Genomic DNA, 72089 nt, shown 5'->3' on the forward strand with positions numbered 1-72089 from the left:
TCTTATATACAATTACATTTTTTATTATTTTTTCAGTCATGGCGACGCTCCGAGTAACCTTTCTTTTTCAAGACAGAAACAAGCCTTATTAGTTAACGAGAAACTCATAAGGAACATTTTGAAACGAAACAATAATATATATAAACATAATGTAACGCAGACAGAGCAACAAGAATTGATGATAATGTTTTTATTAACAGTCAGGTTTGAGAAGTACTTGTGGCGCTAACAAAGTTGTAACTGTTTCATTCTTTCAAGTACAAGAATACATAACGGACAATCATATTAAGGACAAATTAATCGAACAAGGTTGCACTCTAAAAGGCCCGATTGTGTGGAAATGTATTAATGGTATCTATACAGGTATGTACGCGTTCAGTTACCAACAGGTGTATCATCTCTATCGTAGGTTATCAAAGAAGGCTTATAGATCCAGTTAAAAAAGGCTGCATTCTATCAGATAAAACACATTGATCAGGTAAAAGTGTCTAATAGATGTATGGCCGATGATCATTTGTACAGCAGGTGTCCTAAACGTAAATATCAGAAATGTGGAGAGATCAGACATTTTTCGCGAGATTGCACTAACAATAAAATCAACTTACTAATATCGAAAAAGAAAAGCTTCGTGAATTCACCGACACCCCCATCGCGTCCAGAGTAGAAGTGGACTCGCCTGTTTTAATCACTCAAGTTACTAACGTACAATCGTATGTTGAGAACACGAGACAAGAAAAAACCGTTGGAGAGTGTTCCCGCCACTGTTACAGAATCAGAAGATAATATTATGAACTACGCGAATGCAACAAGAAAAAGGCTATCGACTGAAGAAAATGCCCACAAGAAAATATAAAATAAAACAGGTTCGTCTCAAGAATAGCTGGAAACATAATCAGAAAGATATTACTAACACAATGTAATTTTCCAGTTAAAATTATGCACTGTTAATGTTAACGGGTTATCTGATATGTTTAAGCTAGAAAACGTTTCAACCTTCCTTTCTGGATCGGCATGGCCAAGTGTGTTAAGGCGTGCGACTCGTAATCTGAGAGTCGCGGGTTCGCATCCCGATCGCGCCAAACATGCTCGCCCTTTCAACCGTTGGGGCGTTATAAGTGACTATCAATCTCACTATTCGTTGGTAAAAGAGTAGCCCAAGAGTTGGCGGTGGGTGGTGATGACTAGCTACCTTCCCTCTAGTCTTACACTGCTAAATTAGGGACGGCTGGCACAGATAGCCCTCGAGTAGCCTTGTGCGAAATTCAAAAACAAAAAGCAAACTAAAGTCAAAGTTACGTAGGGAGAACAATTACTTGGCGAGAGATGCTCAGCGTGATCCTAAGTAGGCCTATTACTTGGAACAGGGTCTCCAAACTTTTTTCACAGGGGCCAGATTACTTGGGGAATGAGAAGCGCGGGCCGCATGATCATTATGTTCAATACTCACAAGCCAGAACGAAAGTTCTCTGTAAAAGACTTAACACTAAGTTTAGGATGCCACATTAACCACGTGGGAGTAGCATGCAATACACACATATAATAAAAAAACAAACAGAAATACAACCAACATTTTTATTTACCGAAAGGTTATCAAAGAAGGTGACATAGCAAAAACAATTGTCACATTGCACATAGTGAGTACATATCTGAATTTTACTTAGCTGCAAAAATGTTAGTGAGATTTATGAAATTGGCGTTCAGTTTTCGAAATAACTTCAATATTCGGTTTTTAATTGCTGCATCCAATCATTAGAATTGCTTTCAAATGTTCATCAATCAACCTTGATCGATGTACCGACTTCACATGCTTCATTTTTTGAAAATGCTTGTTCGCAGACATAAGTTGTTTCGAACATTGATGCCATACCAGATGCGAACTGCTTCAGCTTTGGAAAATCATCTTCAGGTATGCAGCTGTAAAATTCAATAAGTTGCCCCTCTCTGTGTTTTGTTTTCAACATGTCATTTCCTTACAAATCGATGACCTCCAGCTGAAGTTTCACTGGTACGTCATCAAAGACACAATCAAAACGATTTTGAAAAAAGAGAATGTCACTTTCGATTCTGACGATATTCGAAAATCTCTCTAAAATCACTTAAATGCATTTAAATGCTTATTTAAATAATCAATAATCTTTTTTCTGAAACTTCAGGTTGACATCTTCTGTGATTCCAGCATGAAACTCATTGAAACCCTGAAAATGAGAGAGGTTTTCTCCTTCCAAATGTCCTTCAAACAATGACAGCTTTCTCCAACATCATTTAATGATTCTTTAGAGATCACAGACAAGATTATTCTTCCCCTTTAGTTTCAAGTTCAATTCATTCATGTGATGTCAACCAAAAATGACAAATTTGACAACCAGGTTGGATTCGACAGAAGTGGATTGGCTGTGTATTTCTCTATAATAAATATATATATTTCTCTTCTCAGCTTATAAAAACGAGGCAAGACTTTACCGCAACTGAGCTACCTCACTGCCGTGTAATAAGGCAAGTCACAGAAATCCGAATCAATTTCTTCAAGAAACGCCTTGAATTGGTGACGATTAAGTGCATGACTTCGAATGCAGTTCACTGCAGAAATGACTGGTTTCAGTACGCAAGGAATATTTTAGTCTTTTCCATAGAGTGCTTGCTGATGTATGATGCAGTGTATGAACAGAGCGCTTGGGAGTTGAAGATCTTCCAAGTGTTTCCTGATCAGTCCCACCAGACCCTTCTTTACTCCAGCCATGTTTTTCCTTCATCAACTGTTGCACCTCTAAGCTGATTTCACTAAAGGTTATAGTCTTACAAAGTTTTATGCTTCCATGAAAATGTCTTCTCTACTTGTTCTTCCGTGCATGCTGCAAACTGATGCCAACTCTTCCGTGATCTGAAAGTCCAAATTAACTCCACGAATGAAGTTGTGACATACTCGAGAGATCAGCAGACTCATCCAGTGCCAAATAATACCATAGGAAGTTTCTAGCTTTTTTGGCGTATCTGTAATGCGATGTTTTCTCCAAGTTCTTCTGCTCTCCGTACAACTGAAGTTGCTGAATGGCTGATACTTTCAAAGAAATTGTTTTTTTCAGGACACAGCTCATTTGCTGCTTCCATCATACACTTTTTGATGAAGTTGCCGTCAGTGAAAGGTTATCCTCGCTCTGCCATCCTATGCACTATTTTGTAACTTGTACGAGTGACAGATTCATTTTCAGCAAACTTTCTCGTGAGGAGAGTCTTTCGAGATTCAAAAACACGTTCCATGGATTCAGATGTCTCAGAAAGGAAATTTACTGTACTTTTCAACTATGTTGATAAATGTTTTGTTTCATAGTGACGCCGAAGATTGTACTCTCTCAAAACCGCAACACTTTCGGTGCATATCACACAAGTAGCTTTCTGGCTTTTTGTTTCCACAAAGTACTTTCCTCCCCATTCTTCATTGAAAGCACGACACTCAGAGTCCACTTTTCTTATTTTAAAAAGAAGCCATAACGATGGGTGAAAAAAAAAAAAAACAGGATATGAAGATGAAAAACACAGAGCGCTGTGAGAAAAGTATTGTACTGGTCCCAGAACGCACAAACAAAATATATTGAAACGTACGTTTGCCACGAAACTTACCTAAGAACGAGTTTCGAAAAGCGCATAACCCAACTACTAAGAGATATGAGCTTACTGAAGCGGTAACCCCTAGGCCGCCGAATTTACAAGACAAGTCGATAGGACGAGGGTTAAGTCTGTTCTTGTTTTCGAAATCCTAATGCTTTTAAAGATACGTGCCTCGATATGAATAAACGGGCAGCAAGGACGAAAGAAGAATTTTCCTATTGGTTAAAAATGCGCGTGACAGCCTTGTTTCTTTTTATCATAACGTCTTGTATTTGTCAGCTTGAAGCGACCATCGGTGTGATTTATTTTGTTATGACAGTCGGACATTTGATGAAATGTCGCTTTTTATTTCCAAGCGGCTAGTTGCTGGCGGGCCGGACAAAATGACGTCGAGGGCTGTAGTTTAGTGACCCCTGGTCTTGCCGATGGAAAACAGGATTTATCTGACAATTATACATGATATTTTACGGTTCATATGGGATGGTAGAGTACATAAAGTGCGTTATGATATTTTGGTATCTTCGAAAGACAAAGGTGATCTCAATTTAACAGACGTCAAGATGAAAAAGGCGGCGTTTAGGTTTAAATGGTTCTTCAGATCAACAGATTATAACACATTTCCATCTCTGTTTATCCTCTTTGCCCATCTTTTAAGCAAATATGGTGATTTAAATCTTGGGCACGATGTGTGGTATTGTGACATTCTCCCACAACACAAGATGAATGTTCCTACATTTTATTGAGAAGTATTAGAGTCATGTAAAACGCTCGTTAGGTGTCGTCGAATCTTCCCAAATAACACATAAATTGTTTTCCGGCAACCACTGTTTCTCAATGTTTTTGTTCCCACTATGAGATTAAGCACATTCTATAATAAAAAATTTATTAGCGCGGGACTAATTCGCTTAAGGGACTTCATTTACGAATTTGTCCCTCGTTGGTTTCCCTTAAAAACTATTGTCAGGATGTATCTGAAAGTGTGATACCTGTTCACGTTAGACCGTATTACAAAAAGTTATATGATGCTATTCCAGAAGAATGGGAAGACTTGGTTGAAAGAGAGATTCACACAATTACAGGTACAACAAAATTTATTTTTGAGATGTGTGATTCATATGGTGAAAATGTTATCCACTTAAATGATCTTCCTGTTAAAAAACTGATTAAGTTAATGTACCGGAACTCCATCCCCGCTACTGAAGAAATTACTGTATGGAAAGATATTTTAAGAGATACCAACTGGAAAAAAAATACATAAACATACTTATCACCTATTCAAAGGCTTGTTTTGTTGATGTAGATTATTTATTTTATCACAATGCTTTAACAACGAACAATAAACTTGTTCATATGAAAAACATGATACTGGCTTATGTATACTTTGTGGAAAAGAAACTGAAACAGTGAGACATTTATATTACCTGTGTCCAATTGTTCAACCCTTTTGGACGTTAGTATTCGACATTATTTCCTTTATCATACAAAAATTAGTACCAATGAATCAGAAACGACGAATTCTTGTACAAGGCTTCCTAGAAGGATTAAGAAAAGATGACAGCCTATAGTGTAAGTTTTTGATTACATTAGCTAAATATTGCATTGTGACTGTTAGGAAAATTTGTTTAGCCAAAAATATCCATTTAAATCTGTTGCCATTTTATAAGGGTGAGTTGAGAAAAAAAATAAGTTTTGATTATTCCAGGTATGTTATTCATAATGATGTCAATTCTTTCTTTTAATTTTATTCTAAACTTGTTCGTCCTTGTTCATAACGTTACATTATTGTGTGTCTTTTAATATGAGCAATTACAGATAGTATCAGGTGCATTCAATTGTATGTAACTGTGTATTTGATTTTTGTATTTGTTTTGTATGTAATATATGTGATTATGAGGCCTCTTCAAGAGGTTTGTAAATTGAAAACAAAAGTTTGTACTGTTACGTACTACAATTTTATTTCGGACAACTCTCCGATTTGTCAACGACGGCACCATTTTAAGACATATTTTGTCCCAAGGTTTATTCCTGATACTGAAAAGTGTCATTGGCAATGATGACAATGTCCATCTTACAAATGTTTTTAGTGTTTTTCAGGTCATTGGCCTTTTTAACGTGATTTAAGTATTCACAAATTAGACTGTTTTTTTTTAACATGATGTCTTTTTACGATTTAAAGTAAAACTAGTTCGATACAAAATTAGAAAATGGCCGTAACGCCAAGTAACTCGAAACCAGGACTGGAAAAGCCAACTTCAGATGACATGAACCAGACATGAACAGATACTTTTATAATACAGTTACCAACTTTATTGATCAAAACAGAAGCATTTTTACACCTAAATTTCCAGTCAACACTATTACACACCAAAAAAAAACCAAAAGACTGGAGCACTCATCAACTGATAAAACATATCACTGCAACAGAAGTCGTAACTGCTATTAACAACACAAAAAACAAAGCCCCTGGAGAAGATGGTATTCAAGCTATCTTCCTAAAACAAGGCACTCAGAGATTATATGAACACCTAACAGCGTTATTTAATCTATCACTATCAGCAGGATATATCCCCGTTTCTTGGAAGGAAGCAATAATATTTATGTTCCAGAAAGAAAGAAAGCCAGCGAATAAACCAAACAACTACCGCCCGATTAGCTTAACAAGTTGTATTGGCAAAGTATTAGAGAGGATAATTAGTAATCGTCTGTCAGTTTACTTAGAAGAAAATTCAAAATTACCAGAAATTCAAAACGGATTTCGAAAAAACCGCCAAACTACAGACCACCTGATTCGACTTACAGAATTAATTACCGACAGTTTAAACAAAAACAAATGCACTGTAGCTTGCTTTCTCGACATTGAGAAAGCTTTTGACACAGTGTGGCATAATGGTTTACGTCATAGATTACTTGAAATGGCATTACCCCAGGAAACTATTCGCTGGCTGTCCAACTTCCTGGAAAACAAAATGTGTAAAGTAAATGTAAATGGGGCCCACTCAGGGTCCTTTTCACCCGAAGCAGGAGTCCCGCAGGGAGGGGTTGTTAGCCCTATATTTTTTTATCATGTACGTGAGTAATATGCCTCTGTCAGACCTAAATTTAGGTTATGCATCACAGTTCGCTGACGATGTAGCAGTCTGGAAAAGTGCCCCCACTCCGTCAATAGCAGCAACGAACCTACAACCAGTCCTAAATAACATCGAAAAATACTGCCAGAAATACAGAATCAAACTCAATATTCCAAAAACCCAAGTCATATTATTCAGCAGACTGAATAAGCTGAAAAAAGATCCACCAAAACTCTATATGAATGGATCACTTTTACTGACTGCTACTTCTGCTAAATTTCTAGGTCTAACCTATGATTCAAAATTAACGTGGTTACCACATATTAAAAATATACTGATACGAATCTGGAAAAGAGCAAACTATGCAAGAAGTCTTTCAGGTAAAATCCAAGGAACAATACCAGACAACATACTTAAAATCTACAAAACGTACATTATACCAACAATAGAATATGCATCACCTGCCTGGATTAACATAGCACCCACACATGTACAGAAACTTCAACGTATACAAAATTCAGTACTAACTTCAGCATATAAAGTACCACGTAGCACCTCAACCACATTCATGCACAAGTATGCAAACATAGACACAATATCTGAAAGACTCTTGCATAATTCTCAAAAATATTTCAATAAGAATTGGCATAAAAATGACTTAATGTGTGATCTCGACAGATATCACGTACATGATGTAAATGGTCCTAAATACCTCTCCCCTTTTAACATATATTTAAGAAATGTAACACAAGCTGGCCACTATGCACTAGACGCTTAGTCCTTGTTCCTTTTTATTATTATAATTATTATTTTTCTTTTTTTTTAATCATTATTATTTTTTCCTCTCTTATTGAATTATTATTCAAGTATTAAATAATAATTATTATTATTACTTTCTTTTTTTTCTTTTTTTTTGTGTGTGTTACTACAAGTAGTAGTAGCATTCTCTCTATGAAGAAAAAGGAGAAAAATACAATATATATATATATATATATGAAAATACAAAAAAAAAAAAAAAACGAGAAAAACACAAGAGAAATAATAAAAGGAAAAAAAAAAAAAAAACTTCTTGGACTCAGCCCTGAAATGGGCCTGAGTATGATGTTATACTTTTACTCTGGCCCAAAGCTATATTAAAAAAAAAACAACCTAAAAACAGACGCTATAATCGTTCGGGAGGGAGGAAAAGGTCAAATGTACCTCACCCTCCTGGGTATTTAACATCAATACCCAAATACCGACACAGTGAAACAGCTCTCGTATGATGTTGTGTCTATTCACGCAGCTGAACCATTATCCTTACATTCTACTGTGTCTGGTCAATACGCTGTACAGTTAAACTATAACATCCTTACCTACTTATGTGTTTGGCCAATAAACTATACCAGGTGTCACCAAACAACGGCTCTCAAGGTCATTTTGTCCGGCCCGCTAGCAGCTTGGAAATAAAATGTTTGTTTGTTTTGGAATTTTGCACAAAGCTACTCGAGGGCTATCTGTGCTAGCCGTCCCTAATTTAGCAGTGTAAGACTAGAGGGAAGGCAGCTAGTCATCACCACCCACCGCCAACTCTTGGGATACTCTTTAATTGACGAATAGTGGGATTAACCGTGACATTATAACGCCCCCACGGCTGGGAGGGCGAGCATGTTTAGCGCGACGCTGGCGCGAACCCGCGACCCTCGGATTACGAGTCGCACGCCTTACGCGCTTGGCCATGCCAGGCCGAAAATAAATAGGGGGCATTTCATCAAATGTTCTACTGTCATAACAAAATAAATCACACCGATGGTCGCTTTAAGCTAGCAAACACAAGACGTTATGATAAAAAAGAAACAAGGCTGTCACGCGCATTTTATTAACTAATAGGAAAATTCTTTTTTCGTCCTTGCTTCCAGTTTATTCATATCGAGGCACGTATCTATAAAAGCATTAGGATTTCGAAAACAAGTACAGACTTAAACCTCGTCCTATCGACTCGTCTTGTAAATTCAGCGGGCTTGAGTTACCGCTTCAGCAAGCTCATTTCTCTCAGTATTCGTATTATGCGCTTTTCGTAACTCGTTCTTAGGTAAGTCTCGCTGAGCAGGTATTTGGGTATTGATGTTAAATACCCAGGAGGGTCAGGTACATCAGACCTCTTCCTCCCTTCCGAACGTTGATGGCGTCTGTCTTTCAGGGATTAGTTTTATAATAGCTTTGGGCCAAAGTAAAGTATAACTCCATACTCAGGTCCATTTCAGGGCACAGTTTATGCAAGAAAAAAAGTTTTTTTTTTCCTTTAGTTACTTCTTCCTTTTTTTTATACATTTTCTGTACTTCTTTTGATTTACATTTTGATTTTTTTGTATTTTTCATATATATATATTTTTTTTGCCATTAATATACATATTTTTTGTATTTTTCTCCTTTTTGCTTTTCTCCATGGAGAAAATGCAACTACTACTAGTAATAACCATTTAAAAAATAAATAAAATAAAATGAAAATTAAAAATAAAATAAAAATAAAAAAATAAAAATTCTTAGGTAAGTTTCGTGGCAAACGTACGTTTCAATATATTTTGTTTGTGCGTTCTTGGACCAGTACAATACTTTTCTCACAGCGCTCTGTGTTTTTCATTTTCAGACCCTGTTTTTTTTTTCATGACTGCTTTTAAAAGAAGAAAAGTGGACTTTGAGTGTCATGCTTTCAATGAAGAATGGGGAGAAAAGGACTTCTTTGTGGAAACAAGAAAACAGAAAGCTACTTGTGTGATATGCACAGAAAGTGTTGCCATTTTAAAAGAGTATAGTCTTCGGCGTCACTATGAAACAAAACAATTGCTTTTGCTAATGTGACCTTCTTTGATAACGTTTTGGTAAATAAAAATGTTGGTTGTATTTCTGTTTGTTTTTTATTATATGTGTGTATTGCATGCTACTCCCACGTGGCTAATGTGGCATCCTAAACTTAGTGTTAAGTCTTTTACAGAGAGCTTTCGTTCTGGCTTATGAGTATTGAATATAATTATCATGTGGCCAACGCTTCTCATTCCCCAAGTAATCTGGCCCCCTGTGAAAAAAGTTTGGTGATCCCTGAGCTATACAGTTAAATAAACTTATTCTTACTGTACGACATCCTTACATGTTGTTGTGTCTAGTCACAGAGATCTACAAAAATCTAAATGTGTCCTTACTCTACAACATCCTTGCATGTTATTATGTCAAGTAACTCAGGCCTATAGTTGTACAAATTTGTTCTTACTCTACAATATTATTAAATGTTGTTGTATTTAGTCATTCAGTAGTACAGTTAAACAAACTTATAGTTACAATATATCCTTCATAAAACTGTTGTATCTAGTCACTCAGTAGTACAGTTAAACAAACTTGTAATTACAATATAACTTCATTACAAACTGTTGTATCTAGTCAGTCAGGTGTACATTTATAATAATTTGGTCTTACAAGACAAGATCATTACATTTTATTGTGTCTGGTCACTTCACTCTACAGTATCCTTTCGTGTTTTGTGTCTATTCACTTAGAAATACAACGAACCTAACTTGTTCTTACACTACAACAGCGTTACATACTGTTGTATCGAGTCACTCAACTGTACAAGCATCCACATTTCTTGTTGTTTTTTTACAAATTGTAAGATACCACTTGGCCTAATCATTCTGCTGTAAAGGTATCCAAACTTGTTCTTATTCTACAACATCCTTACGTGTTGTTGTTTCTAATTACTCGGACGTACAGCTATACAAACTTGTTCCTACTTTACAATATCCTAATATATTACTATTTTTAGTCAAGGAGCAGTCGTTACACTTTTTTCAAACTTATTGTTACTGTACAATAAACTTACATATTATTGTGTCTAGTAAGTCAGATCTGCAGTTATAGAAACTTGTTCTTACTCTACAACATCCTTACATGTTGTGTCTATTCAATCAGCTGTAGAATGAACCAATCTTGTTCTTACACTACAACATCCGTACATGTTGTTGTGTCTAGTTACTTAGATCTCCAATTATCCAAACTTCCTGGTTCTCTAAAAAATCTTTTCGTACTGCTTTGTCTCGTAATTCAGGTCTACAGTTATCCAAACTTATCCTTACTCTACAACATCCTGACATGTTGTTGTGTCTAGTAATTCAGGTCTGTTGTTATACAAACTTGTTCTTACTCTACAACATCCTGACATGTTGTTGTGTCTAGTAATCCAGGTCTGTTGTTATACAAACTTGTTCCTACTCAACATCCTGACATGTTGTTGTGTCTAGTAATCCAGGTCTGTTGTTATACAAACTTGTTCTTACTCTACAACATCCTGACATGTTGTTGTGTCTAGTAATCCAGGTCTGTTGTTATACAAACTTATCTAGTTACTCTCTGTTGTTACAAACTTATCCTGACATGTTGTTGTGTCTAGTAATTCAGGTCTGTTGTTATACAAACTTGTTCTTACTCTACAACATCCTGACATGTTGTTGTGTCTAGTAATCCAGGTCTGTTGTTATACAAACTTGTTCTTACTCTACAACATCCTGACATGTTGTTGTGTCTAGTAATCCAGGTCTGTTGTTATCCAAACTTATGCTTACTTTACAACATCCTGACATGTTGTTGTGTCTAGTAATCCAGGTCTGTTGTTAAACAAACTTGTTCTTACTCTACAACATTCTTAAATGTTGTAGTATAGTTAAACAAACCTGTAGTTACAATATAACTTCCTAGAAACTGTTGTATCATGTCAGTCAGCTGTACATTTATCACAATTTGTTCTTACAAGACATTATTAGATTGTATTGGGTCACTCTGCTCCATTATTACAGAAACTTCTTCTTACTCAACAACAACTTTACATGCTGTTGTGTCTAGTCAGTCAGTTGAGCAGTTATCCAAACTTGTTCTTACAAAACTACATACTCATATTTTATTATGTCTAGCACTCTGCTCTTGAGTTATACAAACTTCTTATTACTCTACAACATCTTTACATGTTTTTGTGTCTAGTCATTCAGATTTAAATTTATACAATCTTGTTCTTACTCTACAACATCCCTACATGTTATTGTGTCTAGTTTCTCAGTTCTACAGTTATCCAAACTTCCTGGTACTTACTCTTACATATTGTTATATCATATAACTCAGCTTAACAATTATCCAAAGGTGTCCTTACAAAACTACTTCCTCACATTCTATTCTGTCTGGTCACTCAGCTCTACAGTTTTTCAAACGTGTTCTTACTCATGTTGTGTCTAGTAACTCAGGTTTACAGTTATACAAACTTGTTTATACTCTAAAACATCCTTATATGTTGTTGTGTTTACTCACTGAGTAGTAGAGTCATACAATCTTGTTGTTACACTACAACATCCTTATATACAATTGTATCTAGTCAGTCACTATATATTTATCTCCATTTTTTCTTACAAAACAACATCATTACATTCTATTGTGTCTCATCACTCCTCTCCTCAGTTATCCAAACTTGTTCATACTCTACAACATACTTACATCTTTTTGTGTCTATCTATTCATTCAGTTGTACAGTTATCCAAATGTTTTAGTTTTTGTACAAATAATCAAATACTACTGTGTCTAGTCACTCTGCTGTAAAGGTATCAAAATTTGTTCTTACTCTACAACATTTATATGTTGTGTCTATTTGCTCAGCTGTACAGTTCACCAAGCATGTTCATACACTACAACAATATTACATGTTATGTCTAGTCTCTGAGATCCAGAGTTATCCAAACTTGTTGTTACTCTTCAAAATCCTTAGATAATGTTGTGTCTAGCCATTCGACCCTACAGTTATTCAAATTTGTTGTAGCTTTACAACATCCTAACATATTGTTGTGTGTAGTTACTCATCTCTATTGTTATTCAAACTTGTTCTTATACAACAATATTCTTACTTGCTGTTGTATGTATTCACTAAGCTCTACATTTACCCAAAGATATTGTTACTCTGCAACTTCCTTACATGCTATTGTATCAAGTAACTCAGGTCTACAGTTATACAAAGTTGTTATTACTCTACAATATCATTACATATTGTTCTTTCTACTCACTCAGAACTACAGTTATCCAACCTTGTAGGTACACTTCAAAACACCAACATTATGTTGAGTCTGGTCACTCAGATGTGCAGTTATCCAAATTTCTTACACTACAACATACTTACATACTGTTGTGACTAGTCAATCACCTGTACAATAGCTGTACACCTATCGAAACCTGTTCTTCCACTATAACATTATTACATTCTGTTGTTTCTGATCAATAAGCTGTACAGTTATCCAAACTTGTTGTTACTCTATAACATTGTATCTTACTGTTGTGTCTAATTCTACAATTATAAAAAGTTGCTCTTATTCAAATCCACACATATTGTGTTTAATCACTCAGCTTTACAGTTATCCAAACTTGTTCTTACTGAACAACATCCTTACATGTTGTTGTGTCTAGTCACTCAACTCTAAAGTTATCAGTACTTGTTCTTATAATACAACATCCTTGCTTCCCATTTTGTCAACACACTAAGCTGTACAGTTATCCAAACTAGTTGTTAAACTAAAACTTCCTTCCATACTGTTGTATCTAGTCAGTCAGTTGCACAGTTATCCAAACTTTTTCTAATAAATCTACATCCTTACATTCTATTATGTCTGGTCACTCTGCTCTTTAGTTATACAAATGTGTTATCTCTCTACATCTTTACATGTTGTTATGTCTAGTAACTCAGGTTTACAGTTATACAAACTTGTTCTTACTCTACAACATCCCTACATTATGATGTGTCTAGTTACTCAGATCTACAGATATTCAAACTTTCTGGTACTCTTAAAAATCCTTACATATTGTTATGTCTAGTAACTCAGGTTTACAGTTATACAAACTTGTTCTTACTCTACAACATACCTACATTATGACGTGTCTAGTTACTCAGATCTACAGATATTCAAACTTTCTGGTACTCTTAAAATCCTTACATATTGTTATGTCTAGTAGCAGTTATACAAACTTGTTCTTACTCTACAACATCCCTACATTATGGTGTACAGTTGTTGTGTCTCTTATTTACATATTGTTATGTCTCAGGGGTACAGTTGTTGTGTCTATTCATAGATATATAGTTATACAAACTTGTAATTACTCTACAACATCCTTACATGTTCTTGTGTCTAGTCACTCAGCTGTACAGCTATCCAAACTTGTTGTTACTCTACAACATCCTTACATGTTTTTGTGTCTAGTCACTCAGCTGTACAACTATCCAAACTTGTTGTTACTCTACAACATCCTTACATGTTGTTGTGTCTAGTCACTCAGCTGTACAGCTATCCAAACTTGTTGTTACTCTACAACTTCCTTACATGTTGTTGTGTCTAGTCACTCAGCTGTACAACTATCCAAACTTGTTGTTACACTACATCTTTCTTATATACTGTTGTATCTTGTTAGACAGCTGAACAGTTATCAAAAAGTGTCCTTACAAAACTACATCCTTACATTCTATGGTGTCTGGCTACTCAGCTCTACAGTTATACAAACTTGTTCGTACTCTAAAACATCCTTACATGTTGTTGTGTCTCCTATCTGAGAATAGGCACACACATAGACCAAGAACAAACAAACAATAAATCCTAAGATACAATAAACTACAAAATCATATACTGCTGCATACCATATGTTCCCGACATCAGCGAAAAAATAACCAACATTTGGAAAAAGACATAACAAAACACAACATTCCAGGAAACACCAAATCTATTCAATAACCATGTACAAAACTGAAGTCCATACTATGTAAAAACACAACACCAACATAATTTATAAAATACAATGCAATAACTGCCACGACTTCAAAACTACAGAAACAAGAAGAAAAATGGAAACTAGATTCAATGAACCTACAAAAAAACAAAACAGAAAACATCTTCACACGTTTTTGAACACTGCAAATCAAATTAAAACAACATAACCACAGAAAACAACCAGATATTAAGAAGGGAACCAAATACAAAAACGCAAAATCAAAGAAGCTTTACTTATACAGCAACTAAAACCAAAATTAAATCATTATAAATTGTTTTGAATTTCGAGAAAACTACTCGAGGCCTATCTTCGCTAGCCGTTCCTAATTTAGCAGTGTTAGACGAGAGGGAAGGCAGCTAGTCATCACCACCCACTGCCATCTCTTGGGCAACTCTTTTACCAATGGATAGTGGGATTGACCATCACATTATAATTTCCCCATGGCTGAAAGGGCGAGCATGTATGGTGTGACGGGAATTCGAATACGCGAACCTCAGATTACACATTAATTTTGGCTAACAACTCTGAACGACACGAGTATATTCATTATTCAGATTTGGCAAACTTGATTCTTCATTTTCAGTCGATCCATGGCGTCGTTTTACATGAACATTTTGATTTAATGAGTATAATTTAGTCATTATTAATTACTGTTGTGTAGTGTTATGTCTAATTATTGATTAATATTAAGTGTTTCTGGTGTTAATTATTAGTATTAAGTGTCATTGATATTACCGTTGAGTTTCGCAACAGGTAATAATTGAGGTTGTTTGTAATAAAATAAAATAGTGGTACCTTTTCAAATGTGACTTCTGGCATTTTGAGATGTGCATACTCTTTATTATGTTACATGCTGATGAAGATGCATTTTGTTACTGACTGACATCCATGTTGATGTTTTCTCATCTGTTGCAAGATACTGCACGTTCTGTACCATGGCTGAGGGGTATGACTTCTTTCAGGTCTCTTTTGGATGGTTTTGACGTTCCAAGTTGATCTGTACATGTATTCCTTTGTTTTCCAATGTCAAAATTTTGTGTAGAAAAGGGTGTTAAATAACCTTTCTAAATGTGACCATTTTTTGGTAGCATTATTGTTCCTATGACGCCAAACAAGTTATAAATGTCCTTCACTTACATGCCTTTCAACTGCTATTTATATCTGCTATGGTTATTGCAACATTTCTTGAAGTAATTATTCAGAATTATCTCAGTAAAGTGTACTCAACCCTCTTTATACTCTAAATTTTTGTTTATAATGTACTGAACCCTCAGTTTACTCAGATGTTTGGTTTATAGTGTACCCAACTTTTTGCAACTAATGGATTTGATGACCCCCATTGGTAACTCTCAGATTAATTGTATAATCTCTGCATTTTAGTTTTATGGAAACAACTTTTTTTCTGGTTATGTGTAGAAATGACCATGCTCTTAATTTCACCTGAAAAGATGATCAGAGAAATGTTAAAACAAAATTATTACTTGTCTTAATTCGAGGCTTTTTCTTATGTGGATGAGTTTGTGTTCCCAAATGTATTTGAAAACGTTACAAGAAAAGTAAATGTCATGAATAAAAACAAATGTACTTTCTTCTATAAGATTACACACACAGGTGCTGACTTTCACACACATGCAGTTATATCTAATATTTCATTGTTCACCAACAAAATTAGGTTTATGATAAAGTTTATTTGGAATTTGTGGAAGCAATTGGTGTATCAAAATAGTTTAAAAAAAACATCACTATACTTTGCAAACCGTTTTCCAATTTAAATCTTATAAATTGGATAGACTTTGCGTGTTAATTCACTGGGATCATATAAATTATTTTTATAAATGTGACTCGACTACTAAATTTCATATAAACATATCTGAATAATTAAGTTGCAAAGTGCATTATTTTCAGTTGCATTATTTTAAATTACTCTACATATTTTCCTTGTTGCAACAGTGCACATGTTACTAAAAGTTGAATTTCTTAATAAACCACATACATACACAAACAGAAGTTATATAAAAAGAAACAAATCTAATATGTAAGTGGTGCATATATATTGTACTATGATTAGCATTATATGAATAAGGGGACTTTTCAATTTCATATTATTTATTAATGGAGACATTATTTCATCCAGGGTAACTCTACTGTAAGAAGTAAAATCTAACACTGATAATTGTTCATTCAGTTTAACTACACTGGATACACTAATTCCAGAGTCATCATAACCTGTCACTAATTTATATAAGTTTGTTCATAAATTATTTGAAAAAAAATCTCAGAACAAACATCTTTTGTGCTTTTAATTGATGTGCAACAGCTGTTATCTTTCTTTGTCTGTTTGTATAAAGTAAATAAGAACTATTATATATGTCATTGACAGTTTATTACTAGTTTCATTTATAGCATACACAAACGAAAAAAATATAAAAAAAAACTGTATGATGCTCTCACAACTCTGTAAATAACATTTTTCCATAAGTAAAAAACGAATTTTATAGTGAAAAGAATATTGATCAGGGAATATATGTATATGATGTCATGGTAACAGGAGTGGAAAAGTGAAATACAAGGAAGATAATAATCACTTTAAAAAACATTTATTACTTCCATGTGGTGCAAAAATTTAGTTAAATATAAGTTTATGTTCTTGGATTTTGCAATGATACTTTTTTTGTGGGGATCATGTCATAATACCAGTACACTCATGTCACCAATGCCATTGTGATTTGGAAAGTTGAGGTGTTTGGGATCTGAGGGTTTCAGAGTGTCATTGCGTACAAGTCAGAGATGTTTACGTCCAGTAAAGCAAATAAATAAGTAATGCACTCTGATTTAAATTGGCCTTTACATGAAAGGTAGAACTGGAGAGATTTGATAAGTTAGTGATATAATCACATGCAAGACAAATAGCTCGCCAACACAGACCAGTTCTGTCAGTTTGTACAAGTGAAGGTGATTGATTCTGTCCGTAATTTGGAATTTACTGGACAGTCTTTGAAATTCCTTTACATTTGAAAGAAACTGAAAGTGGAGTGATAAAATGTCGAGAGATGTGTTTTCTCTTGTCAGTAAGGTAATGTTGCATTGGATAGTTCTACCACTCTGTCTAGTTGAAGGAAGGTATGTAAAGACTAAAGGATCTCTGTCACTATGTGGTTTGTCTTTAGACCAGAGACAGCTTGCAATAAAGAATGTGGCAAGTTTAGCCTTTTTATTGGTGTTGTTGGGATAATTCTGATGTGTAGAAATAACGAGTAATGTCGTTTGTAATGTCAGAGTATAGACATCTCAAACGTAGGAATTGACCCTGAAAGGTAGTGTTTGTACCAAGAAGGATAGAAATAATTAAAATGTAAATAGAAAGAGCTCTCAGTGCATTTGTAATGTACGTTAGCAGCAAATGTAGATCTGGAAATGCCAGTAATGATGTCTAAAAAAGATCTGTATATTTAAGAGAAAAAACAAAATGAGATCATCTTTTACAAACCATTCAATGACAATCTCACTCTCTGTTTAAAGAAATTCAACACAGAGAGTATAGAAGAAATTAACAAATCTTGGTAACAGCTTTTAATATGTGTTACTTGTGTTCAACAGGAAGCAATGCTTAGAAGTGGTGGCAACTGTGTGTCTCATGTTTGTTTAGGTTTTGAACCAGCTGTTTACTATGTATGAATTTTGTTGAAAATAACTAACGTTTAGTTTTGGTATCAGCTGTTTAACTCCAAGATTGTATAACATGAACCAATGTTTAACCTTGAAAGAAACTGTTTAACATATTCCTAGACTTTTCAACAGGCAACTGTTAATGTTACATCACTTTTAATCTTGATGATAACACAATTTCTGACTTGTTCAACAGGAACTGATATAGAAATATATAATTTTTAATCCTGTTAACAGATGGATAGGGTTATTTAGTATGCTTCAACATAGTTTAACAGGAACTAACATAAGAATGCTAAGCTGTTGTTAACAAATAGTTACAGACACTATTATTTCTTTCGATATGACATACATACAGATTTCTTTTGATCTCTCCTTTCATTAAACAACAATGATGTCAGTACTATTACAAAACCATTCTTAGATACATTGTAATGTTTTTACAATTACTGATGTTGTGAAAATTGGATGATATCTCTTCTTACTAAAGAATGAGAAAATAACTTTTTTGAAATGTTATACAGTTGGCATACTGGCAGCTGCTTGAATTATGCAATTACTTACTGCCTCCATGCAGTTGTTAACAGATGGAAGACTGAGGACTGCAGGACCAAGTTCCAAAAGAGTGGTAAAAAAAGTCAGTCAATCTGGTCCAACTTCCACCATGGCACTTAAGTAAGAGGGCACTGACCACAGCCATTCTCTCTTAAAACAATGGGTAGTTTCACTGTACCACTTACCATTGTCATCTCTCCAAGAAAAGTGAAGGGGAACAGATAGATACGTAGATCCACAGCAGTAAAAAACTGACTAGGTGCATGGAAATAGGGAAAAGAACCACTACTGAAGAGAGATAGGTTGTGATCTGAGAACATATTTTCAATGGAACAATCCCTCATGTATATATTAGTACTACTCCACAGGGGAGTGTCTGTTAAAATCCCCAAAATGAAAAAATAGAGATGGCAACTGTTCTGTAACACCATCATAGTGTGACTGATTGTCTCTCAGGAAGACAAGAGAACAAACAATGATGGTATTCTACTTACAGTTGATTGTTGGTGTGTGTGTGTGTGTGTATATTGGTCTACATGCCTTATCCACAATCTTGTGGTTACAAATGAGTTATAGAATCTGTACTGTTGAGGGTGAGAAAGTATATAGTTCATTGCACTTACATTTATTTATACATGACTAATGCTTGAACCTGTTGTTCCATTTTTCACACATTCTACTTTCATTCCCACCTTCCTGTGTAAAGAACATACCTGTTCCAGAAGTACCCCATTTATGGGCTTTATTCATCTCAGAGTACATCTGTTCATTCTGGATAGTTAGTTATTCTGCTGTGCTTCTTAACTGACCCTTTTACCTTTATAGAGTGAAGATAATACCACATCAGAAGTTATTTTTTGACATCAAAATATAACAAAACTTAGAACAGGTCAATTCTTGAAAGTTTAGTAGAGGGAGACAGATGTGCAGCAAAGCTTAGAGTGCAAAATTACAAAAATATTTTTCAGCAGTAATTGAGATAGCTTTGTGTGATAGGAGATAGATACCTATCAAAAATACATTTTAAATGTAAAAGTGTTAACGTTTGTATCTCAGCACAAGAGATTTGCATGTTTAACTGGTTGGTGAAATAAGTAAGAGCTTCAAATTTTTTACACTGAGAATTAAAACTATTATATGAATTTTTGTCTTTGCAGAATATTGCTACTGAGATTCTGATAATCTTACGTCAATCATTTGACATATTTTATTTAATGATCCTAGAAATAAAGACAAAAATAAGAAAGAAAAAATGGCTGTTCCAAAACAACAACAACCAACTTAAAGACATTTTATGAGCCATTATGGCGAGGCTAAAATTTAAACTTTTCTTTGAAGTTGGCTTTCCATTTTCCGTATCTTGTTGAACAACGTGATCAAATTTAATAAGTCAAGGATTATAACTACTGTTATTCCAGGGGGATGGGGGGACTATACAATTTCCAACAAGATAATATACAACTCTCCTCCCATATAGTGAATACGGTGTTAAAATAGACTCTCAGTGGTGGGAAAGATTTTCAGTAACTTCTCGTAATGCCGTCTCACTCGCATGTGTGTGTTACCAAATATTAACGTGGTGAACCCCAAACCACGTGTAAAGTTACCAGCATTTAGAAACTGATTACCTTTACTGTAAAGATATTTGAACGTATTATATAAATTTTATTCTCTTTCAACATAACTCCAGTTACGACAGAAAGTGTTCGTATCCCTTGCGTCCCGAGTAGTTTTTTGCTCATAACTTAAAAAGTATCACGATAAGGCTTATAGAAAGATAATATATTACAAATATTATACCAATACACATCTACATAAATTATTTTGTGAATTAAACGACAAATAAACTGATTGAGGTATGTAAGAAAGCATATAGATAAACCCTTCACCTATTGGAAGAGGAATATTAAAGGGAATACTTTTAAATTAAGTAGCAAAACTATGCACTTATACACACCTGAAACAGTATATCGCATCATGTGAATATGATATATGGTATATATAATGTGGTGTAAATCTTGACACCTAACGAACAACAGCACTGTCAAAGTTATTTGTTAACTCTACACTGGTTACTTAACCGTCGTTTCGTTGAATGTAGCCAGCAGTAACATTTTTATTTGATGTAAATAAGAGTTGCAACAAAACTAGCAATATAATTCAACAATAATAATTTCCATTATTTAAGTGTTTATTCGTTTTTATTTTAGAAAACTTAGCTTAAAGCATAATAAAATTTTTCACCTGTTCTATTCGAGAAATTACTTCTCCCCATAAAAAAAAAAAAAAAATTAGATACCGTGAATTCTACACTTTTGAATTCGTGGGACATTATTTAACATGTGTAATTATTTTTGTAATAATTTCTTAATTATTTATAATTTACATGCTTGTTAATTGTTAATCGTTGTTTATTTCCAGTTGGATGCGTTGTCCCACTCAAGCACTTTATTGGAATGGAGAGCTCAGCAAAGTATGTTGGTTAAATATTTTCGTTGCATGAAGTTATTATTAAGAAAGTGAAGCACCCGCTTCAAAGACGCCCGCAGAAATTTATCACTCTAAATATCAGTATAGTGATATTGTGAATTGAATAGAAACTCACGTAAATATGCTGAATGAAGAAAGAAAGAATTGTGTTTCTAATATGGCAGGGAGGAAATGCCCTTCTTGACCCCTCCATTGCAGACGCCAATGACATGCCTTACCTCACGCCCATTATATCATGATTTATGTTATTCACGTGTTCCAAATACTATTATACTCTATCTTTCCGGATATTAAAATTCAGATCTTTTAATTGTCTGAGTTAATGTACTCTGATTTTACATTCCGAAGTACAGAGACCTTGATTTTAGTCGCCACAGTGTACAGATTCTGAATTTAGTTTCCGGAATGTATAGGATAAGAGTTTGACGTGTGTGTATATCTAGTAATATGAACAGGTGGTTAGGGCGCTCGACTCGTAATATGAGGATCGCGGGTTCAAATCCCCGTCATATCAAATATGCTTGTCCTTTCAGCCATAGGGGCGTTATAATGTGACGGTCAATCCCATTATTCGTTGGTAAAAGAGTAGCCCAAGACTTAGCTGTGGGTAATGATGACTAGTTGCCTTCTCTCTCGTCTTACACTGCTAAATTAGGGATGGCTAGCGCAGAAAGCCCTCGTGTAGCGTTGCGCGAAATTCAAAATCAAACAAATCTGCTTTAATAAATATAGTTTCTTGTGCTTCCTTACCCCCTTGTGATTGAATTAAGAGACGAGGCACGTACATTAAATTTGTCTGTTGTAGTTCTTTCTTATTATTTCTATTAATTAATAAATAATAAAAAATCTTCATTTTGCATTCTTATGCTATTGACACTACCCTAACTGCCCCTACACTGTGCGAAATGCTGGACTAGATTATAAAAATCGCAAAACGATAAGAATTTGAAAATATAGAGCTATTAAAGACACTGTTCTTTTATCTAGGAGATTACGGAACGCAATTAGAACAACTGAGGCGAAACCGTACGGAGGAAATACAAGAACTGAATTCGAAGCTGACAGCAACGCACAAAGAAGAGACCGAAACGTGTAAGTTTTCTTCCAAATTGTCACATTAAAGTCATTCTCAGTATGAGATAAACCTAATGTCTGTTACGAACATTTAGATGGATAACAGACCTAACCGTTAATTTTGAGTTTATAGCATATTTTAGGAGAGTTAGAGCTAACAAAATGAAACAAAAGATCATACAATGGATTGTCTCTATTCTGCCCACTGACTCACAATTTGTGAGCCATGGTTTAAATCTCAATCATCGAACATGCTTGTGCTTTCCACTGTGTGTTCGATATAAAGAGACAATCAATTGCACTATCCGTTGGTGAAAGAGTTATCCAAGAATTAGTTGTGGTTAGTATAGATCTATTTGCTTCTTCTGTTTTCGTTACTACAAATCTTGTAAGCTTAATATCTTACAGTAAATGGAATTACAGGTTCTTTAAGGCACTTTATTTCGGTTGAAGTAAAATGTGTGTAAACAGCAACAACTATTATTTATTTTAGTGGCCTTTAACCACCAGGAAGAATTTAGAAAATTACGAGCTGAGTATGACAAAGAGGTGAGTTTAATAACACTTTCAGAGTTACTGATTTCTCGTTACCAATCATAATGAAATTCTTAAACTTATTCGTTTTCTTAAATTTTCATCTGATACTTCACTGGTCGAGTACAACAGATGTTAATCTAAAAACATTTGTAGAACACAAGTTTAAGTATTTAGGCTTAATTGAATGAAGTGAGCTTGATTATTTAGGCTTAAGTTAATGAAGTAGGTTTGATAGATGTAACTTCTGTATGTGCTTCGTTTTAATTCCCGTCACACCAAACATGCTCGCTCTTTCAACCATGTGGGCGTTATTATGTTTCGGTTAATGTCACTATTCGTTGGTAAAAGAGTAGCTCAAGAGTTGGCGGTGGACGGTGGTGACTAGCTGCCTTCCCTCTTGTCTTACACTGCTAAATTAGGGATGATTAGCACAGATAGCTCTCGTGTAGCTTTGCGCAAAATTCAAAACAAACCAAATCATTATTAATTAATTGCATTGAATTCATATTTGTGAATTTTTTTTTTTTTCGTAATATGATTTAATCGTTCAAAATTTAATTTAATTTGTTCAAAAAAAAAGTTTTTTCTTTGGATACCGCAATTTCGTCTTTACTTTCAAACACTAAGATATATAAAGAAGGAACTTTGTCTCAGTTAAAGTATTAGCCTGGTATAAGAGCTGTTTCTTAGACCATATTCTAATAATGATACAAAATAAGAAGAGAACTTATGAATTATGACTCGATTTTAATTTATATTTGAGAGTTTATTTAGTTTTATCGTTTTAGTTCCAAGCAAGTTGACTTAATGAAAGAACCGCGGTCTAAAGTTGTAAACTTAGTCTCAAAAATTGGTTATGTCTGGCGTGGCCAGGTGGTTAAGGCTCTCGACTAGTAATCCGAGGGTCGTGAATTCGAATTCTCGTCACACCAAACACGCTCGCCCTGTCAGCCGTGGGAGCGTTATAATGTGAATGCCATTCCCATTATTCGTTGGTAAAAGAGTAGCCAAAGAGTTGGCGGTGGATGGTGAAGACTAGCTGTCTTCCCTCCAGTCTTACAGTGCTAAAGTAGAGACAAGCAGCGCAGATAACTCTCGTGTAGCTTTGTGCGAAATTAGAAAAGAAAAGGTGGTTACCATAACACTTTAGTGGCGTCATCTCTTGTTTTAAAATAACAAACAACAAAATATATTATTTATGCTTAAAAACACTTGATAGCAGTTTAAATGAATTGCATTTCATATTTTCCTGAAGATTGAAGACTTGAAAATATCCATGCACAGTCCGTCAAAGATGTCCAGAACGAAAACATTCAAAAAGTTGCATCTTTGAAAGAACTACACAATCGTGAAATTGAAGGTAACCTTTGTTGATATTCAAACATAAAAAACTTATGTGCAATTAAACTCATAAAGCATTGTTATTGTGAATTAAAGGATGAAATACTATAGATCTACATCTCATAATGTTGTTTTTCCTTTGAAATTCTACTCTCTTTATAAATAGAAAAGGAAGAATATATTAGGTTAACATATCTAAAGCACCGCTTTAAAAATAGAAATATCAGTACAGGTAGGAAACTTTTATGCGTCATTGTGTTAATTTATTGGTACATATTTATGTTCATGATGGAGACTTTTCAGATCAAAAGTTAAAAGACATAAAGAATATTTCATGTATCCAAATAACGAAACACATTTCAGATTTCTAAAAGTATTTGGAAATAAAACATTAATTAGCGAGTTCGGCAGCATAATAAAGAGTAATAAGTTCACTGAATATCACCTAGTGGTTATTAAATGAACCGAAATGGTTATTTTGGGGGGGCAGATTTGCTTTCTTATTCAGTAACGCCTAATTGTTGTTGTTGACTGTTATTTTTATTTTAAAATTACTTCACAAGAATAGTAAATTTTATTTAATGTCTGTGATAAATAAGTACTTATTATTATTCATGGGATCCTATTATTTCATTCTTATTTTCGTCTCCATTTAGGGGTTTCTTTTATTCATCTGTTGCTGACATTCACAGGTTCCTGATGTGTTTATGTTGACTTTATTTTCATTCATTGGTTTTTGATGTTTATATGTGGAATCTTTATTCATTCATTGGTTTCCAATATTTCTCATATTTTGTTTGATGAATTATTAGGCCTGGCATGGTTAAGGCACTTAACTCGTTATGTGAAATTCATAGGTTCAAATCCCCCTCACACCAAACATGCTTGCCCTTCATCCATGGGGACATTATAATATCACAGTCAATCTCACTTCTCGTTGATAAAAAGAATTGGCAGTGGGTGGTGATGAATAGCTACCTTCTCTTTACGCTGCGACATGAGGGATAATTAGCACAGAGCGCCCTCATGTATCTTTGCACATAATTCTAAACAAACCAATTATTAAATATTGTTTTCTGATATTACTCCAGTTTTAGTTTTTATTTCTTGTTTTTCTTGGTTAATTTTTATGGTGTGTGGAAAATTTTCTAATGGTTTTTCAAAGGATCATTATTTACGTTATTTGCCATTATTTATTATTATTTATATTATTTACATAACTTATTGTTATTTATTTTGGCATCTGTTTCAAAGTTTTGTATTTTTTGTCTTTATTTGTACATTAATTGTACCTCATTAACACAGATATAATTACAAGTTTTTCTCAGCGGCCGTCTTAGGGTTTTCACTTTCTTCTTGCTTTCTCTTCCTAATCTTTCAGTCGCAACTCACTGACATTTTTAGTTATGACTTATGATGACAAGTTGGATTAATTATTAGGATTAATTATTTGTATTGTTAATGACACTTTCGACTGTTGGTAAAAATGTTGAAAGTCTATTTTTAAATTTCAAAATTATGAGAAGTATTTTAGAAGGGTGAGCTACCAGTTGTTACTAACCATTCTTTCAGCTGATATCAATCATATTTGTTGTCAGTAACTATACCTTCAGTTAACATCAGTCATATGTGCTGTGAGTGGCCATTCTTTCAGTTGAAATCAGTCATATTTGTTGTCAGTAACAATTTCTTCAATTGAAATTATTCATATCTGTTGTCAGTAACCATACTTTCAGTTAACATTGGTCATAGTTGTTGTAAGCAATCATTCTTTCAGTTGACATCAGTCATACTTGTTGTCAGTAACCATTCCTTCAGTTTACATTAGTCATATTTATTGTCAGTAACTGTTCGTTAAGGTAGCACCAGTAACATCGTAACTCATTCTTTCCAGGTCCACAGGATACCTGAAGTTAGGCCTGAACAATGATTAATTTCTGTTAGGTGTGTCAGCTGAAATACATACTTTTGTATGAAAATCTTAGTAGTACTGAGTTTTACATTTGTATAGGTTAGAATCCTTATTATATCACTGGAGAGGAAAAGGTTTTTGTTTGTCTGTTACAGCTTGGTTAGATTTTTGAAACATTTATTAAAATTAACTATCATCAAATGATGTTAATGCTTAGGTTCGAGGTTTAAAGGCAAATGCAAAAAGACAAAAATTGATATTGAGATGGCTTTTGTCATGGCTGTATTTGTTGAGTGGTTCTGCAATATCTTTGTTTTTCTTTTCAACAGAATTAAAGAACGGCTTTGCAAAACAGATGCAACAGGCTTCAGAGAGCCACGAGAAAGCTCTAGACATCTTAAAGCATCAGCTACAAGACCTACAGAAGCAGATGAAAAGCAATCTGCGGACAGACACCGACACCAAACTACAGGTATGATCTCTGACTGGTATCTGACTACTAGAATAGGGCCTTCAGTGGTTCAGTGATAATTTTGCAGGCTTATAACACTAAAAATTCATCACCTGTGGTGGGCAGATCGCAACTAGCTCATTGAGTAGAATAGCAAATATAGGTTGAGAAATGAGATAGACACTTTAGAAAAACATCTTTAAACAACTACAGTATTAAACCAATAATAATAATGATAATATACAACTTTACTTCATAAAATTAGAAAATTCATTTACAAAATTTTGTCTGGATGTTTTTTTTTCAACTGATTAACAATTTTGTGGAAACAATACTAAAATTATTTCAACTTTCCTACTTTGAAGTAGGTATGTCAAAAATATTTCTATGGCTTAATTTTCTGTTTTCTTTAAATAAAAGATATTCCATATTATTAACTTTTCTAATTTTAACTTGTTTTCTTAAGAAAGTCTTATAAGCAACATGGCATAAATAAAATATATAATTTTCGAAAATCAACTTGTATATTACTGGTAAGTGTGTTTTGTTTTGTTTTTTAAGAATGATTACCATTTCATTCTCCAATATGTTGCATTTGTCATTATAAACTGAAATTGTTTATAACCAAATCCAGGACTTTAGAAATAGGTAAACTTCATCGGTATTGAGTTTTAACAACGAAGCCTGATAGATGAGACTCATTGTCGCTTAACTTGGTCAAGCAGCTACCCAGTAATGATATTATTTTTTTACTTCATTATTTTAATGCCCTCTAGTGGAGTAATTTTATGAAAGAGATACAATTCTAGAAATTTTCTGATGTGACAAGCTAATGTTTGCTAAAATATTCATTTTTGTCCACACTAAATAATGGAATAATTTTAATACCTGTGTATATTAATGATTTTATACCTCTACTAAAAAACACTCAAATAAAGTCAGTGGATTTATCTATAGAATACACTTAAATTTTTAATATTGTATTTAATGTTTAATCTGGTGTGATATGTTAATATCATTAGTGAGTTTTATTATGTTTAAAGCAAAAAATAAATCACACTAAATCATGGATGATTATATTATTACTTACATATAAAGATATGAGAGAAGAAGCTACAATGTTTGTTTGTTTGTCTGTTTTTTATGAATATTTGCACAAAGCTACAAAAGGGCTAATTGCTCGTCCAAAATAAAAACATATCTGTGTGAGTAAAACTACATCATCAAACATGCCATTAGTTATACGTGTTGAAATAAAAGGAATACATTTTCTTTGCAGAGGATTCTTGATCAGAATTGGTATCTTGAACAAGAAGTCGAAAGTTTTAAAACTGTGCTTGAATTCAAGGTTGGAGACGTACATCGCCTTCGTAAAGAAAACCTGGAAATGCAGGAAGAGGTTATTTTTACTTTTTTATTGTTTTTTGTTGCAATATTTATTTAGGGTTTAAGTATCTCAAAAAAGAGAAATATAGACAGCTATACTACATTATTGTATTGTGTTAAGTAACACAGTTTAACATGGTCAGGATCAAATAGTGATCTAGACTTATTATAATAATATTATAAACATAGCTAAGCAAGATAGTTATTCATTACAATCAAATGGCTATGTAGATTTATTACCTATTTAAGTATAGTCAAATAAAAACAACATATTGTTAGCATCAGTGAGCCGTATAGACTTGTTACATTATTCGAGACTATATATATGTTGTTAAACGCACTATTACATTGTTAGGATCAAAGAGCCATCTTTTAGAATTGTTACATTATTATAGAATATGTAAACAAATTTATTTGTATATATTTCAAATTAAAGTTTGTTTTTTTATTAAATCACTAGTTGAATGAGTTACCATCAGCAAGAAAAGAAATTCAGAAGTTAAAGGCCAGAAACGAAGATTTACAAGCGATGTTGGACGAGAAAGTTCGAATTGAGAGGTAATAGGAGTTCCAGCAACTAGACTACTGCTAAGTCCAAAGTGAACTAAATCATTTGAAGTTGTGATCAAATACGATTACCAGTTTACAGGTTAACTGTAAACGTATGACCAAACAGCAAACACCACAATCATAATTAAGGAGTGTCTTCTCATTTTCCTGATTTAATTCCAAGTTTATTTGCATTGATATCGTTATTGCTTGTACAGTTATTGTTAAAAATTAAATTAAAACAACAATTATTTGTAAGAACCTTTTGAGATTTTAATTTGATATTACGTTTTATTGCTTTCTCCTTGACACAAAAAGCTGGTGCCAACTGTTGTTATTCATTTACTGTAACTCTGTAGTGAACTACATTTTCCTTGACACAAGTGAATTAACCATAACTATGTGTATTTGTTTCAATTATAATCCATTAAGAATATATCCAGTTTAGATTAAGTTACTTTTTGTATCTAATTGTTTAACATAATGAGGGAAACAGCAGTGTTAACGTCTGTGATATGATTTATTTTATCCTCATTTCATCCAACATAATGTCATAATGAGGCTTAAGATATCCCATGAGAGTGTCATTGATTTAGTCTATTATGGGTTTAACTTTTGTTTTTTTAGAACAATGAGTGTTTCTAATTAGCTAATTGTCTTAAGTAATCTATGAATTTTTTAGTTTCAATGAAATAATTCGATAATTTTAATTTACTTTTTTTCAGTATCTCTCTTAGACTATAGTTTAACCATGTTCTTCTATAATTTGACAATACTGAAAGTAAAATATAGAAATCTTAAAAGTAAAATATTTATTAAACATAAAATCACAAATTAATTCTAAAATAAAACAACAGCAACTTTTACTGTAGACAGGTTCTGAGATCAATTATTACGACAGCTCAGCAGATAGTGACATTTTAATGATTACAACAGACAGTGTAAAATTAATGATTACAACAGAGAGTGCCATTTCAATGATTACTCTCGTGACTTCTGTAAAATTACTGTTAACTATATTTATGACTTAATCACTTAAGTTGTTCATGAGTAAACATAAGATCGTAAACTTGACTTATTAGTTGTTAATAGTACAGACTCAAATTACTATATTTCATCTCATCTTGTCAAAGACTGTCTAATCTGATAAAAGAACTAATCATAATTTAATCGAGTATAACACAGTTCAAAACGTGTTTTGTAAAAGTGTGTATAGAAATAGAACATTTATTCCACCAATGACTTTGATTATAAACATGTTACTATGAACTATGTAAACATAACAGCTCATTATTAGAATCAAACAACTATCTAGACTTGTTATGTTGTTACAGAGTATGTAAACACCACATCTTTAAGGATCAAATTTTGTAATGCATGCATGTGGAGGTTATTTGTTTTTTAATAAAACTATATCTGCAGAAACATGAAACGATTTTAACACAGCCACCAATATAAAACAGGTTTTGCTCTGAAACTATACATTATACATTAAGATATGATATTTGTCCCATCACTGAAAATTCCTTAATTTAAGCATTAGCTCAAAACTGGGAATTTTCAGCTGTCTGACATACCATAAATAGTTCTATACTAAAATAATTTGTACCTGGTTTATAATCCATCAGTTGTCAGATATTATTTCTGACAATATATGTCATGAAAATAATAATAAAATAAGATTAACTTGTACAAAGAACAAACTAGATCTGTTTTGCTTTGTTCAAGAAAATCGTTAGATAGTAACTGTTGTATGACTAAGTTTGACTTTCATATTTCAACTTGCAGACAGTTAAGAAGTGAAAGTCTACAGCTGAAGGAAGAGTTTCAGAAAGAAGTTAAGTCAAAGTATCGATTATCGATGGAAAATGAAGAACTCCAGTGGAGACTAAAGCAAGCAATGGAGGTAAATCATTTGCTGTCAATAGTGTCTGATTGTATGTATTGTTTCATTACACCACAGTGGGGACAATTGCTTTGTTGTGAACAATATCTGGTTGTACATTTTCTTTATAAGATAAGTACATAAATGAAAAAAATTTAGCCCCTTAAACAAATACCCAGTACCAGGTGTGGTGGTTTTCGTATAGCAAAGCCACAAAGGGCGATCTGCTCAGCCCACTGAGGGGAATCGAACCCCTGATTTTAGCGTTGTAAATCCGAAGACATACCGCTGTACCAGCGGGGGGCAACCCAAGTACTTCGACTCGAATGTGGTGGTTCATTAATGTAGAATGCTAGGGCGTTTATTGTTTTTAAGTACTAGCAGAAGTAAAACACAAATTGTGTTTGAGGGGAGGGAACATCCACTACCTAGTTCAACCTCATATGTGTAGTATAAAGAGAAAAGGAACAGTTGCATCTTTACATTCTTTCACTGTTTGCACAGAAAGGGTGGCTATTGAGAGAAAATTTGAATGAATATTTAGAACATTCAAAAACCTTTAATATTCATTTATGATTTTTAAGTATATAAAACATTATAAATATTTGATCTTTATGAAAACTTTGAAATCTTTATCTAGAGTCATCGGAAATCCTAGAGGAAGAGCAGCTCGTCTGATATTACCACCCATCGCGAACTCTTGGACTACTCTTTTAACAAAACATTGAGAGATTGACGGTCACATTATAACGAGTCCACGGCTGAAAGGGCGAGCATGTTTTGGTGTGACGGGAATTCGAACCTGTGACCCTCGGATTACGAGTTGAGTGCCTTAATCACCCGGTGATTCCAGGCCAGGAAGATTAGAAAGAAGGCATCAATTATACCGTATTCACCCTCCGCCGAATCATAGACTAATCGTATAATGAAATTTGACAGTCACTCTTATGACCCCTAAGGCTTTTTCCGTAGAGTTTTATTCTACTGAGTAGTCAGTTAGGCCTACTGACTAGATATATGTGATATACTTGGTTACATAGTGTGACTGAGCATCTCTTAGGTCTCCACATGAAGTCTAAAGAACTACCAAGATAAAAATGTATATTCACAGAAACAAACAATAATACAATCACAAAATAAAAACATAAAAAACAAGGGCAACTGGGTGCGTCGAACATGCACGATTATTGTTAAACTTTGATTGAATTCTCATTAGTTACGTGTTTCCTCTACTCTGTAAATTGTACTGTCACTAAAAATGAAAACAAACAAACAAATGCCCATCTTCTTAAAAGTTAAAACATAAATGTTATTCAATGAAGATTAGTAAAACCATTATAAATCACAAATGCAGCACTATTAACTTCAGCAAAGCAATGTTAAGTAATTTATAATTAAAGCACAAGTCAACTCTTCCAAAATTCTTTAATAAAACCTTTTTAAAGGTGAACGTTACTTCCCTAGAAAATAATAATGGTTCGACCAAAGTTAAGTGAAAATCACGTTAAGTTAAACACTACTGTGGCTGAAGGCTTAGATTAACTTACAACTTTAGGAAATGTAAGAAACTAAACAATTATGAAAAGTCCCTAATTCTAATAAATTCTTTCTTTTATTTTACAAGGACAAACTTGACTTTATACTTGAGAACATATTGGTATTAAAACAAGCTCAGATCTGCTCAGTAGAAAACACATGATACTTGTTGTACTACACCACAAAATGTGGAGCATGACAAATGTTTAGTGTTTTTGATGAACCAAAGAAGTTAAACGTAATTATAACCAAACAATTCTGACACGGAAAGACTAATTGCCAAAATAAATTTAAATCTAAATACTTCGCAAAGAAAAATACTTCAGACAGTGAATAAAGTTAGAGCTGTTGATATTTTTGTAATAATATCACGTGTATAAATGTATACGGTAGTTTAGGTATTCGACTCGTAATCTGAGGGTCGCGGGTTCTAATCTCTGTCACACAAAACATGTTCGCCCTTTCAGAGGTGGGGGCATTATAATGTAACGATCAATCCTACTATTATTTAGTAAAAGAGTAGCCCATTGGTTATGGTAAGTATTTATTCGTCGTTTTGTTCTAAACTGAGAATGATTTGTGTAAAATAAATATTTCAAAATTAGAAGCAAGAAACATCAGTTTTAAAATTCAAATTATTTGAAAATTTATAAATTTTCTCCAAGTAAAGAGAGCTATTTTTAAGTGTTAAATGTTCCCATTTGAAATTACCTGTGAAATTACAGAAGTGTATATTACTTATCGGCAGATGGCGATCCTAATTTTGTTTTGTATTTTCGATAACAAATGTTTCTTTATGCCATTTTTTTATTTCTGTGACAGAATAAATGTTTTTTATGATTGCTTATTTGTGTTGGTGAAATCAACTGTATTATATCAATTTTTTCTGATTTCGTGTATTTTACCAAAAATAAAATTGAAAACATAATCTGTGACGTAGTCACTGTGGACCTCATTTTCATCTATTCAAAATTCCTCAGTATTATTCACACCTAAATTAATTTAGGTTATTATATAGTGAGCTACAAAACGAGTTAAAAATCCCTCATAAATATCGTACATGCATTACAATTATACTAGGCTTAACTGTGTGTCTTTGGTAAATTGTATATAATTCTATCGATCGTAAAGAGGTTGCATTTTAAGTGTAATTTGGAAAACAATTACAAATTCATTCAGGAAGTGTGTGTAGTTTTCTTACAACATAGTTAAATTGGGTTATTTACTGAGCTCACAAAGAGTAATAGAACCCTTGATATTAACGTTATAAAGCCGTAGACTTATCGCTGTTCTGGCGGGGGCTTCAGGAAACGAGTCTGTATCTTAAAGAAAACTGAAACCTAAATTTTCATATTAACCTAATCACTCAGTTAAAAAATGTCTGCATTCGATTCGGTCAGTGAATCCTGGTCTGTTACACTAAGTAGAATAAGAAATATCAAAAATAAAGCGCCATTTTTACTAACAGACGAAATATGGTTTATTCTGTGTTGAAAATAGTAACTTCTTTTGGAGATTTGTATTTTATTTACGACCAGTGTTTTGAAATATTTCGGGTCGCTGTGTCTTTAGATTAAGCCAGTGGTTCTCAACCTTTTTTTGTCAGCGGGCCACATGATGACCCGATCTGGACTCGCGGGCCGCAAGTCACTAAATTATAGTAAATTCTCTGATAAATTGATGCCGTCCTTTTACATCTGATTGAATGGTTCGATTATTAGAGTGGTTACCTCCTATTACACTTTTAGTTGCATTGCAACGTATGTTATGAATTATTTCTTGTGCGGAGGAAGCCAAAGAAAAAACGCTGAATATCGTTTCACTTTGGTCCACGTTAGTATGTTATTAAGTTGTATACCGATACAAATTATAAGTAATAATTATTTTAAGAGGTGTAAATAAGTAAAATGTCAGTATGACCAGACAGACAATGGATTTATTGAAAATATATACAAAAATATTCCAAGTCATATCCAGCACACTCGAAGCTATTCAAACCAAAAATAAAATTTAAACACCCAACCATGAACCTGCAAGTCTTTGTGAATTAGTCAATGTGACTGTTGGAATTGTTTCTGCGAGTCCACCAAGGAATCAAAACGAGGAGTCATTGTTGTTGAAGCGACTTGAAGGAGCTGGGTCATGTGACTGTCAGTAAGACGACTGCGGAATTTCGATTTTATGCGAATTAATTTCGAGAAAACCATCTCGCAAGTATATGTTGATCCGAATATGCACGCCTGACGGTAAGCATTTTCAAGGAGCTGAGGAAAAGTTTTTTGAGGCATGCGTCGCCAAAAAATCGATGAGAGAATTTCCATGGAAGGCAGTCTTGAGCGAAATATCTGCCTGCAGGTCAATCAGCTCTAGCTGGTATTGTGCGGGTGCATCACTCGGGTTGCATTGAAAAGGTGCGAAGAAAAAATGCAGTTCCTCTATTGATGTCTTGAAATCCTTGAAGCGATGATCGAATTCAACCTTGAGATCCACAAGTACTTCTGTATATGAAAACGACGAAGCACTAAATTCAGCCAAAGTCGGAAAATGAAGAGTACTGCCGCGCTGAAGCTGAGATATCCACAGCTCTAACTTCGATGTAAATGCAGTAAAAGTGGCAAACAACTCGTGACACATTTTATCCTTTCCTTGAAGTTGCAGGTTAAGATGCGCCAAGTGACCTGTTATGTCAACAAAAAAAGCGAGATCTTGAAGCCACTGATTGTCGTTGAGCTGAGGAACATCCTCACCTTTTTCCTGGAGGAAAGTCCGTATTTCTGGGAGTAAAGCATGGAATCTTTTTTATGACAGACGATCGGCTCAGCCAGCGCACTGCCGTGAAAATGATGACGTCGCCGTAGTCTGCGTTGATATCAACAAGAAACTGCTTAAACTGGCGATGATTAAGCGCATTCGCACGGATCCAGTTCACGGTCGAGAAAACTATGTCCGTAACATGCTTAAATTTCAGCGATTTTGCAACTAAGTTTTCTTGGTGAACGATACAGTGGTGCCATACAACAGGTTTCAGTTCCTCGGCCTGACGCCATCTTGTAATGTGACCTTGCAGCCCCTCACCGAGGCCAAGCATAGAAGGAGCACCATCGGTTGCTACGCCGACTAACTTCGCTGGATCAAGCTCCGCATCCTTGAGGACAGTCATCATCTGTTGGAAGATCTCAGCACCCTTAGTCGAACCATGAAGAGAGCGAATAGAAAGAAGTTCTTCGGTGATGGTAAAATCAGGCTTAACTCCGCGAATGAAAAAAGCGAGCTGCTCGATGTCGGCAATGTCTTTCGTACCGTCAAGGGCAATCGAATAGCAAACGAAATTCTTTGATTCACTCATCAATTGTTCTCGTAGGTCGTTTGAAATGCACTCAACCCGTCTGGTCACTGTGTCGTTGCTCAGCTGCAGTTTCGTTGCCTTTTGAGTTGAAGTCGGGCAGCAGTTTTCAGTGAATAGAAGAATGCCTTGTTTCAGGATCTCACCATCGGTGTACGGTCTCATGCGACTTGCCAACAGATGACTAAGCTTGTAGGACGTCAGAGTTACATCCCGTGATTCGTTTACAATTCTTGTGAATATGTTTGTTTGAGTTCGATAGTTCCTTTTCAGGGATTCGAGTTTGGCCTCACGTGCATGTTCCTTGTATTTATCCAGGCTTGAGGAGTGAAGCGAACGATAGTGGCGTTCTAAGTTAGATCGCTTCATCACAGTTATGATTTTATTGCACAGAAGACAACAACATCTTCCTTCTTTTCTATGAAGAAAAATCTAATTCCCACTCGGTGTTGAAACGGCGATTCTCGTCTGAAACAGTGCGGGCTTTCTTCGGCAGCGGCGTGTTCATCTTAATGGGGTCTTTTACAAATAACAAATTTTCAAGCGACACGCCTTAGCGTTCACTGTATATTGTTCCTATGACTACCACCTCACCTAATTCAAGCCCTTCGGAACACGAGATTCGCGACAGCCGTAGCCGACAAACGGGGAGAAGTGAGAAGTAGGTCACAACAATAGTGCGTCACGAACTCGAACAGCTAATCAGCGTCTTAGAGGAAACAATGGAGAGAAGATGAGTCATGGCGAATACACGCAGGAGCGGGCGCAATGGGCGGTGAAACCAGAACGAACGTGATCGGAGGAAAGCTCGTTGCTGTTGGCGACGCGGTAGAAACGTTGGAGAGATATCGTCACTATTGTCGACGCGGTATCGAGTCAAAGTTAAGTTTCATTGCATATGGGTCAAGGCAATGGCTAGGAAAGCGTAAACAAAGGCCGAGGCAAATCGCAAACGCGAAGCATCATAGAGATATTAAAAGTAATTGCTATTCATCTTACTTGAAGGTTTAGATTATTATCTGCACACACACACACACACATACCACAGTGAGTAGCCTACATGTACATGTTATATACAGTGCATATTTTTTATTTTTGATTATTTGAGTTATATTAGGATGTCATCATTGGAAAGTGATCTGCGGGCCGCACATCGCATGCTCGCGCTCGCGGGCCGCAGGTTGAGAACCACTGGATTAAGCTAATCGTCTCAACAACAGCTTGATATCCTATGAAGCTTACCATATTAAACATGACATTCTAGCAGTGTGTGATTAATTTTTACTGGAGAAAAAGGTGCGAAAAAGCCACTGAATTTTCTTAAGGAATGTTTTGTTAGTTTTTACAATAATTTAACAGAAGAATAAATACAACAATATCAACAACAACATTGTTAGATCACAGAGTCCAAATGAGAGACCAGATGTCCCTGAGGTTGAAGAATCAGCGGAAGAGAAAGAATGAGATAATAATTGAAGACCCACCAGAGGTCACTGCGATGGAAAGAAAAAAAAGATGTCTTCTGAGGGACGTGGGGTTCCAACTTCATTTGTCAGACCATCCACATCTATACAAAACAAACAGACACAAAAAATCAGAAAAATCAACAGATCTTTTGTATTCAGTCAAATGTTTAAATACTTTTCAAACGAAACAAAAAATAGAATTTTTAATTAGTTGCCAAATTGTGTGTTATCCGTTGTTTCCAAAACTGAGAATAAAAACTAATACATAACTAACCCGTGCAGTAGATCAATTTCTTTAGTGGTAGATAAGGTCGCTGTATCCAGTGTATGAAGGTGTGACAGTTCAGATAATGTTGAATAATCTAGCAGTAAAGACAATAAAAATTGTAAGTTTTCTGTAAATTGCACATTCGGATATATGTTACTCTCTTATTTTTCATCTTTTTATACCAAGTAATTGAGCTTTTCTTGTTTTTGTATTTTAGGCTTAGTTTGTTTTTATACTTTAAGCTCAGCTTTTTTTTTTCGTTTGGGTTTAGTGTGTTTGTTTTTTAATTTAGGCTCAGTTTAATTTTGAAATTCTTTTCCCGAAGCAACTATAGAAATATTCCATCGCCTGGTAGTTACGAGCACTGCGTGTTATTTAGTGTGCACTAAAATATTCAATTCACAACGAACTTTAAAAATCGTGTTTGTGCATTTTTTCGCATTCCTTCAAATTAGAACTTTAATAAGATTAAAACAAGAGTGAAAATTACATTTAAAATCAATTTTTGTTAATCTCATCTTCTGTGATGAATTCCAAAATAAATCAATTATGAGGAATGTGATTAAAACGTTGCACTTAAACAGAACTTTCGTCACCTTTTATAGGCTTAAGAAGCCTCAAAGCTTTGATATTAGTAGACAAAGTTATTGTATTTGCTCAAATAACACAACTACATCTGAGAACAAAAAATACAGTTTTAGCCATAAGAGATAAAAATAACTTATGGAATATAATTTTACTATAAAATTCTTGCCATGACCATATCACGTTTGGTCGAGAATACATGTTAGTGTCTTCAGTTAGGCGAGTCATAACTGACATGCAGAACAAATGTGTAATGTGACTACAGTAAGGCGACGGTTAGAACATGCCACTGGATGTTTGTTTTGATGCCATCAGGAGGAAGTTCAAGTGTCTTAGAATGTTTTGTTGTCATTATGTACACCTTGAACTGAAACATAGAGTAAGTTGACGTGAGAAACAGCTGTAACTGAAACATAGAGTAAGTTGACGTGAGAAACAGCTGTAACTGAAACATAGAGTAAGCTGACGTGGTAGACATTTATGACTGAAACACAAAGTAAGCTGACGTAGTAGACAGTTGTGACTGAAACAGCTATAACTGAAACTTATAGTAAGTTGATGTGAGAAACAGCTATAACTGAAACAAAGAGCAAGCTAACGTAGTAAACAGCTGTAACTGATACATAGAGTAAACTGACGTGGTAAACAGCTGTTAGTGAAATATAGAGTAAGTTGACGTAAGAAACAGCTATAACTGAAACGTTCAGTAAGCTGATATACTAAAGAGGTATGACTGAAATACAGAGTTAGCAGACGTTTAAACAGCTATAAATGAAACATAGAATAAGTTGATGTGGTAGAGAGCTATGACTGAGACAAACTGACGTTGTAAACAGCAAAAACTGAAACACAGAGTTAGGTGACGTGGGAAACAGCTATAACTGAAACAGAGAATAAGTTGATGTGATAAACAGCTGTAACTGAAACAGAGAATATGTTGACGTGGTAGACAGCTATGACGAAGACCTAGAGTAAGCTGACGTAGTAAACATCTATAACTGTGACACAGAGCAAGCTGACCTTTTAAACAGCTGTAACTGAAACAGAGAACAAGAAATGTGGTAAACTACTTTGACTGAAACACAGAGTAAGCTGGCGTGTTGTTACTTCACATCTGGTGTGATGTTCTTAGTGTTTTAACTGCTAAACACTAATATTCCTCTGCATTATGTTGGATAATTGACCAAATATATTGAAACGATCAACGTTACATGAGTAAAGATAGTCACGGTTTATAGCTTTGTGGATATATATGATATATTTGTAAAGAGGTGTATTGATTGATCAAAATACGATTTGTCAAGAATGACAAATGGTTCCAGTGGTGAGTGTGATGATTATGTTTAAAATTGTGTTTATAACTATTTGTAATGGGTTGAATCTTTCAAAACCCGTATTCACATACAAAATCTACGTGGGTGGAATTAATCAATTGACTCTTTGTGGGAGTCGAAATGAAAATAATTAAGTAGGAAGAAGTATTATTATTACCGTGAGTCACGAAGATAGTGGAGTTGTTGTCGTGCAGAGGTACATAATGAGTTATATACACTCTTTCCACTAAGAGGAATTGAACCTCGGATTTTAGCATTGTAAGTCCGTATACTTACCGACAGATGGATCTGGAGTAATTGCGCAAGTGTATTGTGTTACTTCTCGTATTAGGATAGAAGTTAAGTACGAAGATGTCTAAATTGCATCTGTACATTCTTTTTATTCGCAGCTTTGCTGAGCTTTTAAGTTCGGTAGAGTTTTTGTGTTAACATAAAATTAAACAGAGTCTCTCTTGATGGATGTCTTTGTTTTATACTTGCAACAAAACAGTTACTAACTTTATGGCTGTTATCGTGACGTAATTCCATTTCACCATTAGGGACTAATGGGTATGGACTGGGTGGAGAAAATTATTTATTTCCTTTATACAAAGTCTGGAATAGTGTGAAGGTTTGGGCACTTGACTCGCAATCTGCGGCCTAAAGATTTGAATCCCGTCATCAAACAACCTTGGCCTTTCAGCCATGGGGAAATTATAATGTTATGGCCAAATCCACTCTTGGTTGGTAAAAGAGTAGTCGTGGCTGACTAACAGCCTTCCCTCTAATCTATGAGTTCAAAATTAGGGACAGCGAGCGCAAATATCATTCAAGTATTTTTTGCTAAATTCACTAACAAATATAAAAACATATGTTTAAACATTAGTTTGAAATAAACAACACTTGTTTCTGTTTACGTAACTAAACTAATGGGGAAAAAGAAACATAGGTAATTAATGCTTTGCATAAAAATGAAACTTGTCGGAATTGCACTCAGAAACGTAACATTTCTAAGGGGACGGGGTCGTGAGAACATTTAGTATTTAAAGTCTTATAAGAGGATGGAACCTGTAAGAAGGCCATTCAGATGGAAGGATAATGTCTTTGGGTAATTTCAACATCAGATTGACTCAAAGCGTCAAAGCATTCCCACAACTAAACGCAGAATACAAGGAATTCATGGAGATTGTAGAATCAATACCCCCCATCAGTGGCTCAGCTATATGTATGCGGACTAAAACGCTAAAACCGAGTTTCAATACCAGTGGTGGGCAGAACCCAGATAGCTCATTTTGTAGCTTTATGCTTAATTTAAAACAATAACAACAACAGAATCAACAAGAGCCCGTAATCTTTTACATCTGACAATAGTTAATCATATCAATGCAAAGGACCAGAAATTTAAGAAGAAGCCTATTTTGAATTAATAATTTTGTTTACTTGCTTGTTGTGACCCCCCAACGGTACAATGGTATGCCTGTGGACTCACACCACTAGCATGTGGTTCCGATACCCGTGGTGGGCAAAACACAAATAGTTAGTTGTATAATTTTGTGCTTAATTCCAAACAAACACATGCTTGTTTTCAAATTTTCTTTGCATTTTTGTCAAATTTCAGTAAATTGTTTTGTTCATCAGAACTTCTTGAGCATGATATCGCTATTGGACGATAACAATTAACACATCTCTTATAATACTTTAACATGAGTTTTATAATAAGGCATTGTCTCTCTTAATGAGTCTTCCGAAAAGTCTTCTTTTCTTTCATAGCAAGACAACATATTTTTTTATTGTGAGTTATCGTCTCATTCATAATGAATCTTTATGTTTTTCAGAATTAATTGACATTTGCTTTATTTTTAGTAAATCAAGGAAATTATTTCTTAAATAATCTCTTCCTCCGTGTTTGGAAATGTCTTTGTCTGTTATGTTATAACTGAATAATTCTTCTTTCTATACTTGAAAATACGCCTGGCTGTTTTGTCATTACAGAATACCCCGTACCTCTATGTTTGGAAATGTCTGCGCTTCTCTAGTTATTATTGAATAATTCCTCCCTTCATTTCTGGAAATCTCTTTGGTTGTTACCATACACCTCCATGTTTGGAAATTTCGCTGACTTTTGATTATTATGAATACTCCTTCTCTTCATATTTAGAAATTTTCCTGATCGTTTGGTTACTCGATTGTTATTTTCTTTTTGTAGAGAAAAATATTGTAATAAATTACTGTTGTTCGTGTTTGCTTTTATTAGATTACCATAGAACAAGAATCAAAGTCATTAATTTTAAACAATGTCTGAGATGACCTGCTTTGAAGACAGCGAGATGGAAATATTGCATAAAAATAACAGAAAGAAATAGCTTAATTCATGAAAATAGTATCCGTCCTCAAGTAAGATTTATTTGTTTGCAATTAAACACAAAGCTACACAAAGGGCTCTTTGTGTTCTTCTCACCATTTGAATTGAAATCCGTTTTCTAGTATTGTACAGTCCACAAGGGCATTAATGTGAAAGAAACAAAGTATGTTTTCAATTTGTATGATTCTGAATCACATACTTAGGACATCTTTCAAAATGACTCAACACGTGTTTCTCAAGGAACCATTATGTTTTTATAACAAGTCACTGTCCCATTCATAAGATTAACACATTATTTATTAGGTTTGTCTTCTCTAGTTATCTAGTGACCCATTAATTACTGTTGTTAATACACATCTTAACAAATCAAGTTACTACATTCTTTCTCCCTCTTACAAATGGTACTAGTCCTCAAGCCCTTGTCTCAAGGGCATGAAATAACTATTACTTGGGAAACAATTTTTTAACATGGTAATAAAGTTTTAAAATATATATTTGAGTTCTTTCGAGCAAAGCGAGTGTCTCACCAACTGAGTTGAGTGCTTAAATCTTTCGCGGGGAGATTTAAAGATCATTGAGGATGCATCCAATATTTCAAAAGTTTTGGATATCGATTGTTTCTGTGTTACGAAACAGTAAAATGTTTGCATTTATTCAACCACTTTCACTAATCTTGAACTCAGGGATGAGAAACAATAATTGTACGCTAAAAAAAATTGTAGTCTGATGACACAGATGTCCAAGGTTCGAACTGTCGAAACGTGATGTTGCTTTCGAAATAGCATCTGTAATGAGGGAACATCACATTATTAAACTGGTCCAAAAGAGAAAACTGTTTCGAGTTATTTAAAATATAAATATTTCCAACATTACCGCAAAATATGAAGTAACCAATTAAAAACATAATTTGAAATTAAAGCCCAATTAACCACACGTAGCTTTAATGGACTCGTTAACTTCACGACGATGTTACTGTTACCATCCAACCACACGAAGAGACCTTGACATAGATAATGTAGATTCTTCAAGATATGAGAAGTTGAGAAGAAAAGGTAAGCCACTGTTACGTGTAATTCCAAAACAGTTATCACATCTATAATGTGTGTTTATACGATAATATGAAAATACAATGTGTAACGAATAGCCACCATGGCAACGTCTATTACACATATCAATTCTATTGCTTCAAAGCCCCTGTTCACATTTACAAAGGAAAGCATAGTTTTCTTACAGGTTACACTTATCAAATTTGGTCACATTAAGGCCAAGAATGCCGTATGTTTCGTTATTTATTCGCCTACTTATTCTAACACAACAATAACCCATTAGACTCTGTAAGTGTGGTAACAGACTGAACTCCTGTCTAGTGTATGTTCAGTCTGAAACAATAAAAACCGCCTATTACATTAGCATCAGGTATATAAGAAGTCGTCGTGTACCGTGTATGTTTGAATACCCTGAGGTAGTATGTTTAGTTCACATCTAGATTGTTTGTCCTTCGCGCGTTTCGAAAAACGGATAATTGCGTGTAAAAACAGTCACACCCATCTGAAACCCTAGTGATATCCACACTTAACTAATTATCATTGTTCAACTTTGTGATCAAGTCGGCAAACCAAACAGAGGCGAAGTTTTGAATGATATAATCACTAAATTTTTCATGAAATATTTTTTTTTCTTAAATAATAAAACAAAATTATACCTGAAATACCTGCGTTAGTTGTCCCGAATTATAAACGATAGCCTACGGCAGAAAAGGACAGCATTTTTTGTGATGGAATTCCGACCTGTGACCCCTCCCCCAGATTGCGAGAGGAGCATCCTAATCACAAGGACATGTTAAGCCCTTGAAATAGATAAAACTCTTAAAAGCTTGACAGTGACAATATATATATACACATACATACACAAATTAAAACCAAAACCTTAAAAATCAAACTTAAAAAAACTAAAAATGTTACTCATTACCAGATTTTTGCATTACCATCAAGTTGTAACAGCTCCCAAAAACATTGAGGATATTCTATATATCAGACATGATCCAAACGCAGATATCAAATTAGTCAGCAACTATGGAGAATCAGCTAAGGGGCAGGAGTTGAGTGCTTGAACACACAGTATCTCAGTTTCAAATGCCTTTTACTCTCTTCAGCTACTTGTGGGAAAATAGTCACCCCAAGTCTTTCGACAGAAGAAAACTTATAAACAAACAATTCTATATTTCGATAATTTAAAACCCACCAGCTTCACCATTTTCAATAAATACAAACTGATGTCCAATTTATCAATTATCCCAATAAAAAATAATCGAGCCGGTAAAAACCTTATTAAATTCAACCCAACTTGTATTTTAAGACTCTACACACTGTTGTCACAAACTTCACTATACTTTTTTATGCTATAGTTTTGCCTTTGGAAAAGAAAACTTTACTACTTTGGAAAGAAAAAGGGGCACCTGTCCCTCCGGATCCACCATCCATGGATAAATCTATTATTGTGCTTCGGAACCAAAGCTCCACGTGTTTTTAAAAAAATACATTTTCTTTCAGTTAAAATTTCCCGGAAGCAAACGTTTCAGCAATGACTCGAAACTTGAGCAGTTAGTTTTGAGCTGATGGCATAAGTGAAAGGTGGTAAGGAACGTGGAGAGTAAGAGGGTTATTATTGTTTGGAAGGGGTGTCACCTTCCATAAAAACGTCAGGTAACTCTACTTCTGGGGTTCTTTCTCTTTTCTGTCGCTTTGCACCGCTACAACCTGCTTGAGACTCACTTGACCTATTTCTCACTAAAAACTTGTCTAATAAGGTTTGTTTCTGCCTGGCACCCTCCCCATGTCTCATCACACTGTGTATGCCACTTCTCTTCCTAACTTTTTCAAATCATCCCCAACTAGCCTTAAAGGCGTCGCTTGTATCAGTACTCGTTCCAGCGGTGTTTTTCAGGAGGTCAGCATGTAACTTCTTTGCTTTCTCACAAATGATGGTCTCAGAAATGTTATTACCAGATAACTGTTTTTCGTTTACCCAAATCATCAACAGTTTTTCTACCTCTTCCATTGTTTGTTATCTTTGTTTCGTAAGCACTGACACTCCTTTTGCAACATCAGCTCCTTTGATGAACTCTTTATTTTTCAGTATGGTGCAGACTGTAGACTTTACCATACCAAACTGTGTAGCAAGGTTAAACACGCGAACACCACTCTCATACTTCGCTATGAGATTTTTTTTCACCTCTATTGTGGCTCTAACAACTTTTCTTTTTGGTTTGCTGCTTTCATTATCCTTCTTTGACCCCATGATGGCTTATTTAATCAGAATATTTCGAAAGAAGTAAAAACGATAACGTTCACAGCAGATTTCAGCCCGAACCCCCGAAATAACCCGTCTGATGACCCGAACGACCCTTCGACCATTTTCGGCCCACGCCAAGCTTGGTTCGAGAACCGAGTTTATGTTCGACAACCGAGACATTTTTTTTTTTCAAATAATATGTTCGAAAACTGAATTCTTCGAGAAGGGAGTCGTTCGAGGACCGAGGTACCACTGTGTGTGTATTTATATGAATTTACGTATATAATATAACATGTGGTGTATATTTAAGGCCTTGGAACACTTGGAGAATTACCCCACACACACAAATAAAAAATAAGATTATGGCTTATGAAATGCGAAAAATAAACGTATCCGTAACTATACGGGTTCTTCATCGCAAATACTAGTGTATTATAATATGTTTATTATCGGCCTTATTTTGATTAATATCATACATTACCTACTAAGACTGGTTTAAGAAAGAAGTTGCAAAGAGAAACTTTGTATATATTATGTTTGATTGTACCTAAATTTCACGCTGAATCTTAAGAAAGTTTTCTTTGTTGTTTATTACGGTTAATTTACTTAATTTGGTACCGCATAATACAAACATGTTATAATTTCCCAGTTCAGGAGAAAACAATTAAATTTAATATCACTATTCTTATAGAAAGTTTTTTCACCTGACAATGTTACATCAGTTCACGACATCACTCAGATAAGTATACTCTGTGCCCATAGTAACAGTGTTATTTCACTTAGAAATAGAAAGCAAAGCTACATATAAAGCGTACAGTGCAGAGAGTAATAATTATCTATGGCTATTTTAGGTCAATTAATCTATATTTACGTTAGTATACTGCTTGCTTCAGGTTTTGAAGTAGTCCACGAAATTGAATGTAGTTCCACTATTATATTAGTTTGTACAATAGAAGCCCGTAGGAGAAGAACCAATTACTTAATACACTCCTCTCAATGAAGTAGTGACTGGTAGCGAGAGAATACGAAGGAAAGATTGCAGCGAATTAGTGTTGACTGACGTACAATTGTGAGACGCATGAATAAACAAACGTTAATATAGTGATGACCATTACAAACGTGATATTACAGATTATTTCAAAGTTTTTGATTTTAGGCCTTATTTTCATTGATTGCACTATATTAATTTTACAGCAAGACCACCTAAATCGAAATCACCCATCTCGCTTTTAAATGTATTACAGCCATTAAGTTTTCCTTTGATATTTCACCCACCATGTGTGTTGATTAAAAATAATTTATATTGCTTATGTATACGTAAGATTATGAATATGATCACAATAGTATCACTTATAACTTTAGAATTTTATATTAATGTCTTACTGTTACAAACAACCAAGCTAGATGTACATACAAAGAAAAAAATTATGTGTTTTTTATTGTTTGAAAAGTATTTGAAATATACTTTTACTGCCGCTAGAAATTTGATAACAAATATTTTATCAATTTAACCATATGTTTGCGATATTTGTGTCTAAGCTAATGTGCATCCGTTAGTTTGTGTTATGAAATTGCCCCCCGCTAGTACAGCGGTATATCTCCGGATTTACAACGCTAAAATCAGGGGTTCGATTCCCCTCGGTGGGCTGAGCAGATAGCCCTTTGTGGCTTTGCTATACGAAAAAACACACAAACACTGTTATGGAATTACTGGCTTTTATGTTATAAGGTTTAACTGTTAACGAGGTTAAACAAACACAAGATACTCTCTGACGGATCAACCTCAGGAACGCAAAGTTTTCACTTAAAATTTGTAAACGTAAAGAAACACAATATTTTACTTATACACCCCACTTTAGGTCGATCTTTGGCTACTGGTGTGCGAAAATTTTGTTTCAGGTCTACGTTATCTTCAATTTTAAGTAAAGCTTGACTGTAAAAACGGAAAATACTTTTTTCTTTATGCATCGTAAAATATATTTATAACATGGAAATTAAATGATTGAGATGGTGAAGCAAAAGCTTTTCGGCTAATCTTCAAGCGAAGATATTCTTTGGCCATATTCCTTTGAAAATGGTTTCACACGTCCTGAGGTTTAATGTCTGAATTGGACTAAATGTGGCAAAAGAACTTCAGTGGTAAAATGGGTTTTGAATTAAAAAAATTAACAATAATTTGATTTGTAAAAACTGGTGTTTTATTTTGCACTGATCCTTTCATTCTTGTGGTTCAAGTCTCTCAGATGACTGAAGAATACTGGAATTTTTAACATTACTTTGAAGATATTTATATTCAATTTGTATAGAGGCACGTTTGCTTTAAGTATAGTGTATATTCACAAAGAAGAAATAGAAACAGAAGCACCTTAAAAACGTGTAGGATAACCAAAGAGGTATTTTTAAACTGAAAAAAAATTGTTAATTTTAGAAGTCACACCAACAGTTTCCTTGCTGGAGGCTATCATCAACATGGAAAACTGTACCAATCCTTTTTTTTTTTGTATCTTGATCACATATGTGAAGTTAAGAAACTGCTGTAAAAACGTATAAAACAAGTTGAACACACAGATATCTGTGTAACGGATGATAAGATTAGTTTTTAAAAGCACCAAATAATTGTTACCATAGTTTTTTTAGAATCATTAATAATACTGATTTAATAATTTATATATTATTAATAATATATAAAAGAATCAGACATGACCCAAAAGAAGGCTTGAAGGAAAGTCAAATAGTAATGGAATTCTCAAAATCACTAATAGACGAAAATCGACTTTGTATTAGATAGAAGGAAAACATACACAAAATTATACGTTCATTAAATTGTGTCAGTGGAGTCGTTCTTAAAAAACATCTATTATCTTATTTATTTTTGTTCGTAATGGTAACAGAAGTAGAAACTTCGTCTGTATTTTGAAACCATTTTAACATGATCAATCATGAAATATATGTGGGTTGAAAAATCCCATTCCTTTCCAGAGAAACGTCTTATTGATCACATATTTACAAACAATTGTCAGAATTACGTACCCGGTAAAATAGTCTTTCTATTGGTCATAGTAGTCGGTGGTACTACTTAAGAACTACTAGATAAGATGAAAGTGAGGTTATAATTAAATGTCAAGTGTCCTACTCAGTTTATAGTTATATAAATTAAACATGAAAAGTTATGTGATCTGAACTCCAAATGACTGGTTATTTACTTTATGTTACAGAGAGAAATGGTATTCAAACTGTCTTATTTTTTCTGCAACTTTGGAGTAAATCACGCACTTTATGGTGCTTTAAAATATTCAATAATTCAATATCAGTAGTAGTAGTATGTATGTGAATGAAAAATCACGAAAGGGCATTCTGATCTTTATGTTTTCCACATGTTATTAATGCTATGGACATTAGAAAAGATAATCAGACTTATCAGACCTCAATAGCATCTAACACTTGCAGGTAGGTCTATTTTGGAAAAAAAATCGCATGTATTCAAACGACTCTGAACATTAAAGATTCTTTGAACGCATTTTTCTCAGTAGTTGTGAATAATTCAAGGTATTAACAACATTGATTTTAAACATGCAACATCTGTTTGATATTGTACACGTAGTTTGACGTAGTGTACATACATTAAAATGGAATGTTTTTAACTGTAAAAAAGTGAATTTACTTGTACCAAATATTAATTAGAACGTAAGATGAATAAGAACTTAATTAAATTTCGAACCAATGTATTCCTTTCTTCTAGGTCATTTTCATATATCGTCTCCAGGGTTGTTCGTTTGGTCACTTTTTGCTTTCTTAGTATATTAGTTTTTGTCTTCTTAACGTTCTTTGTAGGGACCTTCTTCTCACATTCATGGATCAGTGGCATAGCCTCCAATATATCCAATTCATTAGTGATTATCTTTTCATCACCAGGCTGTTTGTGTAAAACACGGTTTTCAAAACATTCCCGAGTTTTTTCTTTCCAGTTGTAGAAACAACAAAGAACGCTGCACGATCATTACAAAAAGTAAATAAATAAGAATCACGTGTTTCAAGACCATTAAAATACATATTATTATTAAATAAGCTATGGATAATGGGTTACAGATATAACTATAAATGTGTTTCATGCTTAACCAACAAATAATTGTATGGATTCTTTAGACAAGTGTATTCAGTTGTAATGTTTCGACCCATGGAACGTAGTACTTCACATGAAGACACATGAACCAAAATAATACGTTATATAAAGGTGGAGATCTCAAATTAATACCTTGCTTGAAATTAGATCTATCAACATAGTGTGTCGTAAGCAGGCACATAAATGAATATAGTACCTCACGTGAAAGCATATGTTTCTAACAGCAGTGTGAGTACAGAAATCAATATCTTCAAATGATTACTCCCTGTTTTCCACATACTTTAATTATAATGAAATTGAAGATAACATGTAACTTACCACAAAGCAATAAGACATATCGAAATGAGTGCTGTCCACCAAGCCAATCTTGTAATTGTACATTTTGAAACCGAGGGGAGCGTAGCCTTCGGAACCACTTCAGTTGGATCTCAAGACAGAGAGTCGTATTTAAAATTAGTTTACTTACTCTACCGATTTCGTTAAACAGAAAAAAATCTTCAAATGTAAGTTAACAATAATAGTAATGTGTATAATTCTTTAAGCCCAAAAATAATCTTGATTTAACATATTTAAACTTTTAATTCAATAAATACGATATTTATTCATGACGAGAAATCCACTTAAAATAAAATGTATCTCAGAACGGCTGGTATGGGTATCAACACTTTTATTGATAAGTACAGAATAACGTTTTAAAACGTTAATACACGTACCAGTTGTTGTGAGATACAAATACGATATTTCTTGCATATATAATGCATTTTAATACTAAACAGCGCCCGGAATGGACAGGAAGGTTAATGCATTCAACTCGTAGTGTAAGGGTCGCGGGTTCGTATTCCCGTCGCACCTAACATTCTCACTCTTTCAGCTAAGGGGGCGTTAGTATTTGAAGGTCAAACCCAGTATTCGTTCGTAAAAGAGTAGCTCAAGACTTGGCGGTGGGTGGTGATGACGAGCAACCTTCCCACTGAGTCAAATATCTCACCATTTTCTTCAAGATATTTAACTTATTATACAACTCAGCATGAAACACTTAATTATATTAACTTCGACTCACCAAAGCTGTAAGGATATATAACAGAAATCAAACAAACCCTCCCTGATTAACTGCCATTCACTTACCGTTTCAAGCTTTATAATTAGTTTCTTCACTCATTATGGTACTTAATTTTTTATATGTAATGAATCCTGCCCACTGTCTGGTAAGTTTTCTTTGGAGCACAAAAATATTGACAGGAATTTTCAAAAAGTTTTCTTTACCAAACGTTCAGTGTAAATTTCATATATGAATAATAGTAACATTTCGGTAACAAACATTTGCTCACTTGATAACAATTCTTTTATTTAGAACCGCTAACGTTTTCATGATCAAATATTATTATTATCTTACATTAAAACATTTGTTTTATTTTGACAAATTACTTTTCTGTTATTTGAAAAAAACAAAATTTTGTGTGCAGAATTTATTGAACTAACGATTTGAGAGTATGTGTGTATATTTTCTTCTAACAAATAGCCACATCGAGCTATTTGCTGAGCCCACCGAGGTGAATTGAACCCCTGATTGTAAATCCGTAGACTTACCGCTGTACAAGCGAAAGCTGTTTTCATACACATAGCGTTTTATAATTGAAGATCTTCAGTTCTTCTTCGTGATGACGTGAAGCACACAGGTGTGTGGTAGAAATACCGATATGTTTGTTTGTTATTTAATTTCGCGGAAAGCTACGAGATGGCTTCCAACGCTTGGTGTTCCTAATTTTCAAATCATATACTTGAGGAAACACAGTCATTCAATACTATTTGTCTGAATGTTTGAGCCCATCTTAAACCCGTGTAAGGGGATTGAAGTTACATTGAAATCCCTAACTCGTATCACAATTTTTCTTCTTACGAGAAACCCATAATACACTACTAGTAAAGTTTGTTTCTTTGTTTTTCAATTTAAAGGAAAGCTGCACGATAACTATATGCGCCAGCCATCCCTAATTTAGCAGTGTAAGACCAGAGAAAAGGCAACTAGTTACGACCGCCCAAGGCCAACATTTGGGATACTCTTTTACAAAGAAATAAAGGGATTGACTGTCACTTTATAACGCTATCACTGAAAGAACGAGCATGTTTGGTGTGACCGGGTTCGATCCCGTGATCTTTAGACTTGTAGTTGAGCGTCCAACAGTAAAGAAAGATTTGTATAAAATTATTATTATTATAAGATAATCTAAAACAAACTACTGATTAATTCCCCACTATGTATTAGAATCACCAAGTAGACATGTTAAAATGCATTTGAAATTTCAATGGTATCTTAATATGAAAATAGTGGTGCCCAGTAACATTCAGTCGTATAACTTAATACAATTATGTAAGCATAGAATTTCTGAGTAAACGTTTTCTTCATAGTGTTAGGAATCTGTCTCTTAAAACTAAACTTTGGAAAATCTCTGTTTAGAAGCCCGGCATTGCCAGGTGGGTTAAGGCGTTTGACTCGTAATCCGAGGATCGCGGGTTCGAATCTCTGTCGCACCAAACATGCTTGCCCTTTCAGCCTTAGAGGCATTATAATGTGACGTTGAATCTCATTATTCGTTGGTAAAAGAGTAACCCAAGAGTTGATGGTAGGTGTCTTACCTCTAATCTTACACTGCTAAATTATGTATGTCTAGCGCAGATAGCCCTCGTGTAGCTTTGCGCGAAATTAAAAAAAACAAACAAGCTCTATTTAGATATGTTTTAGTAAGAACTTTTACTTTAGTTATAATATTGGGTACATAGAATGTCTACGTGATGTTATCATTCAAAGAAGAGGGAATAATTTCGTAAAAGTAAATATACATATATATGGAATTGTTAACTATTTTACCAAAACAATACCACTCTGTCATATGTGTGATTTTATGTAAATATAAGATTTTGACAAAGAAATATTAACATACTAAATCGTTACAACAATTGTTGCCACCTCCTGGAAAAGCTTTTCCGAAAAAAACAAAGCTGTTTGATACAATAAAAACCAGGAAGTTATGAAGAAATATCTCATTATGACAACGTGTTTTAACAAAAATAAACATTTTTTAACTTTTAAAGAAATAATAAAAGAAAACTATTACTTCTACAAAGATCTGTGCTAGCCGTCCGTAATTTAGTAGTGTAAGACAAGAGGGAAGGTAGCTAGTCATCACCACCCACCGCCAACTTTTGGGCTACTCTTTTACTAACGAATAGTGGGATTGACCGTCACATTATAATGCTCCCATGGCTGAAAGGGCGAACGTGTTTGTTGCGGCCGGGATTCGAATCCGCAACTCTCGGATTACGAGTCAAATGCCTTAACACACTTGGCCAAAAAGTGTTTTTCATAGTAAAGCCACATCTGGCTATCTGTTGAGCCCAACGAGGGGAATTGAACCTCTGATTTTGGCATTGTGAATCCATAGACTTACCGCCGCACTCGGGAGAAGAAACCAAAGGGATATTTGTGCTCTACCCATCACGACTATCGAAACACGGTTTTTAGCAATATAAGTATGCAGACATACCGCTGTGCCAATGGGGAACTTTACATATTTATCATAAATAGTAGGTTTAATTCATTTTCACCGAGTTGTTATTGACAATAATAATTCAAATACCATATAAATTATACAAGTTTAATAAAAATAATTTTACAAGAAGTAGTAATAGTGTGACTCAAAACTTACACAATATTTTAATCTCTAATATATGGTTTGTTTTCTGAATTTTGGAGCAAAACTACAAATGGCGATCTGCGTTAGCCGTACCTAATTTAGTGTAAGGCTGCAGGGAAGGCAGCTAGTCACTACTACCCACCGCCATCTCCTGGGCTACTTTTACCAAGAAATAGAGTGAGTAACTATCGTATAATAACGCCCACACGGCTGAAAGAGAGGCATGTTTACGAGTCGAGCGCCTGAACCAACTGGCCATGCCCGGCCTTAGTACATGTTAAGACTTAATATTAATAAATATTTTACCTTTAATATTAAGTTTATTTCAAAATAGAAAAGATACTTTTGTGAAAATATTTCTCAAATTTACTATTACCAATAATTTCATCTCTCTTTCATACTTATATATATAAAAGTTTGGACATATACAGAAAAATATCACACAAATACTATTTAAAAGCAGAAAACATAAACAAACTAACGGCATCACTCTACAAATTAACTAGTGCACCAACCAAATATATTTCACCTTACAACATATTTCAAGAATCACAAGTCACACAACAAAGTACTTAAAGGACAAAACTCACGTTAATACTATCTATTTTCTTTTTTAGGTCTCGGGCACAGGACAGGTAAAACTTTTTTACCTTTTTTGGTGGGTTTTTATCGGCGCGCTCCTGTTTTCTCCCACAGCAAAATTTAGGCATTGGATCTTTTCCCCAACTGCTTAGTCCCCGTTGCTAGGGACATTTCCCCAACTGCTTACCCCGTAACTAGGGAAATTTCTCCTATTGAAAACACACCGTTGCTAGGGGCATTTACGACACTGCCTACTCCCGTTCCTAGGGACATGTCCCTCATTGCTTACCCCCCAGTTGCAAGGGACATTTCCCACATGGCTTACCCCCGTTGCTAGAAACATTTCACACCTGGCTTACCCTCGTTTCTAGGGACATTTCCAGACTGAATACTTGAAAGGAAAAATTTACCCACTGCTTACCCTTGTTGCTAGGAACATTTACGACATGACTTACCCCGTTGCTAGGGACAGTTCACGCACGGCTTACTACCCGTTGCTAGGGACATTTCACCTACTGCTTATCCTCCATTGCACATTTCGGACATTGCTTACCCCTCTTTGCTCGGGACTTTTCGAACACTACTTATTCCCGTTTCTATGGGCATTTCCTCTCTGCTTACCCCCGTTGCTACGGACATTTCCACACTGCTTTCATCCCCGTTGCTGGGGACATTTCCCACACTCCTTACCCCCGTTGCTGAAGACATTTCCCTCACTGCTTACCCCCCATTGCTAGGGAAATTTCATACGCTGCTTACCCAACGTTGCTAGGGACATTTTATACACTGCTTACCCCCGTTTGCTTGGAACATTCCCCACTGCTTACCCCCGTTTCTAGGGACAATTGACCCACTAGTTACCCCCCCTGTTGCTTGGGACATTTCCCCACTGCTAACCCCCATTGCTAGGGACATTTCATACACTGCTTAACCCCGTGTCTAGGGACATTTCACCCACTGCTTACCCTGTAGCTACGGAAATTTCCCTCACTGCTTACCCCCGTTGCTAGGGACATTTCCCCAATACTACACCCCGTTGCTAGGGGCATTTCACCCACTGCTTACCCTCCATTGCTAGGGACATTTCTCTAACTGCTTACTCCCCGTTGCAAGGGAAATTTCCACAACTGCTTACCCCCGTTCCTAAGGACATTTTCCTCTTGCTTACCCCATTGTTGCTATGGAAATTTTTAATTGCTTACCCACGTTCGCAAGGGACATTTCCTCCACTGCATTCCCCCGTTGCTAGGGAAATTCCCCTCACTTCTTACACCCCCGTTGCTAAAGACATTTCCCTCACTACTTACCTCCCGTTGCTAAGGACATTTCACACATGATTTACCTCCATTACTAGGGACATTTCACTCCCTGCTAACCTCCCCGTTGCTAGGGACATTTCCCATATGGCTTACCCCGTTGCTAGGGACATCTACCCTCTGCTTATCATCCGTTGCAAGGGACATTTGACCCTGCTAAACACCCCGTTGCTAGGTATATTTCACCCACTGCTTTATCTCCGTTGCCAGGGACATCTCCCTCACAGCTAATTCACTGTTGCTACAGTCATTTCCACTACTGCTTACCCCTGTTGCTAGGGACATTTCTTCCACTGCTTACCCCCCGTTGGTAGTGACATTTCCCACACTGCATATCCCCTGTTGTTAGTATCATTTCTCACACTAATTACCCCCGTTGCTAGGGACATTTCGCACATGGCTTACCCCCGTTGATGGGGTCATTTCCCTCTCTGCTTACCATCCGTTGCTAGGGACATTTGACACTGTTAAACACCCCGTTGCTAGGTGTATTTCACCCACTGCTTAATCCCCATTGCCATGGACATCTCCCTCACTGCTAATTCCTTGTTGCTACAGTCATTTCCACCACTGCTTACCCCTGTTGCTAGGGACATTTCCACCACTGCTTAATCTCCTTTGCTAGGGACATTTCCCACACTGCTTCCACATCGTTGCTATGGAAATATCCCCACTGTTTACACCACCGTTGCTAGGAACATTTCCCACACTGGTTACCCACGTTGATTAGGACATTTCTCTCACTGCATACCTCCCGTTGCTACGGATATTTTACAAAAGCTTGAACGCTGTTGCTAGGACATTTCACACACTGCTTACCCCTTATTGCTAGGGATATTTCCCACACTGCTTACCCTCCGTTGCTAGGGACATTTACACACTGCTTACACCCGGTTGCTTGGGACATTTCACACACTGCTTACCCCCGTTGCTATGGATATTTACCACACTGCTTACACCCCAATGCTATAGACTTTTCCCACATGGATTACTGCCGATTATTACCCACTGCTTACCCCCTGTTGCTAGGAACATTTCACCCACTGCTTAACAACCGTTGGAATGGACATTTCCCAGTCTGCTTACCCCCCGTTTCAAGAGAAATTTCCCCAACAGAATAGCCCCGTTGCTAAGAACATTTCCCCCACTACTTACCCTCCGTTGTGAGGGGTATTTCTCTCACTACTTACAACCCGTTACTAGGATCATTTCCCCCACTGCTTTCTCTCCGTTGCTAGAGACATTTCCCACACTTTTTACCCTTCTGTTGCTAGGGAAATTTTCCACATGGCTTACTGACGTTGCTAGGGATATTTCCCTCATTGCATAACCCGTTGCAACGGACATTTCCAACATTGCTCACCACCGTTGCTAAAGACATTTCCCTCATTGCTTTCCTCCTGTTGTTAGGGACATTTCACACACAGTCTGACCCCCGTTGCTAGGGACATTTCACGCATGACTTCCCACCGTTGCTTGGGACATTTCACTCCCTGCTAACCCCCGTTGCTAGAGACATTTGCCTCCTGCTAAACCCCCCTTGCTTGGGACATTTCACACATGACTTCCCACCGTTTTTTGGAACATTTCACTTTCTGCTAACCCCCCGTTGCTAGAGACATTTCCTTCACTGCTTACACCCCGTTGCTGGGGAAATTTACCCCACAGAATAACCCCCATTGTTAGGGAAATTTTCCCCAATTCTTACCCACCTTTGCTGGGGACATTTCACCCACTACTTACTCCCCATTTCTAGGGACATTTCACACACTGTTTACCCTCCATTGCAAGGGACATTTCCGACATTGCTAAACCCTTGTTGCAATGGACATTTCCACGACTGCTTACCACCCGTTGCTAGGGACATTTCACACTCTTCTTATCCTCCGTTGCTATGGACATTTCCACTACTGCTTACCCCGTTGCTAGGGAAATTTCTCCCATTGAAAACACACCGTTGCTAGGGGCATTTCCGACACTGCTAACCCCCGTTCCTAGGGACATTTCCCTCATTGCTTACTCACTATTGCTAAAGGACATTTCCCCACTACTTGCCCCCGTTACTAGGAAATTTCCCTCACTGCTTACCCCCCGTTGCTAGGGACATTTCCCCAATACTACACCCCGTTGCTAGGGGCATTTCACCCACTGCTTACCCTCCATTGCTAGGGACATTTCTCTAACTGCTTACTTCCCGTTGCAGGGAAATTTCCACAACTGCTTACCCCGTTCCTAAGGACATTTTCCTCTTGCTTACCCCATTGTTGCTATGGAAATTTTTAATTGCTTACCCACGTTCGCAAGGGACATTTCCTCCACTGCATTCCCCGTTGCTAGGGAATTCCCTCACTTCTTACACCCCGTTGCTAAAGACATTTCCCTCACTACTTAACTCCCGTTGCTAAGGACATTTCACACATGATTTACCTCCATTACTAGGGACATTTCACTCCCTGCTAACCTCCCCGTTGCTAGGGACATTTCCCATATAGCTTAACCCCGTTGCTAGGGACATCTACCCCTCTGCTTATCATCCGTTGCAGGGACATTTGACCCTGCTAAACACCCCGTTGCTAGGTATATTTCACCCACTGCTTTATCTCCGTTGCCAGGGACATCTCCCTCACAGCTAATTCACTGTTGCTACAGTCATTTCCACTACTGCTTACCCCTGTTGCTAGGGACATTTCTTCCACTGCTTACCCCCGTTGGTAGTGACATTTCCCACACTGCATATCCCCTGTTGTTGGTATCATTTCTTACACTAATTACCCCCGTTGCTAGGGACATTTCGCACATGGCTTACCCCGTTGATGGGGTCATTTCCCTCTCTGCTTACCATCCGTTGCTAGGGACATTTGACACTGTTAAACACCCCGTTGCTAGGTGTATTTCACCCACTGCTTAATCCCCATTGCCATGGACATCTCCCTCACTGCTAATTCCTTGTTGCTACAGTCATTTCCACCACTGCTTACCCCTGTTGCTAGGGACATTTCCACCACTGCTTAATCTCCTTTGCTAGGGACATTTCCCACACTGCTTCCACATCGTTGCTATGGAAATTTCCCCACTGTTTACACCACCGTTGCTAGGAACATTTCCCACACTGGTTACCCACGTTGATTAGGACATTTCTCTCACTGCATACCTCCCGTTGCTACGGACATTTTACAAAAGCTTGAACTCTGTTGCTAGGGACATTTCACACACTGCTTACCCCTTATTGCTAGGGATATTTCCCACACTGCTTACCCTCCCGTTGCTAGGGACATTTACACACTGCTTACACCCGTTGCTTGGGACATTTCACACACTGCTTACCCCGTTGCTATGGATATTTACCACACTGCTTACACCCCAATGCTATAGACTTTCCCACATGGATTACTGCCGATTATTACCCACTGCTTACCCCTGTTGCTAGGGACATTTCACCCACTGCAACCGTTGGAATGGACATTTCCCAGTCTGCTTACCCCCCGTTTCAGAGAAATTTTCCCAACTGAATAGCCCCGTTGCTAAGAACATTTCCCCACTGCTTACCCTCCGTTGTGAGGGACATTTCCCCTCACTGCTTACTGACCCGTTACTAGGGATCATTTCCCCACTGCTTTCTCTCCGTTGCTAGAGACATTTCCCACACTTTTTACCCTTCTGTTGCTAGGGACATTTTCCACATGGCTTACTGACGTTGCTAGGGATATTTCCCTCATTGCATAACCCGTTGCAACGGACATTTCCCACATTGCTCACCACCGTTGCTAAAGACATTTCCCTCATTGCTTTCCTCCTGTTGTTAGGGACATTTCACACACTGTCTGACCCCCCGTTGCTAGGGACATTTCACGCATGACTTCCCACCGTTGCTTGGGACATTTCACTCCCTGCTAACCCCCGTTGCTAGAGACATTTGCCTCACTGCTTAACCCCGTTGCTTGGGACATTTCACACATGACTTCCACCGTTTTTTGGAACATTTCACTTTCTGCTAACCCCCGTTGCTAGAGACATTTCCTTCACTGCTTACACCCCTTTGCTGGGGACATTTTCGAACACTGGATTATTCCCCATTGTTATGGGACATTTCCTCACTGCTTACCCCCGTTGCTGGGGACATTTCCCCCACTGCTTACCCCCGTTTGCTGGGACATTTCCACACTGTTTACCCTCCGTTGCTGGGACATTTCCTCACTGCATTGCTAACCCTTGTTGCTATGGACATTTCCACGCTGCTTACCCAACGTTGCTAGGGACATTTCACACACTGCTTATCCCCGTTGCTATGGACATTTCCACTGCTTACCCCTGTGTTGCTAGGGACATTTCTCCCACTGAAAACCCCCCGTTGCTTGGGACATTTCCCCACTGCTAACTCCCCATTGCTAGGGACATTTCATACACTGCTTACTCCTATTGTCTAGGGACATTTCCCCCACTGCTTACCCCGTTGCTAGGGAAATTTCCCTCACTGCTTACCCCCGTTGCTAGGGACATTTCCCCAATACTACACCCCGTTGCTAGGGGCATTTCACCCACTGCTTACCCTCCATTGCTAGGGACATTTCTCTAACTGCTTACTCCCCGTTGCAAGGGAAATTTCCACAACTGCTTACCCCCGTTCCTAAGGACATTTTCCTCTTGCTTACCCCATTGTTGCTATGGAAATTTTTAATTGCTTACCCACGTTCGCAAGGGACATTTCCTCCACTGCATTCCCCGTTGCTAGGGAAATTCCCCTCACTTCTTACACCCCCGTTGCTAAAGACATTTCCCTCACTACTTAACTCCCGTTGCTAAGGACATTTCACACATGATTTACCTCCATTACTAGGGACATTTCACTCCCTGCTAACCTCCCCGTTGCAAAAGACATTTCCCATATAGCTTACCCCCGTTGCTAGGGACATCTACCCCTCTGCTTATCATCCGTTGCAAGGGACATTTGACCCTGCTAAACACCCCGTTGCTAGGTATATTTCACCCACTGCTTTATCTCCGTTGCCAGGGACATCTCCCTCACAGCTAATTCACTGTTGCTACAGTCATTTCCACTACTGCTTACCCCTGTTGCTAGGGACATTTCTTCCACTGCTTACCCCCCGTTGGTAGTGACATTTCCCACACTGCATATCCCCTGTTGTTAGTATCATTTCTCACACTAATAACCCCCGTTGCTAGGGACATTTCGCACATGGCTTACCCCCGTTGATGGGGTCATATCCCTCTCTGCTTACCATCCGTTGCTAGGGACATTTGACACTGTTAAACACCCCGTTGCTAGGTGTATTTCACCCACTGCTTAATCCCCATTGCCATGGACATCTCCCTCACTGCTAATTCCTTGTTGCTACAGTCATTTCCACCACTGCTTACCCCTGTTGCTAGGGACATTTCCACCACTGCTTAATCTCCTTTGCTAGGGACATTTCCCACACTGCTTCCACATCGTTGCTATGGAAATATCCCCCACTGTTTACACCACCGTTGCTAGGAACATTTCCCACACTGGTTACCCACGTTGATTAGGACATTTCTCTCACTGCATACCTCCCGTTGCTACGGATATTTTACAAAAAGCTTGAACGCTGTTGCTAGGGACATTTCACACACTGCTTACCCCTTATTGCTAGGGATATTTCCCACACTGCTTACCCTCCCGTTGCTAGGGACATTTACACACTGCTTACACCCGGTTGCTTGGGACATTTCACACACTGCTTACCCCCGCTGCTATGGATATTTACCACACTGCTTACACCCCAATGCTATAGACTTTCCCACATGGATTACTGCCGATTATTACCCACTGCTTACCCCCCTGTTGCTAGGAACATTTCACCCACTGCTTAACAACCGTTGGAATGGACATTTCCCAGTCTGCTTACCCCCCGTTTCAAGAGAAATTTCCCAACAGAATAGCCCCGTTGCTAAGAACATTTCCCCACTACTTACCCTCCGTTGTGAGGGGTATTTCTCTCACTACTTACAACCCGTTACTAGGATCATTTCCCCCACTGCTTTCTCTCCGTTGCTAGAGACATTTCCCACACTTTTTACCCTTCTGTTGCTAGGGAAATTTTCCACATGGCTTACTGACGTTGCTAGGGATATTTCCCTCATTGCATAACCCGTTGCAACGGACATTTCCAACATTGCTCACCACCGTTGCTAAAGACATTTCCCTCATTGCTTTCCTCCTGTTGTTAGGGACATTTCACACACAGTCTGACCCCTGTTGCTAGGGACATTTCACGCATGACTTCCCACCGTTGCTTGGGACATTTCACTCCCTGCTAACCCCCGTTGCTAGAGACATTTGCCTCCTGCTAAACCCCGTTGCTTGGGACATTTCTCACATGACTTCCAACCGTTTTTTGGAACATTTCACTTTCTGCTAACCCCCGTTGCTAGAGACATTTCCTTCACTGCTTACACCCCGTTGCTGGGGACATTTCCCCACAGAATAACCCCATTGTTAGGGAAATTTTCCCCACTTCTTACCCACCTTTGCTGGGGACATTTCACCCACTACTTACTCCCCATTTCTAGGGACATTTCACACACTGTTTACCCTCCATTGCAGGGACATTTCCGACATTGCTTAAACCCTTGTTGCAATGGACATTTCCACGACTGCTTACCACCCGTTGCTAGGGACATTTCACACTCTTCTTATCCTCCGTTGCTATGGACATTTCCACTACTGCTTACCCCGTTGCTAGGGACATTTCTCCCATTGAAAACACACCGTTGCTAGGGACATTTACGACACTGCCTACTCCCCCGTTCCTAGGGACATTTCCCTCATTGCTTACTCACTATTGCCAAAGCATTTCCCCACTACTTGCTCCCCGTTGCTAGGGACATTTCCCTCACTGCTTACCCCCCGTTGCTAGGGACATTTCCCCAATGCTACACCCCGTTGCTAGGGGCATTTCACCCACTGCTTACCCTCCATTGCTAGGGACATTTCTCTAACTGCTTACTCCCCGTTGCAAGGGAATTTTCCACAACTGCTTACCCCGTTCCTAAGGACATTTTCCTCTTGCTTACCCCATTGTTGCTATGGAAATTTTAATTGCTTACCCACGTTCATAGGGACATTTCCTCCACTGAAATCCCCGTTGCTAGGGAATTTCCACTTCTCACTTCTTTCCCCCCGTTGCTAAAGACATTTCCCTCACTGCTTAACTCCCGTTGCTAAGGACATTTCACACATGATTTACCTCCATTACTAGGGACATTTCACTCCTGCTAACCTCCCCGTTGCAAGGGACATTTCCCATATAGCTTAACCCCGTTGCTAGGGACATCTACCCCTCTGCTTATCATCCGTTGCAAGGGACATTTGACCCTGCTAAACACCCCGTTGCTAGGTATATTTCACCCACTGCTTTATCTCCGTTGCCAGGGACATCTCCCTCACAGCTAATTCACTGTTGCTACAGTCATTTCCACTACTGCTTACCCCTGTTGCTAGGGACATTTCTTCCACTGCTTACCCCCGTTGGTAGTGACATTTCCCACACTGCATATCCCCTGTTGTTAGTATCATTTCTCACACTAATAATCCCCGTTGCTAGGGACATTTCGCACATGGCTTACCCCCGTTGATGGGGTCATTTCCCTCTCTGCTTACCATCCGTTGCTAGGGACATTTGACACTGTTAAACACCCCGTTGCTAGGTGTATTTCACCCACTGCTTAATCCCCATTGCCATGGACATCTCCCTCACTGCTAATTCCTTGTTGCTACAGTCATTTCCACCACTGCTTACCCCTGTTGCTAGGGACATTTCCACCACTGCTTAATCTCCTTTGCTAGGGACATTTCCCACACTGCTTCCACATCGTTGCTATGGAAATATCCCCCACTGTTTACACCACCGTTGCTAGGAACATTTCCCACACTGGTTACCCACGTTGATTAGGACATTTCTCTCACTGCATACCTCCCGTTGCTACGGATATTTTACAAAAAGCTTGAACGCTGTTGCTAGGGACATTTCACACACTGCTTACCCCTTATTGCTAGGGATATTTCCCACACTGCTTACCCTCCCGTTGCTAGGGACATTTACACACTGCTTACACCCGTTTGCTTGGGACATTTCACACACTGCTTACCCCCGTTGCTATGGATATTTACCACACTGCTTACACCCCAATGCTATAGACTTTTCCCACATGGATTACTGCCGATTATTACCCACTGCTTACCCCCTGTTGCTAGGAACATTTCACCCACTGCTTAACAACCGTTGAAATGGACATTTCCCAGTCTGCTTACCCCCCGTTTCAAGAGAAATTTCTCCAACAGAATAGCCCCGTTGCTAAGAACATTTCCCCCACTACTTACCCTCCGTTGTGAGGGGTATTTCTCTCACTACTTACAACCCGTTACTAGGATCATTTCCCCCACTGCTTTCTCTCCGTTGCTAGAGACATTTCCCACACTTTTTACCCTTCTGTTGCTAGGGAAATTTTCCACATGGCTTACTGACGTTGCTAGGGATATTTCCCTCATTGCATAACCCGTTGCAACGGACATTTCCAACATTGCTCACCACCGTTGCTAAAGACATTTCCCTCATTGCTTTCCTCCTGTTGTTAGGGACATTTCACACACAGTCTGACCCCCGTTGCTAGGGACATTTCACGCATGACTTCCCACCGTTGCTTGGGACATTTCACTCCCTGCTAACCCCCCGTTGCTAGAGACATTTGCCTCCTGCTAAACCCCCTTTGCTTGGGACATTTCACACATGACTTCCCACCTTTTTTTGGAACATTTCACTTTCTGCTAACCCCCCGTTGCTAGAGACATTTCCTTCACTGCTTTCTCTCTGTTGCAAGGGACATTTCCCACACTTTTTATCCTTCCGTTGCTTGGGAAATTTCTCACATGGCTTACCGACGTTGCTAGGGGCATTTCCCCCATTGCATACCCCTGTTGTAAGGGCCTTTTCCACCACTGCTTACCACCGTTGCTAGGGATATTTCCCCCACTGCTTACCCAAGTTGCCAAGGACATTGAACCCACTGCTTAACCCGTTGCTAGGGACATTTCGGACACTGTTTACTACTGTTGCTAGGGGCATTTTCGACACTGCTTACCCCTGCTGGTAGGGATATTTCCGACACTATTTACCCCCGTTGCTAGAAACAATTCACATAGTGCTTACCACCGTTGCTACAGACATTTCCCCCCACTGTTTTCCACCCGTTGTTAAGGACATTTTCCCCACTGATTATCCCAATTGCTAGAGACATTTCCCACTGGTTACTCCCCGTTTCTAGGGATATTTCCCTTAGTGCTTACTCCCGTTGCTAGAAACATTTTTTAACTGTTTACCACACGTTGCTAGGGAGTTTCCCCACTGTTTACCCCCGTTACTAAGGACATTTTATCTGAATACAACTCGTTGCTAGGAAATTTCCCCATTGATTACCCCACGTTGCTAAGAACATTTCCACTACTGCTTAACCCCGTTGCTAGAGACATTTACACCGCTGCTTACCACGTTGCTAGAAAAACGTTTACACTGCTTACCCCGTTGCTAGGGACATTTTCTCTACTGCTTTCCCTTCGTTGCTAGGGACATTTCTTCCCTGCTTACTTCTGTTGCTAGGGTCACTTCCCACTGCTTATCACCGTTGCTAGGGATATTTCGGACACTGCTTACCCCCATTACTATATATATTTCCCTCACGCCTACTTCTATGGCTAGAAAAACTTTGCACACTCCTTAGCCCCCTTTGAGAGAGACATTTCTCCCTCTGCATACACCTGTTGAGAGGGACATTTCCCCCACTCTAACTACCCGTTGCTAGGGTCACTTACCCCTTTGCCTACGTTCGTTATTAGGGACATTTACCTTACTGTTTACCTCCGTTGTTAGAGACATTTCCTCACTGAATACACCTTGTTGCTAGGGACATTTCCTTCACTGCTTATCCCACGCTGCAAGAGATATTTAAACCACTACTTACCACGTTGCTAGAAAAACTTTTACACTGCTTACCCCTGTTGCTAGGGTCATTTCCCCACTGCTTGCACCCGTTGCTGGGACATTTCCCCACTGCTAACTACCCTTCTTAGAAACACTTCTTCCTTTGCTTACCCCCGTTGCTAGGTCATTTACCTTACTGTTTAACTCCATTGCTAGGGACATTTTCCCACTGAATACACCCCGTTGCTTAGGACATTTCCCCACTGCTTACCCCCGTTGCTAAGGACATTTCCACCACTGCTTACCAAAGTAGCCAAGGACATTAAATGCACTGCTTACCCTGTTGCTAGTGAAATTTTGGACACTGCTTACCTCGTTGGTAGGAACATTTCCCCTACTGATTACCCCAGATGCTTGGATATTTCTACCCCTACTTACTCCATGTTGCTTGGGACATTTCACCTAATGCTTACCCCTGTTGCTAGGGACATTTCCTTCACTGTTTACTGCTGTTGCTAAGAGCATTTCTCCACTGATAAACACCAATGCTGAAGACATTTCGGACACTGCTTACCCCCGTTGCTCGGGACATTTCACACACTGCTTACCCCCAGATCCTAGGGTCATTTCCCCCACTGCTTACCCTGTTGCTAGGGTCATTTCCCCCACTGTTTACCACGTTGCTAATGACTTTTCCCCTATTGGTTACCACCTGTTGTTTGTGATATTTCCCCCACTGCTTACCCCTCGTATAAAGGGTCATTTCCTGCACTGTTTACCACCGTTGCTTGGTACATTTTCCCTACTGTTTAACCCCATTGCTAAGGTCATTTCCCCGTTGCTTATCACCATTGCTAGGGACATTTCGGACATTGCTTACCCTCGTTACTGGTAATATTTCCCCCACTGCTTACCCAAGTTGCCAAAGACATTGAATACACTGCTTACCCCATTGCTAGGGACATTTTGGAACTGCTTGCTCAAGTTGCTAGGGACATTTTCGACACAGCTTACCATCCGTTCATAGGGACATTTCTCAAACTGCTTAACCCTGTTGCTAGGGTTATTTCCCCCACTGTTTACCCAAGTGTCCAAGGACATTGAACCCACTGCTTACATCGTTGATAAGAACATTTCGGACACTATTTACTCCAATTGCTAGGGACATTTCGGCATTGCTTACTTTCCACTGTTTGGAACATTTCCCCAATTTTTACTCCTATTACTAGGGTCATTTCCCACTACTAACTCCTTGTTGCTAGAAGCATTTCCCCCAGTGCTTACTCCCGTTGCTTGGGACATTTCCCCCACTGTTTTCCACACATTGCTGGAAACATTTCGTTTACTGTTTACAACCGATTGCTAGGGACATTTCCATTTGAAACCAACTCGTTGCGAAAGAAATTTCCCCCACCGCTTACCGCCGTTGCTAAGGGCATTTTCCCACCTCTTTCCCCCGTTTCTAGAGACATTTTACCCACTGCATACATTCGTTGCTAGGGATCATTTACCCTCTTCTTATTCCCGTTGCTAGGCACATTTCCCTCACTGCTAACCATCCGTTTTTAGGGACACATCCCCCATTTCTTGCTTCCGTTGGTAGGCACATTTCCTTCACTGCTAACCATCCGTTTTTAAGGACACTTTTCCAATTTCTTACTTCCGTTGGTAGGGACATTTACCTCACTGTTTACCTCCGTTGCTAGGGACATTTTCTACACTGAATACACCCAGTTGCTAAGAACATTTCCCCAACTGCTTATCCCAGTTGCCAAGGACATTAAACCCACTGCTTACCCCATTGTTAAGGACATTTCGGAAACTGTTTACTCCCGTTGCTAGGGACATTTCCCACAGTGCTTACTCCCGTTGCTAAAGACATTTCCCCTCTGTTTACCACCCTTTGCTAGGGACATTTCCCCAAATGTTTACCCCCCATTGCCAGGGACATTTCCATCAAAAAACAACTCGTTCCTAGGGAAATTTTCCCCACTGCTTTCCCTCGTTGCTAAGGACATTTCCCCCGCTGTTTATCTTTATTGCGAGGGACATTTAGGATACTGTTTGCTCACGTTTCTAGGGACATTTTCGACACCACTTACCACCCGTTCCCAGGGACATTTCCACAACTACTTACTCCCGTTGCTAAGGACCATTTCTCTGCATTTTACCCCCGTTAATAGGGACATTTCGTTCCCTGCTTTGCTATTCCCCACTGTTGCTAGGGACATTTCCACCACTGCTTACCCCTATTGCTAAGGACATTTCCACCACTGCTTACCAAAGTAGCCAAGGACATTAAACTCACTGCTTACCCAGTTGCTAGGGAAATTTCGGACACTGCTTACCTCGTTGGTTGGAACATTTCCCCTACTGTTTACCCAAGATGCTTGGATATTTCTACCCCTACTTACTCCCTTTTGCTTGGGACATTTCACCTAATGCTTACCCCTGTTGCTAGGGGCATTTCCTTCACTGTTTACCGCCGTTGCTAAGGACATTTCTCCACTGATAAACACCAATGTTGAAGACATTTCGGACACTGCTTACCCCCGTTGATAGTGATATTTCCGACACTGCTTACCACCCGTTGCTCGGGACATTTCACACACTGCTTACCCCCAGTTCCTAGGGTCATTTCCCCCACTGCTTACCCATGTTGCTAGGGTTATTTCCCCCACTGTTTATCCCGTTGCTAATGACTTTCCCCTATTGGTTACCACCTGTTGTTTGTGATATTTCCCCCACTGCTTACTCCTCGTATAAAGGGTCATTTCCTGCACTGTTTACCACCGTTGCATGGTACATTTTCCCTACTGTTTAACCCCATTGCTAAGGTCATTTCCCCATTGCATATCACCATTGCTAGGGACATTTCGGACACTGCTTACCCTCGTTTGGAAATATTTCCCCACTGCTTACCCAAGTTGCCAAGGACATTGAATACACTGCTTACCCCATTGCTAGGGACATTTTGGAACTGCTTGCTCAAGTTGCTAGGGACATTTTCGACACAGCTTACCACCCGTTCATAGGGACATTTCCCAAACTGCTTACCCATGTTGCTAGGGTCATTTCCCCCACTGTTTACCCAAGTGTCCAAGGACATTGAACCCACTGCTTACATCGTTGATAAGAACATTTCGGACACTGTTTACTCCAATTCCTAGGGACATTTCGGCACTGCTTACTCCTGTTGCTTGGGACATTTCCCCAACTGTTTACCACACATTGCTGGAAACTTTTCGTTTACTGTTTACAACCCATTGCTAGGGACATTTCTATTTGAAACCAACTCGTTGCGAAAGAAATTTCCCACACCGCTTACCGCCGTTGCTAAGGGCATTTTCCCACTTCTTTCCCCCGTTTCTAGAGACATTTTACCCACTGCTTACATTCGTTGCTAGGGACATTTACCCCTCTTCTTATTCCCGTTGCTAGGCACATTTCCCTCACTGCTAACCATCCGTTTTTAGGGACACTTCCCCCATTTCTTACTTCCGTTGGTAGGGACATTTACCTCACTGTTTATCTCCGTTGCTAGGGACATTTCCTACACTGAATACTCCCCGTTGCTAAGAACATTTCCCCAACTGCTTATCCCAGTTGCCAAGGACATTAAACCCACTGCTTACCCCGTTGCTAAGGACATTTCGGAAACTGTTTACTCCCGTTGCTAGGGATATTTCTCACAGTGCTTACTCCCGTTGCTAGGGACATTTCCCCACTGTTTACCACCCTTTGCTAGGGACATTTCCCCAAATGTTTACCCCCCATTGCCAGGGACATTTCCATCAAAAAACAACTCGTTCCTAGGGAAATTTTCCCCACTTCTTTCCATCGTTGCTAAGGACATTTCCCCCGCTGTTTATCTTTATTGCGAGGGACATTTGGGACACTGTTTGCTCACGTTTCTAGGGACATTTTCGACACCACTTACCACCCGTTCCCAGGGACATTTCCACAACTACTTATTCCCGTTGGTAAGGACCATTCCTCCGCATTTTACCCCGTTAATAGGGACATTTCGTTCCCTGCTTATTCCCGTTGCTAGGGTCACTTCCCCACTGCTTATCACCGTTGCTAGGGATATTTCGGACACTGCTTACCCCATTACTATATATATTTTCCTCACGCCTACTTCTATGGCTAGAAAAACTTTGCACACTTCTTAGCCCGCTTTGAGAGAGACATTTCTCCCTCTGCATACACACGTTGCTAGAGACATTTCCCCACTCTAACTACCCGTTGCTAGGGTCACTTACCCTTTGCTTACGTTCGTTACTAGGGACATTTACCTTACTGTTTACCTCCGTTGTTAGAGACATTTCCTCACTGAATACACCTTGTTTCTAGGGGCATTTCCTTCACTGCTTATCCCACGTTTCTAGAGACATTTAAACCACCACTTACCACTTTGCTAGAAAACTTTTACACTTCTTACCCCTGTTGCTAGGGTCATTTCCCCAATGCTTAACACCGTTGCTAGGGATATTTCGGACACTGCTTGCACACGTTGCTAAGGACATTTACCCCACTGCTAACCACCCCTTCTTAGAAACACTTCTTTCTTTTGCTTACACTTGTTACAAGGTCATTTACCTTACTGTTTAACTCCATTGCTAGGGACGTTTTCCCACTGAATACATCCCTTTGCTTAGGGACATTTCCCAACTGCTTACCCCCGTTGCTGTCCAAGGACATTTCCACCACTGCTTACATCTATTGCTAAGGACATTTCGGACACTGTTTACTCAATTTGCTAGGGACATTTCGGCACTGCTTACTTTCCACTGTTTGGGACATTTCCCCATTGCTTACTCCTGTTGCTAGGGACATTTCCCACACTGTTTAACTACTTGTTGCTGGGGCATTTCCCTCACTGCTTACTCCCGTTGCTAGGGACATTTCCCACTGTTTACCACACATTGCTGGAAACATTTCGTTTACTGTTTACACCCCATTGCTAGGGACATTTCCATTTGAAACCAACTCGTTGCGAAAGAAATTTCCCCACCGCTTACCGCCGTTGCTAAGGGATTTTCCTACCTCTTTCCCCGTTTCTAGAGACATTTTACCCACTGCTTACATTCGTTGCTAGGGACATTTACCCTCTTCTTATTCCCGTTGCTAGGGACATTTCCCTCACTGCTAACCATACCCATTTCTTACTTTTGCTAGGGACATTTCCCCACTGCTTAACATCATTGCTAGGGACATTTCCGACACTGCTTAACACCGTTGCTAGAAACATTTCTCACACTGTTTACCCCCGTTGCTTGGGACATTTCCCACTGCTTACTCCCGTTGCTAGGGACATTTCTCCACTGTTTACCACCCTATGCTACGGACATTTGCATCTGAAAACAACTCGTTGCTAGGGACATTTCCCCACTGCTTACCTCCGTTGCTAGGGACATTTCCGACACTGCTTACCCCGTTGTTAGGGACATTTCCCAACTGTTTATCCCCGGTTATGGGGATATTTCCCCAATGCTTTGTCCCAGTTGCTATGCGCATTTCACCCAATGCTTACCCCTGTTACTAAAGCATTTCTTCTACTGGTTTCCCTCGTCGCTAGGGACATTTCCTTACTTTTGTACCCCATTGCTAACGATATTTCCCCTATGCTTACATCCATTGCTAGAAACATTTCCCTCACTGCTAACCACCCGTATCTAGGGACACTTCCCCATTGCTAACCCCCCATTGCTAGGGACATTTCCCTCACTGTTTACATCCATTGCTAGGGACATTTCCTATACTGAATACACCCCTTTGCTGAAGACATTTCCCCACTGCTTACCCCAGTTGAAAGGACATTAAACCCACTGCTTACCCCGTTGCTAGGGACATTAAGCCCACTGCTTACCTCGTTGCTAGGGACATTTCAGACACTGCTTAACACCCTTGGTAGGAATATTTTGGACACTGCTAACACACGTTGCTAGGAACATTCTTCCTACTGCTTATCCCCGTTGCTACGGACATTTCTTTTACTGCTTACTCTACATTGCTTGGGACATTTCACCCAATGCTTACTCTCGTTCCTAGGGACATTTTCCAAACTGTTTACTACTGTTGCTAAAGACATTTCGGACACTGCTTACCCCATTGCTAGTGATATTTCCGACACTGCTTACCATCCAATGCTCGGGACATTCCCCACTGCCTACCCCTGTTGCTAGGGACATTTCCTTTACTGCTTACTGCCGTTGCTAAAATATTTACCCCACTTTTAACCCCGTTGCAGGGACTTTTCCCCACTGATTACCCATGTTTCTAGGGACATTTCTCCCACTGCTTACCCACGTTGCTATGGATATTTCTCTAACTGCTTTCCAAACGTTTCTAGGGACCTTTCCTTACTGCTTTCCACCCGTTTCTAGGGACATTTCACCACTGCTTACTTCCGTTGCTAGGGACATTTACCCCTCTTCTTACTCCTGTTGCTAGGCACATTTCCGTCAATGCTAACCATCTGTTTCTAGGGACACTTCCCCATTTCTTACTTCCGTTGGTAGGGACATTTACCTCACTGTTTACTTCTGTTGCTAGGAACATTTCCTACACTGAATACACCCCGTTGCTAAGGTCATTTCCCCACTGCTTACCCCTTACCCTGTTGCTAGGGACATTTTCGACACTGCTTAACACCGTTGCTAGGAACATTTCAGACACTGCTTACAACTGTTGCTCGGGACATTTCCAACACTGCTTTTCTTCATTGCTAGGGACATTTCCAACACTGTTTACCCCATTGCTAGGGACATTTCCCACTGCTTACTCCCCGTTGCTAAGGATATTTCCTCCATTGCTTAATCCCGTTGCAGGGACATTTCCCCACTGTTAACCCTTCGTTGCTAGAGACATATCCACCAGTGTTTACAACCCGTTGCTATGGACATTTACCCTTTTCTTATTCTTGTTGCTAGGCACATTTCCTTCACTGCTATCCATCGGTTTTACGGACACTTCCCCATTTCTTACTTCCGTTGGTAGGGACATTTCCTCACTGTTTACCTCCGTTGCTAGGGACATTTCCTACACTGAATACACCCCTGTTGCTGAGGGACATTTCCCCTACTGCTTACTCCAGGTTCCAAGGACATTAAACTCACTGCTTACCCCGTTGTTAGGGATTATGGACATTGCTTTCTCACGTTTTCTAGAGACATTTTCCCAACTTCTTACTTCCGTTGCTAATGACCATTCCTTCGCATTTTACCACCGTTACTAGGGACATTTCGTTCACTGCTTACCCCGTTGCTAGGGACATTTCGGAAACTGCTTACTCCCGTTGCTAGGGACATTTCCGACTCTGCTTAACAACGTTGCTAGGAACGTTTCAGACACTGCTTACCTCCATTGCAAAGACATTTCCCACTGCTTACTCCCCATTGCTAGGGACACTTCTCACAGTGCTTTCTCCCGTTGCTAGGGACATTTCCCAACTGTTTACCACCCTATGCGACGGACATTTCCCCCAACTCTTTACCACCCGTAGCTAGGGACATTTCCATTTGAAAACAACTCGTTGCTAGGGAAATTTCCCCTACTGCTTACCCTCGTTGCTAAGGACATTTCCTCCGCTGTTTACCTTTATTCCGAGGGACATTTCGGACATTGCTTACCCCGTTGTAAGGAACATTTCGGACACAGCTTGCTTACATTTCTAGGGACATTTCCGACACAACTTACCACCCGTTCCGAGAGATATTTCCCCAACTACTTATTCCCGTTGTTAAGGATCATTATCCCGCATTTTACCCCGTTACTAGGGCATTTCGTTAACTGCTTACCCCCATTGCTAAGGACCTTTTCCCCACTGATTATCCTCGTTGCTAGGGACCATTTCCAACTGCTTACCCCAGTTGCCAAGGACATTAAACCCACTGCTTACCCCGTTGCTACGGACATTTCGGAAACT

General features: G+C 37.7%; 4 protein-coding genes and 3 long non-coding RNA genes across 7 annotated transcripts; 4 read left to right on the forward strand and 3 right to left on the reverse strand.

Moving 5' to 3' along the window:
* Positions 1-8114: 8114 nt before the first annotated feature.
* Positions 8115-9551, forward strand: LOC143242707 (uncharacterized). Its single transcript, XR_013023161.1, has 2 exons — positions 8115-8742; positions 9298-9551. It is a non-coding gene; the product is annotated as an uncharacterized LOC143242707 (long non-coding RNA).
* Positions 9552-21125: 11574 nt separating this feature from the next.
* LOC143242972 (uncharacterized) lies at positions 21126-22821 on the forward strand. Its single transcript, XR_013023531.1, has 3 exons — positions 21126-21177; positions 22182-22286; positions 22762-22821. It is a non-coding gene; the product is annotated as an uncharacterized LOC143242972 (long non-coding RNA).
* Positions 22822-24078: 1257 nt separating this feature from the next.
* LOC143242816 (uncharacterized) lies at positions 24079-28574 on the forward strand. Its single transcript, XM_076486327.1, has 4 exons — positions 24079-24165; positions 26388-26530; positions 27789-27908; positions 28356-28574. The coding sequence occupies exons 2-4, from the start codon at positions 26414-26416 to the stop codon at positions 28455-28457; spliced, it is 339 nt and encodes a 112-aa protein (XP_076342442.1). The 5' UTR covers positions 24079-24165; positions 26388-26413; the 3' UTR covers positions 28458-28574.
* A 1525-nt stretch (positions 28575-30099) lies between these two features.
* Positions 30100-31104, forward strand: LOC143242595 (microtubule-associated tumor suppressor 1 homolog). Its single transcript, XM_076486065.1, has 2 exons — positions 30100-30350; positions 30970-31104. Exons 1-2 carry the CDS (start codon positions 30198-30200, stop codon positions 30985-30987), a joined length of 171 nt encoding a protein of 56 aa, XP_076342180.1. The 5' UTR covers positions 30100-30197; the 3' UTR covers positions 30988-31104.
* Positions 31105-34121: 3017 nt separating this feature from the next.
* Positions 34122-34499, reverse strand: LOC143243290 (general transcription factor II-I repeat domain-containing protein 2-like). Its single transcript, XM_076487142.1, has one exon. The coding sequence runs from the start codon at positions 34497-34499 to the stop codon at positions 34122-34124; it is 378 nt and encodes a 125-aa protein (XP_076343257.1).
* Positions 34500-34608: 109 nt separating this feature from the next.
* On the reverse strand, positions 34609-35577 carry LOC143243291 (general transcription factor II-I repeat domain-containing protein 2-like). Its single transcript, XM_076487143.1, has one exon. The coding sequence runs from the start codon at positions 35575-35577 to the stop codon at positions 34609-34611; it is 969 nt and encodes a 322-aa protein (XP_076343258.1).
* Positions 35578-36523: 946 nt separating this feature from the next.
* Positions 36524-43129, reverse strand: LOC143242817 (uncharacterized). The gene is made up of 3 exons (XR_013023269.1): positions 42905-43129; positions 36949-37036; positions 36524-36775 (listed from the first exon to the last, which is right to left on the reverse strand). It is a non-coding gene; the product is annotated as an uncharacterized LOC143242817 (long non-coding RNA).
* Positions 43130-72089: the final 28960 nt, after the last annotated feature.

Source organism: Tachypleus tridentatus, unplaced genomic scaffold, assembly GCF_004210375.1.
Source record: "Tachypleus tridentatus isolate NWPU-2018 unplaced genomic scaffold, ASM421037v1 Hic_cluster_2, whole genome shotgun sequence".
Classification (NCBI taxonomy): Eukaryota; Metazoa; Arthropoda; class Merostomata; order Xiphosura; family Limulidae; genus Tachypleus; species Tachypleus tridentatus.

Bases quoted from the DNA above. Each gene is read 5' to 3' on its own strand.
- LOC143242816 (XM_076486327.1), top strand. From the start codon at position 26,414: ATGCAACAGGCTTCAGAGAGCCACGAGAAAGCTCTAGACATCTTAAAG. The intron at 26,531-27,788 runs GTATGATCTCTG...TTTTCTTTGCAG, and splicing joins ACACCGACACCAAACTACAG to AGGATTCTTGATCAGAATTG. The intron at 27,909-28,355 runs GTTATTTTTACT...TTAAATCACTAG, and splicing joins ACCTGGAAATGCAGGAAGAG to TTGAATGAGTTACCATCAGC.
- LOC143242595 (XM_076486065.1), top strand. From the start codon at position 30,198: ATGACTAAGTTTGACTTTCATATTTCAACTTGCAGACAGTTAAGAAGT.
- LOC143243290 (XM_076487142.1), bottom strand. From the start codon at position 34,499: ATGTGTCACGAGTTGTTTGCCACTTTTACTGCATTTACATCGAAGTTA.
- LOC143243291 (XM_076487143.1), bottom strand. From the start codon at position 35,577: ATGAAGCGATCTAACTTAGAACGCCACTATCGTTCGCTTCACTCCTCA.